At 39.6% G+C, this 72,089-nt stretch overlaps 4 protein-coding genes and 1 long non-coding RNA gene across 6 annotated transcripts in view; 2 read left to right on the forward strand and 3 right to left on the reverse strand.

The window, feature by feature from the left end:
* dla (deltaA) overlaps positions 1 to 2,373 on the forward strand; it is a 9,115-nt gene extending 6,742 nt beyond the window's left edge. Inside the window, exons 7-11 of the mRNA XM_072462748.1 lie at positions 1 to 88; positions 670 to 886; positions 975 to 1,755; positions 1,832 to 1,940; positions 2,164 to 2,373. The exon at positions 1 to 88 is cut by the window's left edge and continues 82 nt beyond it. Coding sequence (XP_072318849.1) covers positions 1 to 88; positions 670 to 886; positions 975 to 1,755; positions 1,832 to 1,940; positions 2,164 to 2,373 — 1,405 coding nt within the window. The remainder of the gene's footprint in view (positions 89 to 669; positions 887 to 974; positions 1,756 to 1,831; positions 1,941 to 2,163) is intronic.
* Positions 2,374 to 6,345: 3,972 nt separating this feature from the next.
* Positions 6,346 to 10,062, forward strand: LOC140377363 (hsp90 co-chaperone Cdc37-like). The gene is made up of 2 exons (XM_072462750.1): positions 6,346 to 7,356; positions 9,860 to 10,062. The coding sequence occupies exons 1-2, from the start codon at positions 6,402 to 6,404 to the stop codon at positions 10,060 to 10,062; spliced, it is 1,158 nt and encodes a 385-aa protein (XP_072318851.1). The 5' UTR covers positions 6,346 to 6,401.
* Positions 10,063 to 12,263: 2,201 nt separating this feature from the next.
* Positions 12,264 to 17,259, reverse strand: LOC140377604 (uncharacterized). Its single transcript, XR_011930111.1, has 2 exons — positions 13,173 to 17,259; positions 12,264 to 13,139 (listed from the first exon to the last, which is right to left on the reverse strand). It is a non-coding gene; the product is annotated as an uncharacterized lncRNA (long non-coding RNA).
* A 4,315-nt stretch (positions 17,260 to 21,574) lies between these two features.
* zbtb45 (zinc finger and BTB domain containing 45) lies at positions 21,575 to 51,180 on the reverse strand. The gene is made up of 6 exons (XM_072463577.1): positions 50,181 to 51,180; positions 44,972 to 45,233; positions 40,135 to 40,269; positions 32,610 to 32,750; positions 30,298 to 30,571; positions 21,575 to 22,070 (listed from the first exon to the last, which is right to left on the reverse strand). The coding sequence occupies exons 1-6, from the start codon at positions 50,921 to 50,923 to the stop codon at positions 21,664 to 21,666; spliced, it is 1,962 nt and encodes a 653-aa protein (XP_072319678.1). The 5' UTR covers positions 50,924 to 51,180; the 3' UTR covers positions 21,575 to 21,663.
* An 8,878-nt stretch (positions 51,181 to 60,058) lies between these two features.
* The window catches only part of LOC140378257 (hexokinase-1-like), a 66,129-nt gene continuing 54,098 nt past the window's right edge, over positions 60,059 to 72,089 (reverse strand). The window contains exons 14-18 of one of the 2 annotated variants that reach the window (XM_072464018.1): positions 68,643 to 68,754; positions 67,858 to 68,041; positions 66,660 to 66,815; positions 65,279 to 65,512; positions 60,059 to 63,536 (exon numbers count right to left, since the gene is read on the reverse strand). In XM_072464018.1, the coding sequence (XP_072320119.1) occupies positions 63,386 to 63,536; positions 65,279 to 65,512; positions 66,660 to 66,815; positions 67,858 to 68,041; positions 68,643 to 68,754 (837 nt within the window). In that variant the 3' untranslated portion in view covers positions 60,059 to 63,385. The remainder of the gene's footprint in view (positions 63,537 to 65,278; positions 65,513 to 66,659; positions 66,816 to 67,857; positions 68,042 to 68,642; positions 68,755 to 72,089) is intronic. The other variant, XM_072464019.1, reaches the window with a different exon arrangement.

A 72,089-nucleotide genomic window follows, 5' to 3' on the forward strand; every position in this document is an offset into this window, starting at 1 on the left:
CTGCCGCCCGGGATTCACTGGAGCCAGCTGCGAGATCCAAGTCAACGAGTGCGCTGGAAACCCCTGTCGCAACGGAGGGAGCTGCACGGTAAAGACGCACAAAAAGCTGAAGAAAGACGCGCAAAAGGAGGCGCGAGGCGTTAAGGCAGGAGCGGCTCGCGGTGGAAGAATAGACTTGTTGAGTAGTTGCTAAGTTTGATGTAGCCACGAGTTTCCACTTCTTGTCATGGGGAACATTTTGAGGACTTTTTACCGTGCAAAAGATGGGATGTTTTTGTTTTAAATTGATAATTGTCATGGCAACTGATCTTTTTTTTATGATTATGAAACCCGTGGATTATTTTTCAATTGGTCGCCTCAAATATGAAGCGTCGTAGCGTCCGAGTTTGCATGAATTTGTTGAATTGGATAATGTATAAGTACTGCCTTTCTATGACCAGGGCACATACTTCTGCACAAGGCAAATTATTCATAAAGCACAATTTGGGCACAAGCAAACCAAAGAGACAAATATAAATGATAAGTGAAACTAATTGAGGCACATTTTATGTTGGCAACTGCAGCTGTGAAAGGTTTAATCACTTGTCACTCAAGGTTTCGATAATATTTTGATTGACAAAATCTGAATTTGAACACGTATAAACCGATCATCATCTCTTTTCTCTGTAGGATATGGAAAACACTTACAAATGCACCTGCCCTCATGGTTTCTACGGCAACAACTGTGAGTTGAGCGCCATGACCTGTGCTGACGGGCCGTGCACCAACGGGGGGCGCTGCAGCGACCACCACGATGGAGGCTACTTCTGCCAGTGTCCCAGCGGCTACGCGGGCTTCAACTGTGAGAAGAAGATCGACCACTGCACCTCCAGCCCCTGCTCCAACGGTGAGACGGCCAGTCCAGAGTCGGGACACGAGCACACAGAGGGTTTATGTTTGGAACACGTCTCTAACACCTTTGGTTTGATTCCCAGGCGCTCGCTGTGTGGACCTGGTGAACTCGTACATCTGCCAGTGCCCCGAGGGCTTCACCGGGATGAACTGCGACCACACGGGCGACGAGTGTGCCATGTACCCCTGTCAGAACGGCGGCACCTGCCAGGACGGCCCTGACGGTTACACCTGCACCTGCCCACCCGGCTACACGGGCCAAAACTGCAGCTCGCCCATCAGCCGATGTGAACACAACCCCTGTCATAACGGAGCCACCTGCCACGAGAGGAACAATCGCTACGTGTGCGCCTGCGCCCCAGGCTACGGCGGCAGGAACTGTCAGTTCCTTTTGCCGGAACACGCCGCCGTGCGCGGGACGGACGTGCCCTGGATGGCTGTAGGCTCCGGAGTGGCCCTGGTCCTCCTGCTGTTGGCGGGATGTGCGGTTCTGGTTGGGTTTTACCGCTCCAAAGCTCAGCGCGGAGGGCCCATCGAGGTCATAGGGGAAATCGAACCAATCAACAACCTGAACCTGACAAACAACTGCCACCGCAGCGACCGCGACCTGGCAGTGAGCGTGATGCCCATGCCCGGCGTCAAAAACATCAACAAGAAGATGGACTTCAGCAGCGACCCAGAGGAGGGCTCCTCCCCGGGACGCAGCAGCTACAAGAGCCGGCCCCTCACCGGAGACTACAACCTCCAGGAGGTGCACTACGACCAGAGCGCCAAAGACGCCATGTTAGAGGCCGCCTGTGACGACAAGTGCCACTCACTCGACTCGTTTGAGTTTGAGGAGAAACCAAGCAAACGGTTAAAAAGGTACATCTGGTCCTTATGTGGTGTGTTTATGCTCTGTCATGTAATGAGTGACTCACCTCTGTCCTGTTTCCAACAGTGATGCTTCAGAAAAGAAATCCCCAGAACTGTCTGCATGTGCGGACACCAAGTACAAATCTGTGTTTGTCATGTCGGAAGAGAAGGACGAATGTATAATAGCAACAGAGGTGAGTAAAGTCCACATTCACAGAGACTGTAGTGTGGCTCCTGTCGTCCTGGCTCTTACAGGTGTTTTTGTGTCCTCAGGTATAAGAGCCTGTTGGCTGCCCGTTGCACATTGCTCTATGGAGAGTTTTAACTCCTTCAGATGCTGCTGAACCCGGGGGGATGTCCCGCCTTGAGACTGCTGCTGATAGTTTACTGATATTCAGATGAGCTGGTTCTCTACAGGAGGCTGAGCGCAGCGGCGCGGCCTGTGGGAGGAGGACTGGCGGGGGTAATATTATGGTCATAGAACCACTAGCTTTCACTGCCTTTTTTGGGAAAGGGGTAAACAATGTAATGGACTCATGCTCCAGTTTCTGCAACATTTGCACCCAGGCCTTTTCTGCCCCACACGCCAAGGCCGAGCGCTGCATCGATGTGGATGTTTGGCCATAGTGGCCTGTTTGTACTGATCACTGTGTAACTGAAGTGTCTCCAAACCCCATGACATAGTATTGTTCTTTTCTCTTCTTTTGGACATGAAACTGTCTTAATTATTACATATGTTTTTGATACAGATTGCCCTTTTGTAAAATATTGAAAAAAACAAGAAAAAAGATTTAAAGTTATGATTTTATTTAAGTTAATTTAATTATTTGTGTTGTTTTATTTGATATTGTATATTTGTGATGTTTGTTATCATTATTTAAGTTGCTTTTTATTTTAACTATATTTGCAAAGGCACTTCAGGTCAATGGGACTTTTGAATAAAATGTTATTTAAATGGGATTGTATTGTACAAAATGTTATGTCACTGTGTCCTTTACCATTTGTTGAATGAAGGAATTAGCCAAGACTATTTTTCCAAATAAATATTGCTAAATCTGACTTTGCCAACTTTTTGCTTTGGTTGCGTCCAGGGCAGCGTTTCTCAAACTGTAGTTCAAGGACACTGCTATAGTTCTGGTGTTTTGGCTCTTCCTGGGGTAATTGGTGGCATCGGTGCATTCCTGTTTAAGACTTGGTTCCTTGGTGGTACTTTATGTACAATATTTGAGAACCACAAGCATAATACACACATTTAGCAGTAGGAATGACTTCACCACATTTTCTAACAAAGAAAACCAAACCAAAAAGTAATAATAAGTTGTTGTAAGTTGTTTTGGGGTCTGTGTGGAGGCAGTGCTGTAAACAGACTCCCCAGTGGGACATCCATCTGAATTTTAGGGCCATGAATTACCTGACTTTCTTTGGGGCGCGGAGGCGGGAGGGGCGAGTGTGGCGTGGGGGCATTGTTTTTGGTGAATGGGCCCCTGTGCGTCTCCACGGCGACACTCGGAGCTCGTGGCAGCAGTCGGCAGAAAAACTCACCGAGGGGTCCGGCCGCCAACACAACAGATGTTCACGATTAACTTTGTTCACAGGAGCACACGGCCTCGCTGCAAGAAGACAGACTGCAGCAAACTCACAATGTTTAAGTTGTTCTGACAGTTGCAAAGGTGGAGGAAGTACTTAACGTTGTTACTTAAAGCCTATATGTCGGGTTAGACGTAGTGAACACAATTATATTTCAGATTTGACTCAACATTTTGCCTATTGGTCCCCCGTTTTGGTAAAGTTTATTATTGTACTTCCTGGTTGAACATGGGCAGCAAATATGACATAAGCAGAGGTAATTCCACAACTGTTACCAAGCAACCACTGACTGTAAACAAGAGCCGAAATCCATACAAATGACACAACAGTTGGGCTTTGACAAACAATAATAGCATATAACACTTTTATTGTGTTGAATGGTGGTTTAAACTGTCAGGAAAGTGTGTCAGTTCAGGGTCAAATTGGCCCTGTCCCAATCCCAGCACTTTTCTAAACCCTAACCCTTCACAATGAGCCACTGAAGGGTGCAGTTTGTCCCTATTATATAGAACGTTCTGATCCGCACTTGACTGCAGCCTTTGTCTCGCACGTACAGCAAGTCTGGAGTGGCAGAATGTTGGTGATTGGCGATCGTCGGTGACGTAATTGTCAAAGGCGTGACATCATCGTCACGGCAACTGCCGTGCATTACCCAGTCGCGACGGCGGGAGAACACCAAAGAAGGGAAGTCCAAAGAATGATGTCTAAATAAAGAGTGAAGCCTAAAGAATAAAGCCTAAAGAATAAAGTCTAAAGAATAAAGTCTAAAGAATAAAGTCTAAAGAATAAAGTCTAAAGGATAAAGTCTAAAGAATAAAGTCTAAAGAATAAAGTCTAAAGAATAAAGTCTAAAGAATAAAGCCTAAAGAATAAAGTCTAAAGAATAAAGTCTAAAGAATAAAGCCTAAAGAATAAAGCCTAAAGAATAAAGTCTAAAGAATAAAGTCTAAAGAATAAAGTCTAAAGAATAAAGTCTAAAGAATAAAGTCTAAAGAATAAAGCCTAAAGAATAAAGTCTAAAGAATAAAGCCTAAAGAATAAAGCCTAAAGAATAAAGTCTAAAGAATAAAGTCTAAAGAATAAAGTCTAAAGAATAAAGTCTAAAGGATAAAGTCTAAAGAATAAAGTCTAAAGAATAAAGTCTAAAGAATAAAGCCTAAAGAATAAAGCCTAAAGAATAAAGCCTAAAGAATAAAGTCTAAAGGGTAAAGTCTAAAGAATAAAGTCTAAAGGATAAAGTCTAAAGAATAAAGTCTAAAGAATAAAGCCTAAAGAATAAAGCCTAAAGAATAAAGTCTAAAGAATAAAGTCTAAAGAATAAAGTCTAAAGAATAAAGCCTAAAGAATAAAGTCTAAAGAATAAAGTCTAAAGAATAAAGCCTAAAGAATAAAGCCTAAAGAATAAAGCCTAAAGAATAAAGTCTAAAGAATAAAGTCTAAAGGATAAAGTCTAAAGGGTAAAGTCTAAAGAATAAAGTCTAAAGAATAAAGTCTAAAGAATAAAGCCTAAAGAATAAAGTCTAAAGAATAAAGTCTAAAGAATAAAGTCTAAAGAATAAAGTCTAAAGAATAAAGCCTAAAGAATAAAGCCTAAAGAATAAAGCCTAAAGAATAAAGTCTAAAGGGTAAAGTCTAAAGAATAAAGTCTAAAGGATAAAGTCTAAAGGATAAAGCCTAAAGAATAAAGCCTAAAGAATAAAGTCTAAAGAATAAAGTCTAAAGAATAAAGTCTAAAGAATAAAGCCTAAAGAATAAAGTCTAAAGAATAAAGTCTAAAGAATAAAGTCTAAAGAATAAAGCCTAAAGAATAAAGCCTAAAGAATAAAGTCTAAAGAATAAAGCCTAAAGAATAAAGCCTAAAGAATAAAGTCTAAAGAATAAAGCCTAAAGAATAAAGCCTAAAGAATAAAGCCTAAAGAATAAAGTCTAAAGAATAAAGTCTAAAGGATAAAGTCTAAAGAATAAAGCCTAAAGAATAAAGTCTAAAGAATAAAGCCTAAAGAATAAAGCCTAAAGGATAAAGCCTAAAGAATAAAGTCTAAAGAATAAAGTCTAAAGAATAAAGCCTAAAGGATAAAGCCTAAAGAATAAAGTCTAAAGAATAAAGCCTAAAGAATAAAGTCTAAAGAATAAAGCCTAAAGAATAAAGTCTAAAGAATAAAGTCTAAAGGATAAAGTCTAAAGGGTAAAGTCTAAAGGATAAAGTCTAAAGGATAAAGTCTAAAGAATAAAGCCTAAAGAATAAAGTCTAAAGGATAAAGTCTAAAGAATAAAGTCTAAAGGATAAAGTCTAAAGAATAAAGTCTAAAGAATAAAGTCTAAAGAATAAAGCCTAAAGAATAAAGTCTAAAGAATAAAGTCTAAAGAATAAAGCCTAAAGAATAAAGCCTAAAGAATAAAGCCTAAAGAATAAAGCCTAAAGAATAAAGCCTAAAGAATAAAGCCTAAAGAATAAAGCCTAAAGAATAAAGCCTAAAGAATAAAGCCTAAAGAATAAAGCCTAAAGAATAAAGCCTAAAGAATAAAGCCTAAAGAATAAAGTCTAAAGAATAAAGCCTAAAGAATAAAGCCTAAAGAATAAAGCCTAAAGAATAAAGCCTAAAGAATAAGGCGTACAACTGCAGTAGGTGGCGGCAATGTAACGCTTGAAGAATAAAGTCTGGCTATGGTTATGCAACACATGGATGGAACAACTTGGATAGCAACCATCATAAAACATCAAAGAAGAAGAAGAAGTATGATATCACAGGATGGAAGCTCTCTTTTCTCTCCTTTTTTTTACGGTATAGTGTAAAACACATACTATGAAGACGTACAACTGCAGTTGGTGGTGGTAAATGCACCTTTTCAGCTGTCAGAAGACAGGAGAATCTTATTTCGACTGGATTTTGGTGGAGACAGAACGAGCCACAGAGCAGAAGTGAGACAGAAGTATATATTTATACACTGTACCAGCTCCAATCCTACATCAAAGAGCTGGAGGAAGAACAGGAGGCTTCAAGAGTAAAAATCCAACTGGTCTAGAGAGGCTTTTGAGGAGGAACCGCAAGCCAACCACTCTCTCCATAATGTCCAGTATAGATTACAGCGTTTGGGACAACATCGAGGTGTCCGACGATGAAGACGAGACCAACCCGTACATGGACACCCCGAGCTTATTCACATGGAGGCACCAGACACGTGTCGAGCAGATGGAAGAACTTCAAAAGAAGGGGGAAGAACTCAATAAAGGACTCCGCGATTGTCAACGCCAGCTTGCAGATACACAGAAGAACTTAAAGGAGCTAAGTATATCAACAGCAGACGATGCAGAAGCAGAGCTCAGGAAGGTCCAGGCTGAGGAGGAGAAACTTCAAAAAGAGGAGCAGGATTGGGAGAAAAAAGTAGAAGACCACGACCGAGAAGAGAGGAAGATGCCCTGGAACGTGGATACGCTCAGCAAAGATGGTTTCAGTAAGAGCGTTGTAAATGTCAATCCTGAAACGGACGAGACCAAAGAGAAGGAGCGACAGCAGAAAAGCTTTTTCGAGAGGTATGAAATGGAGATGAGGCATTTTGCCATGTTGCGACGTTTGGATGAAAGCCAAAAGTATCTGTCTGATAACCTACATCTACTTTGTGAGAAAACTCTAAACTACTTACATAGAATGTGCATTGACCTGGAAGTTGAGGAGGAACACGCCCTGATGGAGCAGGTGGCTCATCAAGCCACCGTCATGAACTTCATTTTAGAAATTGCCAAGTGTCTTAAGGAGGATCCGCGCTGTTGTTTCGGATATTTCTTTGCAAATATTATGACGGCGGGACAGCAATACCAAAATTCCTTCAACGATGAGCTAGAGTTGTTAAAGGAGAGTTTTCGCAAAAGTGTAAAGGTGACAAAATATGAAGTGGAAAAGAGACAAAAGCGCCTGGGGCCAGGGGGGTTAGACCCTGTCCAGGTTCCCCAGGCTCTTCCAGCTGAAACGCAGAAATCATTATTATTATCATCATTATTGTTGTTGGTTTATTTGAACTGGGCCAGTGCACATTAATCAACATTTTTAATCAACGTCTTATGCTATATCGCTCAAAAAAAGGAGAGGGAGAAAGAGTGAAAGGTAGAGAGAAAGAGAAATAGAGGGGGAGTTTTTAAAGGCAGACTAACAGGTCTTTGAGACAGAATTCTTGCTGCTGGGCAAACACTTATTTACAGCAATAACATACGAATAAATTATTTTACAATCGTACACATTGTATTTAGGTTGTCTCACAGAGGAAATGCACATACAATGAACATTTCAGACCCTTCCATAATTTATAAGTGCTTAGAAATGATGCCAGACTTGCAAAATGGCAGGGCTTTCAAATACTTTCCTGATCGTTCACATCAACAACAATCACATGGGAGGATCATGACACTAGACGCACACTCAGTGGGCAGAAGGACACCAGCAGCAAAGGAATGTTTCTTTTTGAAACTATAGTCACAGGGTTGATTCTAACCATGATTTCAATATATGTTTACAAGTTCTGTGTGTATTAGCGTTGCCTGAGGTATTGTGTTCCAAAACTGTACTGGCCCTTTTTTCCAGGGGGACGACTAGATTATTTGACGACAGATCTGGTGTGTCTGCTACTCTGACTAAACAAAGTAGACGTGCAATGGCAAAAAGTCATTGCGAGTGACTGCGTAATGCATGGCTATATCATGTACAGCTGCCGCGATGATGTCACACCTTTGACAATGATGTCACTGACGACGATGACACCAATCACCACAACTCCGCCACTCTAAGAGAGAGGGAAAAATCGCAACTTTGATGTCAAATCACAAAAAACGTCAAGAGGGGTGGGAAGAATAAAGTCTAAGACGTAAAACTACAGTAGGTGGCGGTAATGTAACACTTGGATACCAACCGCCATTAAACACCAAAGAAGAGGAAGATTATCTAGAAAATGAACTTTGACGGAAATCGGACAAGAGATGCGACCTGTGATACGTGCATAAAGAGCTACGGTAACTACTAAGATAAGATATTCCTTTATTGTCTCACATGGGGAAATTTAATTGATGCAACGCAGTTAGATACAGAGGCAGATACAGAAGAAAAGAACAGATCACTTATAGGAAGTTTGAAAAACACTTTCAGTAGAAGATCTCCTATAATAATAGTGACATTACATAAGTGGAGGTGGGGCCAGCCCATGCAGGATTGTAAAAACCAGGTTGGCCTCATGAAAACTCTCTTTTTTTTATGGTATAGTGTAAAACTCAGAAGACATACAACTACTGTAGGTGGCGGTAAATGCACCTTTTCAGTTGGCTGCCAACAGCCATTAAAAGTAACAACGTTATTAAGCCAAATCGTTTTTTTCGGCGTGTATCACGGATCGCACCTTTTGTCAGATTTTCATCATTCGAAGTTAGTTTTGTAGATAATCTTTGTTTGATTCTTGTCATTTCGGGATGCGTCATGAAATTTGCCATGTTTCTCTATCTCTTGGGATGGCGGAATGTGGTGACTGGTGATATCGTCAGCGTAATCGTCCTCAAACGACTGTCAGCGTCACGGCAACTGCACAGGATATGGCCATGCAGCACGCAGTCACTCGCAATGGCTTCTTGCCGTTTTACGTAGTTATTAGGCCCAAGTGCCACAAGCTGGTGAGAGGCCTATAAGGTCTGTAAGGCCGTAGAGCACGGCTGCGTGTGCACAAAGTGCGTACCAAATCGAGCGCGATGCACTCGCCCGCTTCACAAACACTCTTCCTCACACATACTAATTAGTAGTAGGAAATGTAACATTATTTGATTATAAGTGCATATTAAATGAGTGCTTTACATGGGGATGACGACCGCGAAGCGGTTTACATCTCTTGGTCCAATTTGTTCACATATTAAATACAAATAAATTACAGAGGGGATTTTGGATTTCTCATTTTTTGTATGAGACTGAAAAAAAAAAATTTTAATAAATAAGGCTTGGAATTTGATTTCAACAAATCAAAATATCGTTGAGTCCAAGATTTTAAAGTTTGGTGTGTGTAGGTGCTGCTTTAAGGGCTGAACTTTATGTGTATGTGGGAGAAAAATGCATGAAAACAATAAAAATGGAAATAAATGAGTTTTGCCCGCTGACTCTTGACATTAATGACTTGCAAACTAGAACCATAACTGATAGGTTTATTTGTTTATTCAAAAGCGTTCCCAAGATCTGAAAGCGGTGCAATCAGCTAGTCTGGTAACTAGGTCACTTTTTTATCCATTTCAGGCTATTTAAATAATGAAAATATAGTGAAACTAACAACGATTATGATTGACCCAAATTCAGAAAATAACTCAAACTGTGGAACGACAAGAACCTGGCTCTGTTTCCTGCAATTTATATTTCTTACTTTTTCTGCAAATTTGCTGATATAAAACTATGACAAATATTTTCTACAGGTTTTTATTGCACCAAAGTAATAATTAGCAGAAAAAAAGACCAAACTGCACTTGCTTTTTCCACCACTGACAGTCAAAGTGTCCCTTGTGTCATTGAAGGAACAGCCTTGGACTTCGGGACACAAGGAGACAATGATGGAATTGACAATGGTGCGTTGACAAAGGCATGCTGGGTAATGCCGGCTCACAGGGGAACAGATGTGCCGGAGCAGCAGATGCCTCCTGGCCACAGCGCGGACCCCTTCAATGGGCCACACAGGCACAAGCTGTCATGGCAGGCCCCAGAGAAAGAGCAGAGATAAGCCACAGAAGAGCGGAGTGGACACGATGGGGTTAGTTACTACGAGCAGATGCACTGTACGCAAAAGAACTGGAAGAATGTGTTATTTTGTGTTATATTATTAGGTCCGTCGGTAAAGAAACAAAGCGCCACACATCAGGTGGAGGCGTCGACGAGAGTCGTCGTAAAAGAAACATGCGCTCAGCACAGGCAGGTGTAGTTTTGCAGAAAGCGAGCAGATCTGGGAACAAATCCATCTAAAAGTGATGTGTCCATCCCGGAGACGCCTGTCATGCTGCAATGTCAAATCAATATGGGAAGGAGTGTCTGGAGTGTCTGCCAATGTGGTCCCATAAATTTGGATTTGGCTAGATGTTTTTTATTTTAAATTTTGTTCATTTGATTGTATTTCTGTTTCTGTCATTTCTTTGTGATTTTAATGCATTTTTCCTGCTGTGAAGCACTTTGAATTGCCTTGTGTATGAAATGTGCTCTACAAATAAACTTACCTCGCCTTATTTTCTACATAAAAGTATATTCAAAGACGTTCATTTCATAAAGCATAGGCTAGTTTGACGTTACTATGAGCAGTCAAAAAAATAAATTAATTTTGAGTAACTGTTGATGGTAAATGACACATGACTTAATACCCCACTTAGGCCACAGTTATTTTATTACTTGGTTTAAGGATTTTTAAATGAAATATATTGAACAGGCGAGCAAAATATAAATATAATTTCAATTTCAATAGATTTTTTCTTCCGGGGTTTACACAAAACGCACCACAGGAGGAGGGGGGATGGGGACGTGCAGGTGAGTGTAACAGTAGATTTAGAGTGTTTTGCTTTGGTAGAACTGAAGCTTCTAAGTGTGCAGTCTTAGTCACAGCAAAACGCGCTGGAGAAAATGTGGTAAATGGGTTTAAAATGTATATTTGCGATATAAAGGCGTTGGCGCGGCGCACAGCAGACAGGGAAACAGGCACATGCATCTTCACATGTTGTCCCGGGGCCGCGCGCAGGGTCCGAACAGACTCCCGCAGGAAAAATTGCTTTTTTTTTTTAACTTGATACCGCTTTTTATATTTCATTTAATGCTTTTTTGCGTTGTCGGCAGTATTTTATATATATTTTTTAATATTAATTTATTTTATTTATATTGTAGAAATCAATAATCTGAGTGCGGCGGATCCGTAAACCAAGTAATAAAATAACTGTGGCCTTACTAATGAATATAATTTGTAAAATTTACATGTAAAGGCGGATGCATTAATGGCCCGCTTCTCTTCAGATCGTGAGTCACTTTTGCGACACGCCCCAGTGCGCAGAAGGAACCCCATTTTCCACGGTGGCGTCGGGGAACAATTTCTAACTATGAATGTTTTGTGCAGAAACGAGGTGGATTTCTTAGCTCAGATTTCTACTGTCTGCAGCTGCTTGCACAGACTAATGCCAAGTCTTCTCTGCTGCATCTCATTTCCTTGCGGAATTTACATGCAGGAAGTATAATCCAAGCTTTAATTGACCTCTTAAAAGCAAAAGAATAATATAAAGTGCATGAATTGAGAACAAGTTGAAATTGTGATCTTGCTCCGAGAAAATCCTGATTCATTTTTGCCGTAGTCAAGTTTTCAAGTGAGGCTTTGACGTTTGCATGGTTCATTCGTTTATTCATTGTCTGCCGCTTGTTCCCATTAGGGGTCGCGGGTGAGTGGAGCCTATCCCAGTGACTTTGGGCCTTAGGCGAGATCATGCAGGCCATATTTACATAGTTTGTACCTCTTAACTGGACAGATAGGCCTATGTGTAAGAAATACCTAACATTGCATCACCATATTTAGTCTTGAGTGTGTATATTTGAGGCACGTGAACATTTTCTGATGGTTAAATGATTGAGCCGCCAATAATTTCCAGAATATTATGCAATTAATGAAACACCTGTGATCGTCCCAGTGTGAGCAAGAACAAAGACTTTGAACCCGTCAGCCTCTTAAAATCATGAATTCTCATACATTACATGTAACGCCTGAATTTTATCCCTGCAATGTTGTGAGGGAAATGTGTTAAACTCTATTGTTAACGTGCAGCATTAGCAGCTTTTAGGTGTGAAAATCTCAGCCAACACAACACAGTCTCTGTACATGACAAGAGGCTTGTGTTAGTCATCCCTGTGTTTCTTGGTCCTTGTCGATAAACGGAATACAAAATGAAACAGGAGACAATGTTTGGCCTGAAGCCATAGAAGACTTTTATTTGGAGAAAGAAATCTTGGAAATCACTCATTTTTAAAATTCAATTAATTCATCGAGTACGACATCGAAGATCTCAGAAAAAGTTAAAATCATGCCTTTAGCTTTTTACAGAAAACATGTGGTTTTACCATGACTATAAAATGACTGTTTCTGTTCTGACACACTTTTTACCTTTGTTAAAGGAATATTAATGTAGAAAAACAATTATTAAGTTCCCTCCCAATGAAACAAAAACAGAAAGGCAAAACACAGTACGTTACAATGCGCTGACATGGCTTTAAGCACACATATACAGTACTGTACAAGGGTCCGCCGCAACAGATGCACCAAACTTCACTGAAACAGTTCAGCCTTTCACTGCAGAGGAGCCAGCCTCAGACGCAACGCACCCCAGCACGAGCCACACCCCAGCACGAGCCACACCCCAGCACGAGCCACACCCCAGCACGAGCCACACTTCAGCTTTAGCTCAGCTCACTTTGTGGTTAGCTTTAGCTAAGCTCACTTTGTGATTAGCTTTAACTAGGCTCAATTTGTGATTAGCTTTAGCTCAGCTCACTTTGTAGTTAGCTTTAGCAAGGCTCACTTTGTGGTTAGCTTTAGCTCACTTTGTGGTTAGCTTTGCCTTAGCTCACTGTTGTTAGCTTCAGCTTAGCTTACTTTGAGTTAGCTTTGTACTTTGCTCGCTTTGTGGTAAACTAGCTAAGCTCATGATCGTGTTAGGTTTAGCTTATATCATTTGTGGTTAGCTTTGGCTAAGCTAACTTTGTGGTTAGATTTAGCTTAGCAATAGCTCACTTTGTGATTAGCTTTAGCTCACTTTGTGGTTAGCTTTAGCTTAGCTTGAGCTGACTTTGTGGTTAGCGTTAGCTTTAGCTCACCTTCCGACAGCGTCACAGTGTGGACTCGATGGAGGGCACTGTGCAGAGGCCAAGCTCCGCTCCCAGAGAAGAGACTTTTCCACATCAGACATTTCATGTCAATATTATAGTGAACCCCAAACAGAAGGGTTTAAATGTCTTTGTAGCATTCACTTGTTCTTAAAAGTAAAGTAAAGTTGAATTGTAGGCATTTTTTGTCACTTGTCAATCTGACAGTGACCGAGGTCCATATTAAGCACGTTTCGATTAAAGGCTTTTAAGCTTCAGTAAACTACAGAATAACAGAATCCGCTTCGACTCACAAACATTAAGAAAAAGCTGGGACACAAGGATTTAAAAAGCACCTTTTAGGCAGAAAAAGAAACAAAAATGAAAAAATAAAATAAAATCTTAGGCCAAATACTTCTGGGAACAACATCAAGCTCTTAGTTACACTATGTGCAAACTCAAGTGTGCATAGAGATCAGATCTAATAATTTTAGAGTGGCAGCTTGCACTGTCACCGCTTTGACTTTGTCAAAACTCAAGGGCTGATTGTACATGTTATGATTCATTTTGTCTTACTAAAACATTACAAAGTTTATTTTATAGTGCTGCAAGATTTTTTTTGTTTCATTTTTTTCAGCAACAAACACTTCCATGTTTTAAAGATCCCAAAAAGACAAACACAAACACTCATAGAAATCCTGAAAAAGTCATTGATTTGTCTTGATTTCACCTGGTTCACTTTTGTGAATGGCTCTTATTTTAAAAAGATTTATAAGCTTTAAATCTTATTTCTGCATCAAAGAATCACATGAGCAACAGAGGACAGACTGAGCGCTAAGCGATGTACAGGAACTTTACACAAGGATTTAGTAAACCATCTTAGCTTTCACTGTGCACAATGCCTGTCTTTGGACCACCGAGGTAATCATAGGTATGTGTGGATGTGTAAAACTTGCTGAAATGTTTCCCAAACATTTCACGAGGATAGTGTCCATCCTGGTTCGAGGTATATGATCCTGGGGCCGACCGGTGGCGCCGTGGAAAATGTTAAAAGCTGTTCAGATGATGAGGTGAAGTTCAATCACAACACTGGACCCCCATGACCCCCCCGTGACCCTCAAACGCTGCAGCTCTCACTACACTACACTGCTCTCCTTCATGGCATCATTCAACAGCTGTGTCTTTGTCAACGCTCTGCTCAGAACAGCTTCACTCACTTTCAATTCAACCCGTTCAGGACCTTCACAGTGGCAGAGAAACCTTGTGATTTTTTTTCTTCCCAAGTGACAAATCTTAAGAATGTTGTAAGTGGTCTGTTGAGGGTACGTGAGGAGGTATTTGTGTATGAGTGTGAGTGAGGTACTTAGTGATAAATCGTACTCTGGACTCCCTAAAGTACTGTATTACCTTGAAAATGGAGGAAGAGTCACGGTTTGCATTGACCAGCCACAAACCTTATGATCAGCTTTTCAAAATAAAAGATGTGGATTTTCATGCTTGTGCCCCTGTACCAGAAGGTTTACGATAAAGTCTGAAGGGAATGGCCCAGTTTTGACCTGAAGTAGACCTGGTGTGGACACGTTCTTGTCCACGTTTGATCTCGATTTAATGTGAACACATCTGGACTTTTTGCATGTAATTGGTGCTAAAGCAATTCATACTTTATTAAAAAAAATTATGCAGCTACATGTTTTTTTCACACATTTATGCAATCACTCATCTTTATATATGCAAATTGTATGCATGTTCTCCATCTAATCAAACTGAATATCACAAACGCAGTGAATTGGCTGCAACTAAAGATGAATTTGTAGTAAACAGGTTAAACGATTATTTCAAATGTACTATTTAGACGTAATAAAGGTTGAAATATAATGGCTGAAGTTTTCTAAATCGAGAATATTTACGAATAAAGTGTGTCATTCATGAAAATCAGAAAAAAATACACATTTTGATTTGATAATGCGGCTGTCTTTGTTATAAAAATGTCTTTCAGATCGTGTTTTAGAGTCTGAAATGCCCCGATGATCAAAATACCACTATCGACAGCCCGATAAGTCAGTATTTTTAAACTTTTAACGATTGCTGCCTAATGCGTCATGTTGAAGTTTCAATCAAAGAAACAGCTGTTCACATAAAAAATGGAAACGTGTTGGCACTCAGAGCGATCTGTAGAAGCGTCTACTTTCCCGGCTCACTTTGCCATATTGTTTACATTCATAAGTCCGACTATATACATGTTTTGTGTCATATCTCATATACACTTTTGATATAAATTCATGCTCGAGTCTGACAAAAACTCTAATAATCTCCAAGAGCGGTAAATAAAAACTATGTGCACCAAACTAAAACGGTAATTATTCCCGTCAGAACTCTGTGGTAGACGTGGAATAAATCAGATATTTTTGTCCTGGTTTACGGTTAATATCTCTGTAATTACTGGGTCCATCCACGTGAAACAAATACTGTCAAGATTCAAGATTTGTGGATCTAAAGTTTTCACATTTCTTTCAAAAACATTGAATATAGAGTTTATTTTTTTCTGTTTCCATCTGAAAATACAGAGCTGCAACTATTTTTTTCAATTATTTTATGAATCGACAAGTCAAACTAATATACTTTAAATACATTATCAACCAAATAAAAGTTGAAATATAGTACCTGAAGGCTTTTAGATAGAGATTGTTTACGAATATAGTGTATTATTAGTGAATAACAGATATATTGTATATATCTGTTATTCACGGGATAACGTTCGTCACGTTATCCCGTCGCAATACTGACCTAACCTAATACTGATGTGCAATTCTGTCGTATGTGCAATTACTGTGAAATTCATGTGCAATCTATGTGCTGTCGTGACACATATTCATGTGCAATTACCGTCGGGATCACATGCAATGGTATTTATGTATTTATTTGTCTATGAGAGTTTTTATTTATTTATAGGAGATCTTCTACTGAAAGTGTTTTTCAGACTTCCTATAAGTGATCTGTTCTTCTGTATCTACCTCTGTATCTACCTGCGTTGCACCAATGAAATTTCCCCATGTGGGACAATAAAGGAATATCTTATCTTATCTTATCTTATAACGGCTCTACGGTTCATTTTTATCATCGACTCGTCACAGTTATTCGTTGCAGCCCTAATTTCCATTATATCCTCCAGTAAGTTTGGCAAGTATATTCATCAGGACGTGTTTTGAGAAGTAAAATAGTTTTAAAAAATGCATTGCAAACTCACAAAGTGCCCTGCAATACTAAATAGATAATGTGCTATAGTTTATCTGATCATTCATGGCTTTCAAAGTGATGAAAGGTCAGGACCGGCGCTAAATATTCTTTCTTTGTCGCTGTCAAAGGTCCTCAAAATGAGAGAAAACTGAAACGCATTAATATATATACAGTATACTTTAGCCTGAGTTTTTACTGGTCATAATGATTTGGCTGGTCATTTTTGTGTGTAAATGCAGGTCCTTTATTTAATATCATAGCACCAATACTGTTTTGGCCACAGTCAAAATATTGCACTAGAGTTCAGCTTATGTTAAAAGAGGTAATGGTTGGATAACAGTAGAACGTGCGATCCAAAAGAGAGAGAGGAAAAAAAAAAAAAAAAATAACAACTGCTTATACAACTGTAGAAAATACCCGTGCGCATAAGACCAAGTACATTTAGTTTTTCCTTAAAATGTGTCACTTTCTGTGCATTTTTAATCCGGTTTCCCCCTCTCGCAGCAGATCCGCGCGTCGCTCTTTGATTGACAGGTTTTCCGGCCGATCAAACGCTGTACCCGCGGCGCAGCGCTAAAGCTAACGTTGCCCGAGTGCCATTATCGGCGCGGCTAATGGGCTTCTGCGCGACAGCTGTCAAAAACACAAGCGACTCTGGCCGTTTCACATTTAACCAGTTTAATAATAGACCCGTGACGACCTGTTTCCGTGCCTGACGCCGCGGTTAGTCACGAGCGTGCTCTGTCCCGGCGTTTTGAAAAGGTTGTGTTGGGCATTGGTTGTCGATTAATCAGTCGACGGCGTCTTGGCTGACCAACGACCTTTCACTCGCCGACTAATCGAAAAATGTAAAGGATTTGTATTGGGAGAAATTGTGAACACTGGGAAAAAAAATTAAGTAAGAGACGAGTTAAAATGCAATTGATATAAGTTGTATTTATCTTAATTTGAGTGTATTTTGACTTTCTTAAAATAAGATTTTCCAATAAAACAAGTATGTTTTGTTATTATTTCTAGTTCAGTAGCATTTATTTCCTTTTTCAAGTTAAAAAATTCTTGTTTTTTTCTCATTTAAAGTAAAACAATATATGTTATGCTTGCTCCACTGGCAATCTTAGTTCAAGGTAGTTAAAACCTAAAGATAAATACAACTTATTTCAAGCACATATTCACTTATCTTATTTTAGACGGTAATTTTGCCAGTGAAGTGAGATATGTTGAGATTTGGTTGCGAATTGTGAGTTTAATCTGTCTTTTTTACAGATAAATACACTGTTTACAAGCGGTTTTCTGTATAAATATGTGTAATTGCGTGATCTCCTGTGATTTCATGGTCTTGGATCAGGAACTCTAAATGTGGAGATATTCAACCAGTTTCCAGTCCGGGATTCCTTACTTGTTACGTTCTACCTTGAGCGCTTTCTTTTTCCTCTCTTCCATTTATTTTGGTTTATTTACACACACACAAAGATCAACTAGAGAACAGAACCCACACTCCTTCACGTTGACGGTGCATTGTCTATTGAGACACTATTGCGCCATTGTTGAAAAGACAGCGCCATGAGCAGTGCTGGGAAGAAGTATTTAATGACAGAATACTGAATATCTTGAGCTATTTTGAGTTCTATATTCTGAATACTTGGAATACTTTCACACACAGCCTTTTGTTGCATCGTTTGTTCATCATTTAAAAACGTAGGAGAACCTTTATCATAAATTAAAGAAGTTTGAGTGCAGCTTGAAGCCTAAATTTCATGATGGAATACCACAATGTGATTGATCTGATTTTGAAAAAGTAACTGCATTCTGAACACCATCAAATTAAAGAGTAACTGTGGCGGAATACAGTTCAAAATGAGTATTCTGATCATGTATTTTCAACACCGGCCACGACGCAGCTTTTTAAATGATTTATTGATGCACAGAGCGGATCTTTAGTCGAATAAGAATGTCTTAAGTATTTATTTCTATTATTGTGTGGAAGGTACATTTATATGTGGCCGTGAAACTATTTATGAACCATTAAAAATCTATAGTCTGCTAAATACTGCTCATTTACGATGAATAAAAACAGATGGAATATTTGTGCTCTCTGGACATTTAACTGGCAATTATTTTGGCAGCAGACTTTCAAAATAATACTCCGAATGTCATTGGCAGTAGAGTTTTTTTATTTTTATTTACAACTACATTTTGTTCTTGTTTTTTATTCCCTGTGGTCATTGTTTTAAAGTTGATTTAACAATTAGACTATATTACTATGTTTCTGAAGCGCTGTGTGTGGATTATTTGACTAATAATGGACAGGGGAAAAAAGTACTGCACTAACAAACAATGTACACAAGTAAAAGTACTGTACATATATTTGTTAAAGTATCTGTACCCGTTACTGAAATACATTTTGCTTCACTACATTTGAGCAGGAATCTGTACTTTTGACTATATTTTTCAACTGGACTGACCATGTTCATGATGCCATTCTGCCTGAAGGTTTTGAGTTCAAGTCCCGGCTTTTTGAATTTCATTCATTGACAATGGCAATAAACCGATTCTGAAGTTCACAGGAGTTCATGCGCAATTAAGCGGTAATCAGAAAAGTCTGTTAAACGACAGAATAAACTCAACAACTCGCACCTCTACCAGCCGCGTCGAGCTTTAATACACGTAATATCATCTAAATATGTTATAAAAATATGTCTTTTTGGTTGCGTTCCATTCACAGTTTGGTCCGACGCAGCGCTAGGCCTGGGCGATATCGACAAAAACTAATATGTCGGTATTAATTGTCTCCCTAGTCCGACAGAAACGTATAAGTTAAGATTTAATTAACAGACAAATGTGAAATGTCTGTACAATTAATCACAAAGGTGTCGAGATATCACCATAACCCTATTAAAACATTAACTTTTTTGACATTTTCATATTTAACAAGCCTCTTTTTTTAACTAAACAACATTCAAATTCAGCATATCTTCACAATTTTCTCTAAATTCCCACATATTGTCCACCTCTGAATGGATTTGCAAACTTGTGTGAGGATCTCGCTGCCGCACGAGAAAAACCGAGTCATTTTTTTTGTTTTTTGCCGTTCGGTCCTGAATGTGTTGAATTGTTCGTGAGTGAAGCCGGTTTCTTTTCTTCAAGCTCCGCCCCCTCCCGCCCCCGGCACGTCGGCCCTTTCCCCCGACCGCCTCGCGTCCCTAACCTCTTTGGTGACTCCAGGTTTCTTTTCAAACAGGGTTCCTACTCTTATAACCTTCACAAAAACTAGTATATTTGGCTACTTTTTATGCACGTTCTATGGCTGTTTGGCGTTCATGATTGTTAGCGATGATTACAGCGTTAAAATGTCACAACACAGAGCGATGATGGCTACGTTTTGTTTTTTTTCCTTCCTTCTTCCTTCTTTTCAAAACTACAATTTACACCTTAAGTAAATGAGGCCTGTGTCCACGGTGAGTTTTTCTGCTCCTTCTGTAGGGGAAAAGTGCTGAGATGTATGCGGCCCGTGTGCAAAAAAATAAAAGTGAACATTTTTCCTTACAGTATGGTTTCCATGACAACTCGGCACCGCTGTGACTGCAGTAAAATGTATAGAAGACTGTGGTTGAAATGAGAGCTTCGCACAGGCAGCAGGGAAGCCTGATGCGACGTCTCTATGAATATCTGTGCAATTTAACGTGGAGCCAGAGTATATATACGCAATATATATATTATGCAATTATGCTGCGTTTCCTGTAAGTCAGACCGCCACTCAGGATTACTTTAGCAGTCGACGAGTAAAACGATGATTTCAAATGCACATTGTGACTTTTAAAACACATTATCAGCTAAATAAAGGTTGAAATACAGTGACTGAAGGCTTCTAGATAAAGAAGGTTTATGAAGTGAAATATAGATGAAAATTTGAAATGTTTTAGTCTTTTTTTGACATTCTTATTTAATAACGCCACTGTATTTGTTTGTAAGTGTTTTAAAGTCTTTAATGTCCAAATAACAATTACAATGATCAAATGAGTGATTCATTGTTGCAGTTTCACCAGTAATTTAAAAATATACTACTATAATACTACGTTTAGGGGCAGTTAAAAACAACCCAAGCAGCAAAGGCCATTCTAATTTAACGCAACATCAATGTCATTTGGACTCGTGCAAAGATCCATTTACATGAACTTGTCACTTCACAGTGTTTGATCATGAGAGGAAAACGCTTTCATTATTAATTAGTGACAGATTTGAAGGCTATAGTTTTATAACCTTTTCAGTGCAATATATTTCTTAAAGTGTAAACACCTAATATTTTATCAATTTGACAATAAAAAACAAGATAAATTTGCTACATCTACTCCGGGAGCTTTGAGCTGACCGGATTTGGAAAAGTGCCAGTTTGACTAGCAGCTTCTAAGAGCTAAACGTGCTAAATATTCTTTGGGTCTCTGCACATAGAAAAGTGCTGGTAAAAATCAAGTTTAAATCATTTTCATGAAGGAATGAACAACGTCAAAGCGGACACAGACCTCAAGATTCCTTTTTTTCTAAGGGTTTCTTCCTTACTATTTTGTGCATTTCCTATTTTAGATCGTATAAATGTACATGTTACCTGTTTGTAGGAACCCTGAAATGTGTCTTTGAGCTGTTCCTACCAAAAGAATTGAGGCTGTGTCTTAAGTGTACTTTAAAGGACGCCAGATTGGACAGGTCAACTGTGCAGTCAGATCATATTGGCAGTGGTTCATACGTGTCATGAGAGTTCAGATTCTTCACCAAAGTCGTCATTAGACATTGTGTTTTTGAGTTGACCTGCTCAATTTGGTGGTCCAAATGGCAAAAGCCAATGTTTCTATTGAACTAAATTCTTATTCTGTAAGAGCCGTGGAAAGAGACTACTCAGTGCAAGTTTTGATGCCCATAATTAAGTTCTCTACTTTTGGCAAGAACCAATGACTGCTACATGTGAAAAGCATCGGGAACTATAGACTTTGCCTGTAGAGGAACACTCTGTGCAATTGTTAACAAGACTCTTTGTCTATAGCTAAAGCTGCCAATAAAAACGATTCAGTTCTTCACATTCAAATCTGGTGTATTTTCTATTCCATTTAATCACTTCATGAAGTGGATTAAGGCTTTGGTTCCAGACAATAATATCTTTGTTTATGGAACTCTTCTGAGCAGCAGTGAACATGCAGTGTCCTTTCTCTTTCACGGCTCTAGTTTTGGGCTAAATATGTCTACATTCCCCCTTTTCCCCCTGTGTGATCACTTCCTGTGTCTAAGACGTGGGCGCCCCGTGGCTGGGCATGTTGGCCATGCCGCCGACCATGCCCTGGTTGGGGGCCATACCTGAGGGCCCGCCCAGCGCCGGGGGACTGTGCTTGGTACTTGGTGAGGTCATGTCTCGTCCCGGGGCCTGGGGGGCGCTGTGGTGCGCGTGCTGCAGGGCGTGGCGCTCCAGCAGGGTGCGGTGGGTGAAGGCGCGGTGGCACACGTTACACTGGAAGGTGCGCTCGGCCCGGTGCGTGCGCATGTGCACGTTCAGCGAGCTCTTCTGGGTGAAGCGTTTGCCGCACATGGAGCACTGGAAAGCCCTGACGCCCGTGTGCACCACCATGTGTTTGAGGAGGTAGTCGCGCAGTGAGAAGGAGCGCCAGCAGATGGAGCACTGGTGAGGTTTCTGACCTGCACCGGGGAAAGCGCGTGTAGTTAGAGCAAACATGAGCCAGGACAGGAAAACAGTGACATTTGCTTTAGGGATGCAGTGAGGAACATGAACAGAAAGAGAACAACACACTTCAAACATGTCGGTGTAATCCCTCATTCGTCCAGGAAAATGGGCTATTAGTCTCCCTTTTGTCCCAGTCTCTCTCTTTGCTAATCAGGTAGTCGGGGAAGAGAGAGACTGGGACAAAAGGGAGACTAACAGCCCATTAAAGGACTGATAGTAAACGAGAGGCTAGCCTGATAGAAAACAAAGAGGTGTAAGTTTCTGTTGAAACAAAGAACTTTTTCTTCTACTTCAGGAGGGCAGGGCTTACCGCAGAATAGAATAAATATCTGAGTTCCCGGTCTAAATTCGCAAATTGACAATGACTCTTGGATTGAGAGTCGAAATGTCTTGTTTTTTCTAAAACCGAATCCAGATGACGACAACTGAACCTTTTTCTACAACACACTTCAAACACAATTCCATACCAAGAAATAAGCTCGATACAGATTTCGAGACTACAATGATGATAATGATAATGACGATGGACAGTAATTTTCAACATAAACCATAACACCTTTTACATGTTACCATGTGGTCTAATATTAGTTCAGATAACGCTCAAAACCATTGCTAAAGTGTTTAATATTGTCCAGTTTATGTGATTTTTTCGGGTATAAATACTTTCAATATTAATTTTGGTATTGAATATTGTCTGATTTCCGACACTTTGACAACACTACTAAAGACAAACTATATCATATTTCTTGTGTTGCTGAAAAGCCGTGAGACCCAGAGGAAGTATTCAGGCTTCAGCTTGAGCTCACAAACAACAGCAGGCTATAAAATGTAAATGCTATAAGAGTTTAGGCCCCGAGGTCGTCCTTCCAAGAAAACAGAGAAACTTCCTAAGTACTATCAGCTGTGAAATTACTGCAGTGCACTTAAAGAGTTTGAGTGAGGCTGAAAAGTAAGACGCATATGGATTTCTACAACAACTGCATAGCCTTTCACAAACTCAACTTTACCATTTTATGGGGCGACTGTTCCTGATTATTGACAGGAGCCAAACAATAGTAAAATACTTCAATTTCTCCCATTTAAAGTGTCTAAAATATCACAATTTGTCTAGTCTGTGTAATCAGTTTTATGAAATCAAACTTTCTGAACGATAAATTAAATTGTTATCTTATAATGATCTAGTTAACATAAACAGCCAGATGTGGAAGCTTTTCAAACGGTCAGGTTTACTTTTTCTAAGAGAACAGATTGAACTGAAATAACTAAATGGTCACAACTATTATGTTTTATTTTTATTTTGTGACAGAATAATCTTGACATTCCTGGTCTATAACACTGTAAAAAATGCCAACATTCTTAAAATGATGCATATTGTTGACCATAAAATGTTTCCAGTAATATTAGTAATATTAATATTATTTCTTTGTCCCCAAATACAACGTAAACCAATAAAGTATTAATTGTACTGACAACCGTTCAGAAATGTATTATTTTTCACTACAAAAACACTAAACGATGGTCAAGTTGTTTATAATTTCATTCTGTGTTTTGGTTCTCAAGACAATAAGAGAGGAGGAAGTGGGATCAGGCTTCTCACTTTGGGGTCCAGATCATACCACAACAAGGCCAAAACCTTGATTCAATTTGAACTGCAGGGAAATGGAAATGGATATTTTTTTTCCTGTTGGCCTTTTTTAGTTTATGCAGGAACATGAATGGAATCAATGCATAAACAATAAATATAATAAATAAATCACACTCTTTTACCCCAGATCACGTCATAATCACGCTCTTTTACCCTAGAACATGTCATAATCACGCTCTTTTACACCAGAACACGTCATAATCACGCTCTTTTACCCTAGAACATGTCATAATCACGCTCTTTTACACCAGAACATGTCATAATCACACTCTTTTACCCCAGAACATGTCATAATCACGTTCTTTTACACCAGAACATGTCATAATCACACTCTTTTACCCCAGAACACGTCATAATCACGCTCTTTTACCCCAGAACATGTCATAATCACGCTCTTTTACCCCAGAACACGTCATAATCACACTCTTTTACCCTAGAACATGTCATAATCACGTTCTTTTACCCCAGAACACGTCATAATCACACTCTTTTACCCTAGAACATGTCATAATCACGTTCTTTTACACCAGAACATGTCATAATCACACTCTTTTACCCTAGAACATGTCATAATCACGTTCTTTTACACCAGAACATGTCATAATCACACTCTTTTACCCCAGAACACGTCATAATCACACTCTTTTACCCTAGAACATGTCATAATCACACTCTTTTACCCTAGAACATGTCATAATCACGTTCTTTTACACCAGAACACGTCAAAATCACACTGTTTTACCCAAGAACACGTCATAATCACACTCTTTTACCCTAGAACATGTCATAATCACGCTCTTTTACCCCAAAACACGTCATAATCACACTCTTTTACCCCAGAACACGTCATAATCATGCTCTTTTACCCCAGAACACGTCATAATCACGCTCTTTTACACCAGAACACGTCATAATCACACTCTTTTACCCTATAACATGTCATAATCACACTCTTTTACCCCAGAACACGTCATAATCACGCTCTTTTACCCCAGAACACGTCATAATCACACTCTTTTTACCCCAGAACACGTCATAATCACACTCTTTTACCCTATAACATGTCATAATCACACTCTTTTACCCCAGAACACGTCATAATCACGCTCTTTTACCCCAGAACATGTCATAATCATGCTCTTACCCCGGAACACGTCCTAATCATGCCCTTTTACCCTAGAACATGTCATAATCACGTCCTTTTACCCCAGATCACGTCATAATCACGTCCTTTTACCCCAGAACACGTCATAATCACGCTCTTTTACCCTAGAACACGTCATAATCATGCTCTTTTACCCCAGAACACGTCATAATCACGCTCTTTTACCACAGAACATGTCATATTCATGCTCTTTTACCCCAGAACATGTCATAATCATGCTCTTTTACCCTAGAACACGTCATAATCACGCTCTTTTATCCCAGAACACGTCCTAATTATGCTCTTTTACCCTAGAACACGTCATAATCACGCTCTTTTACCCCAGAACATGTCATAATCACGCTCTTTTACCCCAGAACATGTCATAATCACGCCCTTTTACCCCAGAACACGTCATAATCACGCTCTTTTACCCTAGAACACGTCATAATCACGCTCTTTTACCCCAGAACACGTCATAATCACGCTCTTTTACCCCAGAACACGTCATAATCACACTCTTTTACACCAGAACACGTCATAATCACGCTCTTTTACCCCAGAACACGTCATAATCACACTCTTTTACCACAGAACATGTCATATTCACGCTCTTTTACCCCAGAACACGTCATAATCACACTCTTTTACCCCAGAACACGTCATAATCACACTCTTTTACCCCAGAACACGTCATAATCACGCTCTTTTACCCCAGAACACGTCATAATCACGCTCTTTTACCCCAGAACACGTCATAATCACGCTCTTTTACCCCAGAACACGTCATAATCACACTTTTTTACCCCATAAAATGTCATAATCACACTCTTTAACCCAGAACACGTCATAATCACGCTCTTTTACCCCAGAACACGTCCTAATCACGCTCTTTTACACCAGAACACGTCATAATCACGCTCTTTTACCCCAGAACACGTCATAATCACACTCTTTTACCCCAGAACATGTCATAATCACACTCTTTTACCCCAGAACACGTCATAATCACGCTCTTTTACACCAGAACACGTCAAAATCACACTGTTTTACCCAAGAACACGTCATAATCACACTCTTTTACCCCAGAACACGTCATAATCACGCTCTTTTACCCTAGAACATGTCATAATCACGCTCTTTTATCCCAGAACACGTCATAATCACGCTCTTTTACCCCAGAACACGTCATAATCACACTTTTTTACCCCAGAAAATGTCATAATCACGCTCTTTAACCCAGAACACGTCATAATCACGCTCTTTTACCCCAGAACACGTCATAATCACGCTCTTTTACACCAGAACACGTCAAAATCACACTCTTTTATCCCAGAATACGTCATAATCACGCTCTTTTACCCCAGAACACGTCATAATCACACTCTTTTACCCTAGAACATGTCATAATCACGCTCTTTTATCCTTGAACACGTCATAATCACGCTCTTTTACACCAGAACACGTCATAATCACGCTCTTTTACCCTAGAACATGTCATAATCACGCTCTTTTACCCCAGAACACGTCATAATCACACTTTTTTACCCCAGAAAATGTCATAATCACGCTCTTTAACCCAGAACACGTCATAATCACGCTCTTTTATCCCAGAACACGTCATAATCACGCTCTTTTACCCCAGAACACGTCATAATCACACTCTTTTACCCCAGAACACGTCATAATCACGCTCTTTTATCCCAGAACATGTCATAATCACACTCTTTTACCCCAGAACACGTCATAATCACGCTCTTTTATCCCAGAACATGTCATAATCACACTCTTTTACCACAGAACACGTCATAATCACACTCTTTTACCACAGAACACGTCATAATCACACTCTTTTACCCTAGAACATGTCATAATCACGCTCTTTTACCCTAGAACATGTCATAATCACGCTCTTTTACCCCAGAACACGTCATAATCACACTCTTTTACCCCAGAACACGTCATAATCACACTCTTTTACCACAGAACACGTCATAATCACACTCTTTTACCCCAGAACACGTCATAATCACACTCTTTTACCCCAGAACACATCATAATCACGCTCTTTTACCCCAGAACACGTCATAATCACACTCTTTTACCCCAGAACATGTCATAATCACGCTCTTTTACCCCAGAACACGTCATAATCACACTCTTTTACCCCAGAACACGTCATAATCACACTCTTTTACCACAGAACACGTCATAATCACACTCTTTTACCCCAGAACACGTCATAATCACACTCTTTTACCCCAGAACACGTCATAATCACACTCTTTTACCCCAGAACACGTCATAATCACACTCTTTTACCCCAGAACACGTCATAATCACGCTCTTTTACCCCAGAACACGTCATAATCACACTCTTTTACCCCAGAACATGTCATAATCACGCTCTTTTACCCCAGAACACGTCATAATCACGCTCTTTTACCCCAGAACACGTCATAATCACACTCTTTTACCCCAGAACATGTCATAATCACGCTCTTTTACCCCAGAACACGTCATAATCACACTCTTTTACCCCAGAACATGTCATAATCACGCTCTTTTACCCCAGAACATGTCATAATCACGCTCTTTTACCCCAGAACACGTCATAATCACGCTCTTTTACCCCAGAACACGTCATAATCACACTCTTTTACCCCAGAACATGTCATAATCACGCTCTTTTACCCAGGGCCGGCCCAAGCCTTCAGGGGGCCCTAAGCAAAAACATTTTTGGGGGCCCCTCACCACGTCATCAGAATCAGTTTTATTGCCATTGTCAGTAAACAATTCACATATGGGAACTTTCTTCAACGCAAACAAAGCGCACCAAAACTCCAGGGCATCCGTTTGCCAGTTAGTTTATTCTCAGCACCTCACAAGCTCAAATATTGCTAACTTAAATCCCACAATGCAACTTGGTATTCCGCTGACATCACCTCTACTCCCTGTACAAATAACACACGTCCCAGATATGTTTTTGGGTGTATTTGTGGGCGTTAAGGGTCGACAGCCACATTAGCAGTTTAAATTAATGAATAATAATGGGGGGGGGGTTTCCAGACTTTTTTGGGTCTTCTGGTGCATTTTAATGTGGTCCAGCCTTCTAAAGTAAGAGTAAAATGTTGAGGTTGTAATGCTATAAAATGATGATGTGATGAAACTGTGCCAGGAGAAAATGACTAAAGCCAGTTATTAATACATTAGTGTACTTAATTACTCAATACAATATTGGCTATGAAAAATAATTATGGTCAAATTGATTCATTTTAACTGAAAATGTAAAAGTAATAGTTATCCTTACTAATTTATCTTTTACTGCTCCCAACTGTTCCTTCTTGCTAAAGTGACAAAACAAGTTATATTAAATTAAACAAATGGCATAAGCATTGCTTGATTAACAATTAACACTGATAAAACAAACATGTTATTCCCAGAGAATGAACAGAACTAGAAGTGAAGGTCCAAACCTAGCTATTGTGAAGAGACTGCGTTTCTGCAACTTTGCCACTTTTGTATAAAAATATATAGTATTATTCTATAACAGACGTAATCATAATATGTCTGGTTATTTTTCACTATCAATTTATTATAATTTATAACAAATAGTCTAATGATGCTTTTTAAATTGAAATGTTTTATTGCTCTATTAAAAGTTAATTACAATATAAATGTTTGTTCTGATCAGAACATCACACACTGGACTCCTGCACCTTTACGTTCCTCTCATTCCACGTTAAGAAGTCAAAGTAAAACAGACATCACGAGTCACGATTGATCTCACACATGGTGATGTGAGAGAGAGCAAACTCAAACCGCTCATCTCTGACTGAGGCTGCACAGGGGCCCGGGACAGGGGCCCGGGACAGGGGCCGCACACTGTTCACTCCAAAGTCTCACGTCAGAGGTTCTGGACGAGACGGCGCTCGTCTGGACCGGATCTCCGCCTCTTAGTGACCGGGGCATAGAGGCCCCTCACCGGCCTCACCTGCAGCTAACACTACCGGGCTGGTGTAAATGTGAAGCTTATTATCTTTCATTCAGACTGTCAGAAAGACTAAGGGGGGAACCAAAGTTTAGTTCCGTGTTTCTGGACGGCCCTCTTTTACTGTTACTATTCAAGCTAACTATTCAGCAGCACCACATATTGTGTGCGTAATTACTATAAAAGTGAGTATTTGGTCGTGTTAATGTTTATCAATTGTATATTGTTGATGTTTATCCTTATCTTTGACAGTTAATGCACTGTATTCAGCTAAACTGCCGCGATCCATTACTTATCGCTGTTTTCGCCGTCAACTAGCTTGTTCTAAAAATAGCTCCGTCATCGGCGCATATGTAGGTTACTAATGTAACCCGTTCTATACTGCATATACTGTGCAATGTAGAAGTTTAGTAATGTGACTTAATTCATGTTTACTGTCTTTCTGTTCCCAGACCACACACACCACCAATTTGTAATATGTACAAATTAAAGGACATTCTCAATCAATCCAGTTTCCCCTGATTCTCTAACCGGAATCAACGGCCCATACTGTCCGCTCCAATCAGCGTTATTTCCCCTTGGCTAATGTGGATACTTCTACACAGACATATTATTGTGCGCGGGGCAGAGCTCTCGTCGCCTCCAGCCTGAGCGAACGTGACAGACTCGTGTTGTTTCAAACAGCAGCATTAACCGTCTCTTTGTAAGAGAAGTTCAATACCTGGAGAGTGTTGTTGAGTTTACAGTTTCTTTACATCGTCAAGAAGTTTCTTCTTTCGTTTTTCGGCATCGGGGGGATATATTCCTCTGGACATGAGGACCACGCAGGGACCACGTTCTGTTGTGTTTATGTTTTGCTCTTCTCCTCACGCACAATGAAGTTGACCAATCAGAGCAGGTTTGGTGTCTTGGTTGCCAGATTGTCATTACAAATAAATGCGGTTTGTGCGTTATATGTTACCGCTGTGTGCGCTGCCGCGCCAGCAGCGCTACTACACTAGTGGCGCACGCTGCGCTTGCACTTCTCATAAGACGGGTTGCCAGATTGGGGGCCCTTTTAACGCCTCGGGGCCCTACGCGGCTGCTTAGTTCGCTTATAGGCTGGGCCGGCCCTGCTTTTACCCCAGAACACGTCATAATCACACTCTTTTACCCTAGAACATGTCATAATCACACTCTTTTACCCCAGAACACGTCATAATCACGCTCTTTTATCCCAGAACACGTCATAATCACACTCTTTTACCCTAGAACATGTCATAATCACGCTCTTTTACCCCAGAACACGTCATAATCACGCTCTTTTACCCAAGAACACGTCATAATCACGCTCTTTTACCCAAGAACACGTCATAATCACACTCTTTTACTTTCAGAACCTGTCACAGAAAAATATCTCACCGGAGTGGATGAACATGTGCTTGCTGTAGTTTTTCCGTGAGCGCAGAGATTTGCCACAGTGCGTGCAGTCGAATGAGGTTTCCGATCCCTGCGATGAAGGAGACGGTCCCGCCGAACAGGACGAGGTGGGAGGGGGAGGTGCCGGCGGCATCTGGGCAGGAGGCGGGGCCTGTTGATTCGGCTCCGCCCCTGTCATGCTGTCCATTCCAGTCATTGGTCCTCCCACAAAGTACGGAGCGGGCTGCGATTGGCTCACTGGGTACTGGAACAGAAGCTGAGGAAGAGGAACAAGAACAACGGTTAGTGTCACCGTTACTGCGGGAAGAAACATTATAATTTTACAATGAATCATTCAGTCTGGTGAGTTTAGTTAATTTTCAGTTCAAAACCACATTGGAAAACCATGTGCAATGAGCCTGAAATTCAATGTCTGGAGAACAGAAGGTATAAAAGTTTTTCAGCAGATTGTAAAAGATAATCACATGAAAAGCTTTGATATGTTGAAAGAATCCTTTGACTTGGAGAAACAGACTTATATTTACAAATTACGAGTTATTATAAGCGAGGAATTAAACTAAGTAATGACCATTGTATGAATATTTTTATCAAGGCTTATAAATCAGAACTTTCAAGGGGAATAATATCTAAATAAATGATATCAATGCATTACTAATCTGGACAACTACTCCACTAAATATATCAAAAAAATACGGGAAAGAGAATGTAATCTTGTTTTGACGGATGAAGAGTGGAAAAATGTGTTTACATCCAATTGAAATAACATGTGCGGAGGATGCGTTTTTTCACAACACCACAAAGTGCTCATTACTCAAAGGGAAACGCTAACGGTTGGAGAAACTGGCAAAACCAGGACCATCACGTGCTTTGGGACTGTCTTGTCGCCCAAACATATTGGACTGTTTGTGACACTGCCATCCCTCTGAACTTTAGAACTATGTATTTGGGCCTCAAAACTCATGAACACAATAAATGGATACCTTTGGAATGTACGTTTGGCGGCGGGACAAAAGGCCATCATAAAAAAAATGTATGACACAAACTGGACTGACAGAAAAATGGAAAAAGTAACACTCGGACTCAATTTGGAAATGCACACATTTGACCGACTTGTGTTTCCTTTGTTTTCTGGTAGATGTCTATTTGTAATTTGATTTTAAAACTTAACTTTTAACAAATTACAAAAAAAGAGATGTGCAAAGAGTTCATTTGACCAAACAACAGGGAAATCTGAAACTTTTTAAATTTGCATTCACATTTGTCTCTACTTATAGGTAGGTCTCCTTGGAAAAAGGACACAGCATTCATCTTATAAGTGTAATATGAGATCGTTTCACTTTTTAAGGCAAACACCATGAACCAAGTACAAAAGGGCTGACCCCACACAAACAAAACCTGAAGAGAGCAGGAAGTGCATTTATTGAAAAACTCATCCTTGGGTCTCCCTGTGTGTTGTAAAAACAGATGGACATCCAAGATGTAAAACCTGTCCTCATAAAGTTGCTGATGTGAGCCAACATCTTCCAGATAATAATCCATCGCAATTTGGCCAAGCAAAGGTAAAAAAGTGTCAAATCTTCTGAATAAATTGGTACAGAGTCTGAGTCAAAATCAACTGTACCACATTTTGATATAAACTGTGATCGTTGTCTTTCTGTTTATTCAATCGACAATTCTGGAAGTACATGGATGCAACTGCTGTAAATGTAATCGAATCTGAAAGTTTTTTATTTTAAATGAGGCATGCGGTCGAGTCTGTGAGCTCAGAGTGAGTTTTTCTGTCCCAGGTAAAGCTAACAAACATTAGCATGCTAACTCCTGCTCTATAGTCAGAATAGAGTCTCATTCACCTGAACAGATACATTTACAATCTCCTGTACGTGTACTGGGGACAAACAGATTTGACTTTATAACATGCAAAAATATTACGCACAGGCCTTTTGAAGAAGAATAAGCCATTGTTTAAACCAATTGGCAAAATGAAATGAGAAAATAATGTTTCATCTATAAATCAACGCAACCAATAAAAAAATGACTTTTCTTCATTAATATTGAGCTTTATTAAAACATTTGGATCAATATACTATCTTCATTGTGTGATGTAATCCATCATGCATTGCCTACTAATTGTAAATCTCATAATAATAATAATAATAATAATCATAAATGCATAAATTGTTCATAAATGAGTTTGTTTCCAGTGTGATGAATACGTTCCTAGATTACTTGACCTACATTTACAGTTACCTGAACCTAAACCCATGTAACGCCTGAGTGGACATTATTTATCTTACCGGATTGGTCATGGACTGTGAGGTCGGGGGCGGAGTCAGGGGTTTGTTGACACGCCCTCGGGGGTTGAACTGCATGGTCTGAGCTGGCTCGCTCTGAGGCCAAAAACTCTCTGAAAACACGCCCTGTTCATCGTAGAAATCCTGCGGGAAACACACACAGAGGCAGGCGTCAAGCTGGCACCGGACGCAAAACAAGCTAAAGAATTATTTTGGACGGTGAAAAAGAAAAGGAAAAAAATGAAAACATATCAAATTGTTTCAGAAATCTATTAGGTTTTGTGGTCTTACTGTGCAAAAGACAAATATATAACATAATAAATGTCATCTGTTCATCATGCAAGACAATAAAAGATAAAAAATACAATGTCCCGGACCCGAGAACCCTTTTTTCTGTCAATTGGAACAAGCATATCTTGATTATTCGTTGGTGCTTGACCATTTAACGCCTGGTACAACAGAAGCAGTACTTTAAAGTCACTCTCACGGCTCATTGTAAGTCATAACTGCAAAACTGGTGTAATGTGATCCATTTTCCTGGCATTTGTAAAGACTCTTGCAGCTGCATTTTCATATGGATTGTTATTTTTTTTTTAGCCTTTAGACCTGTATATGTTTATTGCCATTGTCAGAGAACAACAATTCTCACAAAGTATGAATTTGCTTCTGTGATAACGTGCGACATGAGACGAGGATAACAATGGGAAAGACATATGAATCAAATCAAATAAAAATAATGATCTACTGAATAATATAAAAATTAGACATCGACTAGATATTATATAACCTACTAAAAATAAAAGCATGTAATAGCATATAGAAATATATCGAAGACCGAGCCTTTTATTTAGTATAAATCAAGTTTGAAATGATCATGACCTGAACTTGCTCTTTCCTAAAAACAAAGAATAGGATGTTACTTGTTGAGCCAGAAGGACCAGTTTTTTCTTCTTAACTCTATATAATTATATCTATATGAACTCGTTAGGTGGAGTCCTCGTGTTATACGTTATAACCATGTAGAGAAATCTGTGCTTTTTGTGTATTTTTGGACATAACCATCACTGAGGGAGGAACACGTTCGTGGAAGATCATTTGTTTCACCAGATTTTGAATTTTAAAATGCTCTAAAAATGTATTCTCAATCTGATGAAACAAATTGTCTTCCATACAAATGAAAGACTTGTTCAAGATCGGATTCAAAAATGATTAATGTCCTGAAACCCCCCCAAAACAAACCATAAACAGGTCAAAACATCTGCATTTTGACAATTGAAAGACTCATTCTATGACAAAAAATTATGATGCATTATTTTAAACCGATTCAAATAAAATGTTGTCTGTCAAATGAACATTACGATGTTAAACTGTCAAACTTGAAGAATTTACTCGATTCGCAACGACAAATTAAAAAATGTGCTTTTTTTTAGGTCAAGGTTTTAGACAATAAACTCACATTTTCTATATGTGCATTTCTTTATTAAACCCTGTGTGGTCGTTTACTAGTTCTGATAAAGATTGTTGAGGAAAGGTCACATTCTGTCCTGTTTATGTGATCGTTTTAGTATCGATACTTGCTCAAATGATTATCTATATTATAGTTGAAGTATGGATTAATGCCATATTTTCTATTCAACCAACAACTGAACAAAAGTTTTAAGAGTGCTTTAAGTAGCTTCTTTGGTTCCTCTTGACAACGGTCATAAAAATAGCTTTAAAACACAAACAGTCGTTAAATGTGTTGCTCCGAAGTTTGAACTATGCTCCAAACAACATCAACAGAGGATTGACTGATTGATTCATTGCAGATCCTGACTTTCAATGTGAATTCCCTGAACGTAAACGACACAGACTTTTAATCACAGCTTTTCACCGCGAAAAACAGTCAAATCCAACAGAAATGTGTCTTTGAACGCATTAGTTCAGGTCTAATTATCAGACAAATGTGAAACATATGCCAAATTAATCACAAAAAGTGCAGAAATATTTGAAAGTGTACAACTTTTATCCATTCTCTATTGTTAAATCAGCTCTTTTTGTACAATGTTTTACTCTAAACTCTAAATTTAGATAATATCCTGAATATTTTTTGAAGATATGCAATCTCAATATCAAGTGTATGATATTGAAATTGCACATCTTCAAAAAATATTACACACAGCCCACCTCTACAACACAAACATTCAATCCAAACCATTAAAAAACTTAAAATCAAACGTACACATAGGCCGACACAGCTGAAAAACACTGCAGAAGTCAGTTTTGGAGTAAATTTGAATACTTACAAACTGCATTGCCGCTCTGCTCACTGGAAAAGCGTGCGTGTAAGTCATGAGCGCAGGCTGGTTTTGACTAAAGTGCAGTCTTGAGGGCCCAGGTAGTTTCCCTGTTCCTCTCACTGTGGCGCATACATTGCAACCTGACTTTATTTGCATATGCACCCACCAAAGATAGCGTGTTGTGGTTAGACCTGTCACGCGACTTTTTCTGAACCGTACAATGTGTCCCAAACCCGAGCTAATAGACGTTTGCAGACAAGGGAAGGGCCGGATTAATGTGTGCGAAATATGACATGAAAAATATGTTTAGGCGCAGCACAACTGTTATGTAACATTATATCAGATGTGTCGACACAGACCGGGATTGACTAAACCTGTTTAAAAAACGTGACTAGCAATTATTTCTGTTGTACTTTGAGACGTTTTTAACAACTGGAAAAGTGAACTGAAGGCTTCTGGAGAGAGAATAATCACAAATAAAAGAGTATTGTTGTTGAAAATCTGACATGTTTTTCTTGTGTTGTAAATATATAATTGTGAGTTTAATGCTAATTATGTGTTTTACCACATTGACATGCCTTTTTAGCCAATTCAGGTACATTCACATTGTTTATTAGTGTTCACTGTCTCACTGATAAATGAGAAAAACAAAAGTAAAGTAAAAACAGCCACATTAAAAGCACTTTACAGTTACGTTTGTGTCGTACTGATTGAATTTAAATGACTAAAGACTGAAGGCTTCTGGAGAGAGAATAATCACAAATAAAGAGTATTATTGTTGAAAATCTGACATGTTTTTCTTGTGTTGTAAATACGTACGTTTGTGTCGTACTGATTGAATTTAAATGACTTTTACCTCTAAAAATGTTACGTTTTTGACTTTTTGCGGTAGGTCAATTAGCATTTAGCATATAGTATAAAAATGCGTGCTCATTTTATGGTTAATTTGCTAAATAAAACAAAACTTTTCACTGAATTACAATATACATTTATGAAGTCTATAGGCGATTAAGTCAGGGGTTTGTCGTTTAATTAATAGACTATATTGTGTGTGATGCAAATTGTACCGTCAGTATAAAAGCAATAAACCAGATGAACAGTGGGAGAAGCATTTCACCTGAGCTGTTTTATTGAACAGCTTTTCACGCACTTTTAGGCAAGGAATAATCTATAATACTTCCACCAGTGCACTCGAGAGGAGGTCGACCTGCACAATCATAAAAATGCCAGCGCCCGATTAACAAAGCAAACAGTTGAGAGAATTGTACTGGAGACTAACTCTAGGTTAGCGACTGGCGTCAAGAATACGCTGAATGTCGTTCCATCTGTGTGTTCAGTCTTCAAAGTAACAATGCCGTGTGATCGATCCTGTTTGTGGAGCAGTTTTTCACAGAGCACAAGACGCTTACACATAAGGCAGGCATGTCCAAACTAGGGCCCGGGGGCCAAATGCGGCCCTCAGACCAATTTTTGTTGGCCCAAACAACAAAAAGTAGTACTTTTTACTGTGAAATTGGGAACATTCAGGCATATTGATGTTATACCAACCTAATATTAATGTTCTAGGTCTGATTAAAGCTGTGGAGGCTCATCGCAACTACGCCAAATGCAAAATTTTGAATGATTCACCAAATTCGACTTTGTCAAGTTGTTTGTGTCTCTTTGCCTCGTTTAAGTTTCAAGATGCCCTTGTGAAAAAAGTTTGGACACCTCTTACATAAGGATTGTTCAAAATTTGACCCCACATTTGACTTCACATTCCGTTTGATTTGTACAATAACTGTCCAATAAAACTAATATTTGACCACAAAACATTATCTAAAAACCAGGGGCGCCCATTTGGAAAAGAAGCAAAGGCTGCAGTTATTCCGTTTTTGCAAGTTTTCAAAGTGGCAGTGGCTAATTGTGAATACCGTATTTTCCACACTAAAAGGCGCACTGTCAATGGTCTATTTTCGATCATTTTTCATATATAAAAGGCGCACCGGATTATAAGGCGCATTAAGCGAAACAAAATCGCTTCGAGGTCGTTAAGCACAACCACATTAATCCATATATAAGGCGCACTTTTTTTTTTTTTTGAGAATATAAAAGCTTTTAAGTGCGCTTTTAAGTGCGCTTTATAGTGCGGAAAATACGGTATATTAATTTTTTAAGACATTTCGATGAACTTATAACAGTTATCAAACGGTGTTGCCGCTGATGGTACTGTTGGTAATCTCCATAGCAACACCATAGCAACAGCTGTTTGAGTTCACAGGGGGCGGGGCTTAGGCAGCAGAACTTCTAATGAATATGAAACGTCTGAGCCCATAAGAAAGAAAGACATCTCTTCTTGTTCTTTACAGTTCCAGGTGCGAGAGCAAAACTTTTTGCTTCTCGTAACATATGAATTTGCCTTTATTCTTTACTGATGGTTCTTGATAGCGTGATAATTCTATTGTAGGTGATACAGGTAAACTACGATGTAAAAATCCATAGCAAGGGCTACAAATATATGTTAAGTTATGTTAAAAATGCTAAAGTTAACTCTTGTAAAAGCCTAATTGCTATTTTACTCCCATGTGGAGCCCTGTGGTAACACATGTGAGTTTAGTGAGTTTATAGTTCGTTATTATTAACTATGCGCAAACCAAATAGCACGATATGATCACGATATTCTTTCCGCAGTACAATATTTATGGAGATGTTCTGAAGATATATGGATTTCCCCTTTTGAAAATCCCAAAGGATCATGGTCTATGTGGTTTCCTCGATCTTTTTCACTGTTTCTGTATCAATACTATTTCTATTTTTTTATGTCTAACATTGTTTTCCTGTGAATTGCTCAAATAAAGTGAATTTAAAAAACAAAAACAAAAAACAAAACCTTTCTTATTCAGTTATTCAGCCTTTCACAATACAAGTCCCAGGGGGGCTTTTAATAGACCAGATTACAACTAAATACAATAATAATGAGTACAACAATAATTTAAAAAGGCAATAATTACAGTGAATTGGTGAATAAGACCAAATAACGCAAGAGAATATGATCTTAAACTTCATCAGAACTGGTATAAGACAAAACTATTATATTGTGCTGAAAATAAAATCAACAAAGAAAGATTATTATCATCGAATGGGGTATTGAGTATCAAGCCTTTTAGTAATACAATCGAGTTTGAATCGGGCCATCAAAAAAAACATATTAGTCATATAAGCGATCCTGATATCGGATTTGCAACGTCGTTCGTCCAAAATCATTTCAAACCCATTTTAAAGGGGACGTATTATGCTAAATCCATGTTGTGTTTCCTTCTCATGGGGCTGCAAGATTAATCACAACCAAATCGAAATTGGAATTTGAATTGACGCAATTAGAAAAAAACGCAAAGGCAGCAGTTTTTTGAAATACCATAATTCCCTTCACAACCAACTCAAAGTCAGGTCTTATTTTGCATCAAAACTTAAAGACTTAAGTTTAGCTCTGCACAAACATGTTTTGCAATACATCTGAAACACTTCACTAGTTCGTCAGTTCATTGTCTAATTTCAGTTTTTTTTGTAAACCCTGACAGTAACAGTCATGTTTTTCTTGTGCTGTAAATATATAATTGTGAGTTTAATGCTAATATGTGTTTTAGCACATTGACATGCCTTTTTAGCCAATTCAGGTACATTCACATTGTTTATTAGTGTTCACTGTCTCACTGATAAATGATAAAAATAAAAGTAAAGTAAAAACAGCCACATTAAAAGCACTTTACATTTACGTTTGTGTCGTACTGATTAAATTTAAATGACTTTTACCTCTAAAAATGTCACGTTTTTTCTTTTTGGAGTTTTTACGATTATACTGTGACCTGAATAATCCAGATTATTGATGAACTAAATCATCTCGACATCCCCAGACCAACCAAGGTCTGGGGATGTCGAGGTACATCTGAAACACTTCACTAGTTCGTCAGTTCATTGTCTAATTTCAGTTTTTCTCCGATTAGATTTCGATGAGTCTTTATTGCATTTGACCCATCCTTCATGATACGTCCCCTTTAAGTCGCATAGGATGATATCTGATGTGTCTGGCGTTCCCCGCGGCACCTGAACGCCTCACTCCGGATGCATTTGACAGCCGAGTCTTTTCTCTGGTGTGGCAGATGTTCCCTGCACAGTCTGCGGATACAGCAGGCTGCGGCAGAATCCACTCCGACCGCTCCAGCTCCAGCTTCAGCTTCAGCTTCAGCGCGGAGCCGCCGCAAATCACTCTAAATTATTCACGCGGGCTAATGCTATACATTAGACTTAAGTTTGGAATAATGAGCTGGCTCACCATGACGCGCCAGATTTACATTCCCAACACATCGTAAAGTGTTCAAATGGAGGCTTTTTATCCTGTTTTTCTAACCAAGCGCTTTTTTAAACACATTAGGAAGTGGTTGAGTGTGTAAAGGGGATGAATAGGACAATCGTTTGATTTAAGTTCAAACAAATCCACCGCATTTTGTTGTTTTAAATTATTCTTTTTTTTTTGTCAACTTGATCACTTTTAATAGTATGCGGCAAGTATCGTGAGAACTAAAAAAAGAACAATTGTGACTATTTCAAAAGCAAAATCAAGTATTTTTTATTTCAATCCAGATTTCATAAAAATACATCTAAAAAGTACTTTTTTTTGTCTGGCTTTACTTTATTTTCTCATTCATTTCATAAAGCCGGTCATAAACTTGAAGAATAGTCACGCGTTAGACAATGGGAATTGAAGAAAATGAGAGATTTCTCTGTTTGATCATGTTGAATAGTTGTTAAATTGTGATTAATGCTGTAAAGATGAATCAACTAGTCGCGACTTGTTAACCGCAATTGTATTTTGATGATCGTAAGCGTTATCTGGACTATACACACTCTAAAACTCACATTATATATTATAACAAAGACAGCAGCCGTATTAAATCAAACTGTTCTGATTCTGATCAATAATACACTTTATTCATATGTATTCTCAATCTAGAAGTCACTATAGTTCACCTTTATTTGTTTGAAAAATGTATTTAAAAAGTCACAAAAACAGAAATAATCTTTTGGCTGGTCGACCTCTAAAATATTCCTTAGTGACAGACCTAATTGTGATGTTTTTTTTTTTACATTTTACATCATGACATCCAAGTCCTAATGTATGTAATTCAGAAATGTCTCTCTTTGGCGCATACACTCTCACAGGAAGGACTTTTCTTAGCGCTTTTGCATTTTTTCCCCCTTCCCCTGTGCCTCACCTGTCCAAATCCTGCCATGGTTTCCTGCGCATCCTGGTGCTCTGCCTCCCGCCTGCCGTCCTCCAGCGCGTACACCGAGCCGTCAGCGTCCTGCACCCCTTCATCCTTCACCACCACGCCTTCTCCCCCCAGCACCTGCCGCACACACGCAACGGGAAAAAGTAGGAGTTCAGAGAAAAGGAACAGAATACACGAATACGGCAGCACACACACACTTGAAGCAGCAGCAGAAGCAGAAGCAGAGAGAGCGACAAAGAGCTAAAGAAAGAAGAAGCGGCTGTGGTTGGCCTTTTGTTTTTTCCTGCAAGCAGCGGGCGCTAACAAGTTTAACGACCTACAGTAAATACGCAGAAGTCCATAGAAAAAGGCAAAAGGTGCTGAAGTTGGGATGAGCGCTCGCCTCCGAATGTGCAAAGTGCCGAAACATCTCTATACGCGCTCTATACGCCAATGCAGTGAGAGAAGAGGGAAGAGGGAAAGCCAGCAGATACAGAAAAAGGAAAAAGCGGCGCGTTGCAGCTCTGCATGCCTGAAAGCTGTAACCATGGCAACCTCCCCCCTCCTTTCCCTCCCTTCCCTTCCGTCTTTTACAGAGTAAAGTGAATGTGCAGAGCCGGAGGCTGCAGGCTTAAGGACCGCACCGAGATGTCCAGCACTCAGATGAGCCGTCTTCCTGTGGTTCCCCTTCCTCGGCGTCCCTGTCCGGCTAGCGCAGTGTTAGCGGCTAGCGCAGCGTTAGCGGCTTCGTGTCCAAATATGTCTCCATGGGGTTTTTGCCACGTCAGGTTAAAATGTATAGATACTTAAAGATGCTAATGCTAAAACATAAAATAAAAAACTACCAATGAATGATTTACAATAAAGACTCCCTGATTGTTTTTATTTATAGATTACTTGCTATTTCAATTTGTCTTATTTTTTTTTAAATTAACAAAGCCTATAATTCATACGTCTAGGGACAGCAGGTGGAAAATAAGTGTTTAGGCCAATTCTTGTACATTAACATAAATGTTTATGCATGTACATCATCTCAGTTAAATCAACTAATGTTTTTTTTTTTAAAGGAGGACCTCAGGGACCGGCCTCCTGCTGGTGCCAGAGTCAGGACTAAACATGGACCGGCCTCCTGCTGGTGCCAGAGTCAGGACTAAACATGGACCGGCCTCCTGCTGGTGCCAGAGTCAGGACTAAAAATGGACCAGCCTCCTGCTGGTGCCAGAGTCAGGACTAAACATGGACCGGCCTCCAGCTGGTGCCAGAGTCAGGACTAAACATGGACCGGCCTCCTGCTGGTGCCAGAGTCAGGACTAAACATGGACCAGCCTCCTGCTGGTGCCAGAGTCAGGACTAAACATGGATCGGCCTCCTGCTGGTGCCAGAGTCAGGACTAAACATGGTCCGGCCTCCTGCTGGTGCCAGAGTCAGGACTAAACATGGACCGGCCTCCTGCTGGTGCCAGAGTCAGGACTAAACATGGTCCGGCCTCCTGCTGGTGCCAGAGTCAGGACTAAACATGGACCGGCCTCCTGCTGGTGCCCAGAGTCAGGACTAAACATGGACCGGCCTCCTGCTGGTGCCAGAGTCAGGACTAAACATGGTCCGGCCTCCTGCTGGTGCCAGAGTCAGGACTAAACATGGACCGGCCTCCTGCTGGTGCCAGAGTCAGGACTAAACATGGACCGGCCTCCTGCTGGTGCCAGAGTCAGGACTAAACATGGACCGGCCTCCTGCTGGTGCCAGAGTCAGGACTAAACATGGACCGGCCTCCTGCTGGTGCCAGAGTCAGGACTAAACATGGACCGGCCTCCTGCTGGTGCCAGAGTCAGGACTAAACATGGACCGGCCTCCTGCTGGTGCCAGAGTCAGGACTAAACATGGACCGGCCTCCTGCTGGTGCCCAGAGTCAGGACTAAACAATGTGGACTATCATATATACACCTCAATTATGCCCAAAAGAATGGAACAAATACTCCCAAATTTAATTCACAATTATCAAGATTTATTTAACGAAAAACTACGGACAACATAAGATGATCTATACACATAGTGAATCATATTCAAAATCAGCAGAACTAATTAAATAATAATTAGTTTGGACGCTAAGAAAGCTTTCCTTCTGTTAGCTAGCCTTATTTGGAGCTGCTGACTCTGGAAATAGGGTTGAGTCAGGGCTGTGCCTGGTCACCTCTCCTGTTTGCTTTGTACTTGGAACTATTGGCCCATTATATTAGACAATCCAAAACAATTCATGGTGTTAGAACCAGCTACGCAGATTTTGTTCTATTATTTTTGAGCAAACCAGAAATGTCCATATCACATGCGATGCTTTTTTTCAAAATATTGGTCCAATATCAGGATAAAAATTCGGGTTCATTTTTTCAATCTTTACAAAGACCAATCCATTCAAATGAGAAAAGGAAATACTTTGGTCTTGTCCATACAATTAAATCTTTTTTTCCATACTAAAGTCTAAGTCAAAGGATAGAAATGATAAAAACTAATGTTGTGCCCAGATTTTTTTAAATTAAAGGTGCCATAACATGCTTTTTTTCACGTTTCGTAGTCTATCCTAAGTGTATAATTGATAATAATAAGGGTTGTGCAACACCCTTAACATAATAGTTAAGAAATATCACCCAGACCTTGGACCCCCTCACCAACCCGGAAATGCAGACGGCTTGGTTTGATATTCGCCCCCACCCTTGTGAAGAGCGATCTGGCTCCCCCGCCCAACCCGTGACGTAGTCTCAGAGAGAGCGTGTGTGCCCCGCCCAACCCGTGACGTAGTCTCAGAGAGAGCGTGTGTGCCCCGCCCAACCCGTGACGTAGTCTCAGAAAGAGCGTGTGTGCCCCGCCCAACCCGTGACGTAGTCTCAGAGAGAGCGTGTGTGCCCCGCCCACCCGTGACGTAGTCTCAGAGAGAGCGTGTGGCCCGCCCACCCGTGACGTAGTCTCAGAGAGAGCGTGTGTGCCCCGCCCACCCGTGACGTAGTCTCAGAGAGAGCGTGTGTGCCCCGCCCACCCGTGACGTAGTCTCAGAGAGAGCGTGTGTGCCCCGCCCACCCGTGACGTAGTCTCAGAGAGAGCGTGTGTGCCCCGCCCACCCGTGACGTAGTCTCAGAGAGAGCGTGTGTGCCCCGCCCACCCGTGACGTAGTCTCAGAGTGGGTGTGCCCCACAGCTGTGTGCTGTAAAGCTCTGCGGTGCGCCGCTCCATGCGAGTGAGTGAGAAAGAGTCTACTTTGAGACTAAATAAAACTGGTGTTAATTCTACAGTCAAGTCAAGTCACTGCTTTTAGCCCCCTTTAAGTCATCATGAGTGTGAATGTCTAATCTATCAAGACTCTTTATGTTCAGCCCCATACGGAGCATTCCACTTATAAACTGATCTTAGTGAATCCATTTACACTGTAGCAGCAGTTGATTCGGACGTCAATAAAATATAGCCAATTTTGTAAATGTGTGAATAATAAAATTCACATAATAAATATGCTAAGCTAAACTTATTATTAGTGTGTATTTAATTCAATGTAATGGGTTTGGTCAAAAATCTGCTATTCAGTTTTAATGCATTTTACATTGGTATTATCTATGACCTTGTATTAAAATGTTCATTGTTATTCAGGTTGTAATGCTTTTTAATGAGCCAATGTTCTCCAATGCCAATTAAATCTTTAAAAACAAGAATATACTCGAACTGTGTTACTGTTGATCAAAATGAAATGATTTAAACCTGATAAAGTTTCTATGTCGTCCCCCTGTTAGTGCCCCTAGAGATTGCTTGTAAATAAGGCCCCTGGACGTCACAGAAGTGTGGTCTAATGTGGCCCCTGAACATCACAGGCTTCATAGACTTGTATGTGGGCGTCCGAGGGAAACACTTTGATGCAGCTGAAGGAAAACGTGCATGCAAAGAAGCACTTTCACCCCGTCCTCCCATAAGTGATTAGAAGCGCTGCAGTTGTGAAACAGAAAGTATAAGAGCACGTGGCTCATGTAAACACAAATGCTTTTGCCGCATTATAGTTCTATAGAAATATAATTATACCGTAAAACTCAAGGTATTCCAAGTCATTAGGTTCAAGTTAAAGTCAAGTCTCAAGTCACAAAGGGCAAGTCCTAAGTCAAGTCAAGTGTTTGAGGGACATGAGGGAAAATGAGGCCTCGAGTCTCCCACCTCTGTCACTAAGACACGGACACAAGCCACGCCCACGACCAAAGACTGGACCGACATAGTGACAAACATCAGACAAATGGAAACAATTTATATTCATCTGAAAAAATGTTAAATAGGACTTTTATGTTGACCATTTTAAGATGTCTCTTGTTTTTTCCTCATCTCCTTTGCATCCTCTCTCTGTGTCGACTTCTATGTATCTTTCGTTCCGTTCATATACTTTTTAAAAACCACGCTGAGGGAACATTGTTTGTCTAGTAAAGGAGTTAAATTATGGAACAATTGTTTGCGATTAATTAAAAAATGCAACGTCTTTATTTCAGTTTAAAAGGATCTTTAAGAAAATAATCATAGAAAAATATTTTGCAGAATAAAAATGCAGTTTTGTTGTTATGAAACTTGGAATGCTTGTGGAGGATACTTGTGAGCAGACTGTCCAGTATTATGTAGTGTTGTTTTTGTCGATGAACTGTCGCTTGTGAACTATAAAATGTCCACCAATGTTGAGAGTTTGAGAAAAGGGTCGGCACAATAAGCCTTGGCCAAATAACATAAATGTATCTCGAAGTTTGCTTTGTGCTTGAATGTTGAGCGCCTTTTGTTTTTGACCAAACCACAATTTAAAAAAAATAATAATTCAGATTCAGACCGCTGCTTGTACCTGGAGTCGGAGAGGCTGCCTCTGCTTGCGGCTGTGCCCGGCCCCCCGGCTCTCCCCCCGGCGCTCGCGGTCCAGCAGCTCCTCCTCCTCGCTGTAGCGGTCCATGCCCACCAGGTCGTCGGAGAGGTCGTTGCCGCGGAGACTGTCCCGGCTGATGCTGTCCACGCTGCCCACCCCGGAGCTGCAGCCGCCCGAGAGGTTCCCTGTGCTGCCCCCATTGGCGCCGTTAGCCGTCTGCGCCAACAGGTCGCGCAGCTTGTACCTGTGAGGGCGACAAACGCAGAGGTCTGAGGGTCGTTCTGTCTGAGCGGACCGGTACAAAGAAAGTATTAGGTTTCTTAAAACAGCTTGCGGCGTGTGTTCCTTCTTGAGGAGACGAATAGGTCTGGTCCATCTGGGCTTTTTTTTGTTATTTTTTTAATTTAATAGTTCAGCCCCAGATGTGCCGTGTAAAGGGAAGTGCAGTCGTTTTTAAATAAGACAAAAATCTAATTTAGAGTAGTTAGTTAGTTACAATTAGACAAGAAGGCAATTTGAAGTGACATAATAGATAAATTGATCATTTTGTGTAATACCGTCATATTCATGTGCAATTACTGTCATACTCACAAGCAATTAAGGCCATATTCATGTGCATATAACTGATGAGAGTGTAAGTACTTACCATCAGAATTAGTATTATTTAGTCTTATGTCAGCTATTTTTACTTCACTTTATTATTTTATTTTTATCTTTTTATTTTATTTTATTTATTTATTTTTTCCTCCATTTCCTATTAAGATATGAGAGGAGTTTTGTTTATAAGAGTTCTTCTATTAAGAGTGTTTTCCTCTGTATCTACTGCGTTGTAACACCAACATTTCCCCATGTGTGGACAATAAAGGAATATCTTATCTTATTTCCTTTGCCAACAAACTGTTCAGGAAAGGTCAGATTTTGTCCTGTTAAAAGGGAATTGTTTTAGGGCTGCAACAAATTAATCACAACTAATCGATTATTTAAATGTTCAGAAACAGCTGGGAAAATAAATGTTATGACTCAAAATGTAGCTGCAATTATATGAAAATGTATAAATTGAGTGCATTTGATGAAAATACTATTCATCTATAAATGTGCTCCACCAGGATCCTCACCGTCATACAAGTCTGAAACAATTCCGGATTTGTAAAAAGCAAAAGGCAAAACTAAAACTCAGAATTCATACATACATTATACATTTAAAATTCCTTTTCAAATGGAAGACATTTGGTTCTAAATGTCTTTTTATTTTTCAACATCTGCTGTCCTCTGATTTTGAACATATAGAAATGAAACATCTATTTGGCACAAGTGATATCCACCGTGTTCCTCGGAGTTTGTCTATAGGTACATTAAACTCTGTAGAGGATGTTGCTTATGAGTCATTCGCTGCAGCACACGAGCAGCAGCAGAGGTAAAGCTACCGTGCACTTAGTGAAACTTTCCGCCTTGCTAATAAAGCGATTAGGTCGAAATGATCTTGATTTGATGGCAGAAATGCTCAGAACAAGTCTGGTGATGGTTTATGGACTTAGAAGACAGAGAAGAAGGTCTAAGCAGCCACGTCACAGATCGAGAAAACATCACACGTTGTGGAAATTGAAGTGTTTTTCATGCCGGAGGAGAGAGGACTTTCTAACCAAGACTCAAAATGCTACTCCAGGTGTGTTTTTTACATTAGAACATGGAACAAAGCTCAAAAAGTCAATATAGCATAAAATGTGTCCTTTAACAGGGCCCATAATTAACTTTTTTACTTTGAAGCACATGTGCTTCAAATGTCTAAAATTAGGACAAAGATTTAGGACAAAACCAAATTTAAAGAAATAATTAATTATATTATGAATTTATAGATGGTGTCACAGTGAAAACATCTGTGCTTCACCACATAAGACGCTCTCACAGAAGAGGCTTATTTTTATTAACTTTTAAAAATGTACCTGTTTTGACGGCCATAGATGTATCCAAGGTTTTGGCTAAAGTCCAGTATGTTCCCTCTCGCTCTCCTGCAGCAGCAGCTCATCCTCTCCTCTACCATTTCTTGGATACTTTTTGAAGGGACCGTTTATCTTGGCTAAAAAACTGTAGGAAGGCTTCTTAAAATATTACTTTGACTAAATCCTTGTGCTGTATTTGAGCCACATTTAGCACTGCCACACTACATCCACCACATTTTATACTTCCTTTAAAAGATCTGATCCTGCACTGTTGTGATTTTTTTAAAAGACGACAGGCAAGGACAAGCAAAGAATCGCCAGCTCTACTCACAGACAGAAGCACTGCTGACGTCACTGAGTCACGAACGTTATGAAAACTGTAGGACTGTCACTGATGTAGTGATGTAGTTTGTCTGGTCACAGATGTGAGCTTTGCAATGTTCTTTCAGTGCTGTGTAAAGTAAGTACGTCTTCCACTGCTGCTCACGGCTCTGTTTATTTTGATGCTTTCTGTCGCACGTTTGCCACCAAATATTTTTCTTCCGTTGCAATGGCCACATTTGTGACCCAAACGGTCATTTCGAGCCCTATTTAAAATGTGCAGAGTGAACACAATGTACAATTTACAAAATAGATTGTTTTTGTAAAACCATTCAGCCTCATTGTACCCAGGGCCTATATTGACTTATGAATGAAAGAAATAATTAGTATAGTGTTTATTACAGTTTTTAACACTATTGTACATTTGGAGAAATTATATTGATAACTTATTTTATTGTTTATGGTTTGTACTTTTGGTGTGTTATTGTACCAGTGTGCAGACCGTAAACCCCTGTATTAATGAGTGCTGCACACAATATTAGGCCAATCATTGTGTAAAAAATTAAAAAAATAACAAAAAATAAATAAATAAAATAATAAATAAATAAAGCAATAAACTAATTATTTTGTTATTCCAAAATAAGGATCAAATCTATTTTACAATGTATAGAACCAATGAGAACACACAAATGTTTGAAAGGGCTATAATTTATTCAACACTTTGTTTAGGTAAGCTATAATATGATTAAACTTACTATACTATACTATACTTACTATACTATACATACTATACTTACTATACTATACATACTATACATACTATACTATACATACTATACTTACTATACTATACATACTATACTATATTATAGTATACTTACTACACTATACTTACTTTACTATACTATAATTACTATACTATAATTACTATACTATAATTACTTTACTATACTTACTATACTATACATACAATACTATACTTACTATACTATACTTACTACACTATACTTACTATACTATACTTACTATACTATACATACTATACTTACTATACTATACTTACTATACTATACTTACTATACATACTATACTATACTTACTATACTATACTTACTACACTATACTTACTACACTATACTTACTATACATACTATACTTACTATACTATACATACTATACTTACTATACTATACATACTATACATACTATACTTACTATACTTACTATACTATACTTACTATACTATAATTACTATACTATAATTACTATACTATAATTACTATACTATACTTACTATATTATACTATACTTACTATACTATACTTACTATACTATACTTACTATACTATACTTACTATACTATCTAAACCATACTATACCATAGTATAGTATAGTATAGTATACTTAGTATAGTATAGTATAGTATACTATACTTAATATACCATACCATACCATAGTATAGTATAGTATACTTACTATAGTATAGTATAATATACTATACTTACTATAGTATAAGATAAGATAAGATAAGATAATCCTTTATTGTCCCACATGGGGAAATTTCATTGGTGCAACGCAGGTAGATACAGAGGTAGATCCAGAAGAACAGATCACTTATAGGAAGTCTGAAAAACACTTTCAGTAGAAGATCTCCTATAAATAAATAAAAACTCCCATAGACAAATAAATAAATAAATAAATAAATACCATTGCATGTGATCACGACAGTAATTGCACATGAATATGTGTCACGACAGCACATAGATTGCACATGAATTCCAACAGTAATTGCACATATGACAGAATTGCACATCAGTATTAGGTTAGGTCAGTATTGCGAGTGTTCAGTACTAACAGTGTTTGTTATAAAGTCTGACAGCAGCAGGAAGGAAAGACCTACGGAACCTTTCCTTCACACAGCGAGGGTGGATCAGTCTCTCACTGAAGCTGCTCTCCAGAGCGGACAGAGTGTCCTGCAGGGGGCGACACTCATGGTCCAGCATAGATGTGAATCTAGCCAGGACCCTCCTGTCCCCCACCTCCTGCACCGAGTCCAGAGCACAGCCCAGGACGGAGCTGGACTTCTTGATGACTCTGTCCAGCCTCCTCCTCTCCCTCTCTGTGATGCTGCTGCTCCAGCAGGCCACACCGTACAGGAGGGATGATGCCACCACAGAGTCGTAGAAGGTCTTCAGGAGTGGCCCTGTCACTCCAAAAGACCTGAGTCTCCTCAGGAGGTAGAGCCAACTCTGGCTCTTCCTGTACAGTGCGTCTGTGTTATGAGTCCAGTCCATTTTGTGGTTCAGATATGTATAGTATAGTATAGTATAGTATAGTATAGTATAGTATAGTAGAGTATAGTATAGTATAGTATAGTATACTAGTAGCCTTCACACTGTTCTATTTAGATGATTTCTCATATTGTCTCTCTGTACCTCCAGTCCATGTGTGGTCATGTAGCTCCGCCTCCTCCTGTAACAGCAGCAGTAACAGTCTCTCCTCCTCAGACACTCAGTCTGTTCTCCTTAAAACCTCTCACACTTAAGTCATTTGGAGTAAACATGTCCAAACTGATTATTTAGGTGGAAAACTAGTCAAATCATATCTGAAAAAAACCCCATTGCGTTTATCACGGGTCGTGAGTGACTTTGTCACGCTCATATTTAATGATAAGTGTGTGAAAAGTCTGTAACTTTGTCATTTCTCTCTATCTGTGGTTGTGGACTGAAACAATATTTGACCTGAATATCGGCCAATATTGGGCCAATATATCGGTGCTTCCCTAGTATTACTGTGAGAAAATATAAGTTCTTGCATTTGTGTGTCCATCAATGAACTTTTGTTTTGTTGCATTATTAAAAGTAGCATATATGTTTAGGAGAATAACTATGGCATGAGTAAAATAGGACAAATGTGTTCAATATTGCACTTACCGGACGTCCTGAGTGCAGGCGGAGCTCTGCTTCATGAGCATCTGTCCTGACCCGAGTCCGTCTCCTCCGCACATGGCCCCGGGGCCCATGTCTCCGAGCCCCATCAGACTCACTGCGTTCTGCTGCTCCATGCCTCCACTCTCCGACACGTTCACGCCGTTCCCCAGACCCGACATGTTACTCGCGCAGTCGGCCATAAAGTTAGAGAAGTTCGGATACGGGCCCGGATTTCCAGAGCAACTCCCGCTGATCTCCCGGCCCTTTCCCCCTCCGCGGTCCTCCTGTTTGGGCAGAATACCCCCGAGCATGGCGCCTCCGCTGGCAGCCGCTGCCGCCGCCGCCGCCGCCGCCCCTGCCGCCGCCTTCCTCTGCGAAATGATCTGCGTGCACTCGTCAATCACCGTTTTGATTTGCAAGATGCTGGCGGCGGTGAGGATGCACAGAGCCTGAGACTGGAGCACGACCAAGGAACCGCTGTACATAAAATCCACCAGCTGCTTCACCGTTTCGGCGGGCACGAGTGGCGGCACGGAGATCTCGGAGTGACCCAGGAGCAGCTTGTCTTGGAAAAACGGGCTCCCGGCGGCTAAAACGCAGGCGTGGGCTCGGAGCGAGGAGTCGTGGATCCGCACGGTGACGTCACAGAACAGGCCCTCTCGTCGCTGGGTGCGCAGCGCTTCCAAAACAGACTGGCTGGAGTTGTGTAGGTGGATGTAGTGCACCGTCTCCGTGCCAGGGGCCATAGCAGCAGGAGCGTGAGGCGTGGGCGGAGGCGGGGAGTGGCTGGGGACCGGGTGCGAGATGGGGTGGGGAAGGGGAGGGAGGTGCCGGGGGTTCTGCGTCAGCTTGAGGGAGCAGGAGGACAGGGAGGGAAACGGGTCCAACGCATGGGCCACGGTGAGCCCCGTCCAGTCACACGGCCATGAGGCGCCGGGAGAGGGAGAAGTCTGCGGACGCCAGGGGCAGCGGGCGTCGTCCTGAGAGAGGGAGCACGGCTTCAGTTGCCTGGGGGAGACACAATGTTACAAACGGATTAGTGCATCGATTTGAAGTTTGAAATGCTCAGCACATTACCAGAAAAGACAGTCTGTGTTTACAGCATAAGAGACGTCATGTGTCAGTTAATCCATGGATTTTTCTTTTAGTATCTCATGTATTTTTCAATCTTTAACATTTTCTTTTATTTTTGCATAATTTAACCCTGCATAGGTGCATGGCAATTCAATAAAGTGATAATTCCAGGAATCCAATAATGATCAGATGTTTGGTGTTCATGTGTCTGCTCTGTTGTTAAATTGTTATACTGCTGTATTAAGTGGACCGTGTTCCATTTAGTCTGTTCTTTTAAAAAGGTGTAAGCAGCGTGATAGACTATGTTACACTTTGATTGCACTTGACGGCACGATAATGACATGATTACTAAATTAGCACTTGATTAGTCTCCGAGACTCCAGCAGCGCTGCTCTTAACTTGGTGCCATGGCAATTATCAGTGTGATTTTAATGTAGGGTAACCACCTTAAAGAGTGATAATAGGTGTGCAATGCAGTGGGACGGATATGATTGAATTAGGCTTGAAGACAAATATTTTCAATGTTTAGCCCTTAAAACACTAAGAGTTTGAAAAAGCAATAGATCACATCATTTAAGAACCTACAACTACTCGACACATTTTTCACGTAGTTGGCTCATCTGTATTATAGCATATACTGAGACTTTTAAAATAATAACTACATGTTAAAATATGGACACTGAAGGCTTCTAGGTAGAGAATATTTACGAATAAAGTTCATTTTTATTATTATTGATGACGATCACAAATTGTTTTCTCATTTTCTCACATTTTGATGTAATAATGCAGCTGTCTTTGTTATAGAAACGTCTTTTTTATGCGTGTTTTATTGCATGCATAGTCCAGATAACGATTACGATTATCAAAAAACGCCGACGATTATTCGGTACGGTCGACTTGAAGCCAGGCGGTCACTCGACGTGCACGTGTGTAAATAATGTGCTCCTGTGGCCGCGAGCGAGCCCCGTTTGTTGGCAAAATGACAATAAAAACGCGCATTTGGGCCTGAAAGAAACACCCCGCGTGAATAACGACATTTATCTGTATTTATGGGACATTTATAAAGACATAAGACACAAACGCATATCGAGTCCCCCGCACGCGGCGCGCGGACACGTATCTGTGCGTCACCTGACTCACCTGTGTGACAGCACGTGCCGCCGCGGGTCACTCTTGTGGGTGCTCTGTGGGTGGCCCCTAATGCACCGCACATGACACCCCGCTCCTCCGTTAAGAACCTGACAACCGCAGGCGAAGGTAAAACAATAAACACGGATAAACCCGCGGCGCCGTGTCGTCGGTAACGCGCCGTTCTCTCCGGGTTAAATGCGAAAAGGACGAGGAGAAAGTGGCGACGCGCTGATGCTAACGGCGGCTAGCGTTAGCTGTTGACATTAGCGCCGCGGCTCTCGCACGGACATCTGCAAAAAGCATCTGGGTTTATTCATGCAAACGACACACATTTACCGAGCAGGTCGTTACCGGGTCACGGTGGACACGTGGACCGAGCTGGCACGTCGCGGAGCCGGTTATTTATTCGAGTTGAGCCCATTCCATGGAGCTTTGCTAACGCGGCTACCAAATATGTGTAAGAAAGGCTAGAGAGATCGTGTTTCTGTTGCCGTGGAAAATGGGGCGGCCATCTTGTGAGTGGAGGAAGATTAAAAATAGATAAAAAATATATATAATATGTTATAAGTTTATAATAATGGAAATATACATTTCTGTTGTAACAATGTGAAGACATTTTTCCATGAATTATACAAAAATTATCTTGGCAAAAATAAAACCACTGCGCTGCACTATTTTATACAAGATTACTATGAAATAATCTTTTCAGAATTAGAATGAATTTGGTCCATTCTCTTGTTCAAGACTTGCAGCCAATCAGCCGAAGAGTCGAAATAAGAAACAAAAAGTAATTGGCAGTATCGAGTCTGTATACATCTATTTATTTTTATTTTTTTCAGCTGAACCTCCTGTAAAAACTTAATAAATTTACATTTCAAATGATAAAACTAATACCCTCAATATATTTGAATGCTCATATACAAATATCAAGTGAAAGGTATAAATATTACATATTTACTTTATTTAGGATTTTACAGTACAGTATAACCTCAAATATTTATATTGTTATTATGTACAATTTCTTCACATTAGTTTAGTAGAACATAATATGAAATAATCCAATTAAAAATATGAAACACTCCAATTATCAAAGTATTAAAAGGTAACAGTGTTTAAAAGCCCTGCTCCCCGTTTGCCAGCGCTCTCCACTAACACTTTCCCCTCACAACATGGCTCCTGAAACTGGACGCTGTTCCCCGCCGGTTGCCATGGCGATCCATCCCTCTAGCCTTCCCGACACCCACACAGGCGGCTACAGCGCAGCCTAGCCCCCGCCGTCTGCCACCACTCGTCTCGAAGTTAGCATGCCGCCAGCTCTTTATGTTCCGCGGCACGTCTCGCCACATCTCCGTCGCCCCGCGTGTGTCCGTGCGGTACTCACCCGCCGCGGTGTCAAAGCCCCGCAGTGCCGCGCGTGTGTTCACGGAGGCAGGAGTGATGCCGCGCGCGACGCCTGTTTTTCTCCCCCCGTGATCCGACTCGCGCTGCAGACGAACGCCAGACTAGAGACGGCAGACAGACAGCCCGACCCACGCGCGTATCGTGAGGCGCCGCCGCCGCCGCCGCCGCCGTGGAATCGCCGTCGCGCCCGCTTCTGTCCCGCGGCCCGGTGCGTGAATGCGGTCGGGCGGGTTCCGTGCGCGTCCCCAAAATGCGGCTCCGGATCACACCCTAAAGTAAACTAGGACAAATACCTGTCTGCAGCAGCAGCGTGCCGGCTCAGGGCTGCACGCGAACAGTCTCTGCAAGAGCAGCGACACCAGCAGCAGCAGCGACACCAGCAGCAGCAGCAGCGACACCAGCAGCAGCAGCAGCAGCAGCGACACCAGCAGCAGCAGCAGCAGCGACACCAGCAGCAGCAGCAGCAGCAGCAGCAGCAGCAGCAGCAGCAGCAGCAGCGACACCAGCAGCAGCAGCAGCAGCGACACCAGCAGCAGCAGCAGCAGCAGCAGCGACACCAGCAGCAGCAGCAGCAGCAGCAGCGACACCAGCAGCAGCAGCAGCAGCGACACCAGCAGCAGCGACACCAGCAGCAGCAGCAGCAGCAGCGACACCAGCAGCAGCAGCAGCAGCGACACCAGCAGCAGCAGCAGCAGCAGCAGCAGCAGCGACACCAGCAGCAGCAGCAGCAGCAGCAGCAGCAGCAGCGACACCAGCAGCAGCAGCAGCAGCGACACCAGCAGCAGCAGCAGCAGCAGCAGCGACACCAGCAGCAGCAGCAGCAGCAGCAGCGACACCAGCAGCAGCAGCAGCAGCGACACCAGCAGCAGCGACACCAGCAGCAGCAGCAGCAGCGACACCAGCAGCAGCAGCAGCAGCGACACCAGCAGCAGCGACACCAGCAGCAGCAGCAGCAGCGACACCAGCAGCAGCAGCAGCAGCGACACCAGCAGCAGCAGCGACACCAGCAGCAGCAGCAGCAGCAGCGACACCCACACTTTCCACGCGCCTCAACAAAGAAAGTGCACTGTCGAGCTCTCGTTGGCATTACAGTCAAATGAGGGCTGCAGTTCATCGTTATTATCTTTGTATTATCATTATTTCTGCAGACAATGATGAGTCTAAAAGGATTTCTATTGTGCAGTGAGACTAGGGTCAAGATTATTAGGTCACAATAAAAGTGTAAGAACTAAAGAATAGTAATTGTGATGATTTTAGATGCAAAGTTGATTGGTTATAATTCAATAAATGGTTTCAAAAAAATTATCATTTTTTTTTAATCTGGCTTTTTTGGTCACATTTGCTTCATTTTTTTACATTCAGACAGTTCAATTTCATAAAGCTGGTCGCAAATTTGAGAAATGGTCACGTGTCAGATGAGATTTCACACTAATAATGGTGAATAATCGTGATGAATTTTGTTTTAACACTAATGTTTGACATGACATCCCTAATTGAGACTTTTTAAGATAAGATAAGATATTCCTTTATTGTCCACACATGGGGAAATTTCATTGTTGCAACGCAGGTAGATACAGAGGAAAAGGACAAATAACTTATAGGAAGTTTAAAAAACACTCTTAATAGAAGAACTCTTATGAACAAAACTCTTATAAACAAAAACTCTTATAGACAAAACCTCTCATTTCTTTATAAGGAATGGAGGGGAAAAATAAAGATGGAATAAAAACAGCTAGCGTGAGACAAAATAAAACTAATAATAATAGTAAAATAAACACTTTACATCAGTTATATGCACATGAATGTGACATTATTGCATCTGAGTATGACAGTAATTGCACATTAATATGACGGTTTTGCACAAGGTTATTATGTCAGTATTGCACATGGTTATGTCAGTATGTCTATTGCACATGGTTAAGTCAGTAGTGCACATGGTTAAGTCAGTATGTCAGTATTGCACATGGTTATGTCAGTATTGCACATGGTAAAGTCAGTATTGTACATGGTTAAGTCAGTATTGTACATGGTTATGTCAGTATTGCACATGGTAAAGTCAGTATGTCAGTATTGCACATGGTTAAGTCAGTATTGCACATGGTTTTGTCAGTATTGCACATGGTTATGTCAGTATTGCACATGGTAAAGTCAGTATTGCACATGGTTTTGTCAGTATTGCACATGGTTATGTCAGTATTGCACATGGTAAAGTCAGTATTGCACATGGTTTTGTCAGTATTGCACATGGTTATGTCAGTATTGCACATGGTAAAGTCAGTATTGCACATAGTTATGTCAGTATTGCACGTGTTCAGGGCTAGCAGTATTTGTTATGCAGTCTGACCGCAGCAGGAAGGAAAGAATATAAGTGTAAGAAGGAATATAATTAATAAATAAAGGAAGGAATATAAGTGTAAGAACTAAAGAATAATAATTGTGACTATTTTAGATGCAAAGTTAATTGGTTATAATTCAATACATAATTTTTATTTATAAAATTATTTTTTACATTCAGACAGTTCAGTTTCATAAAGCTGGTCGCAAATTTGAGAAATAGTCACGTGTCAGACGAGATTTCACACCGGCTCTGTAATAATGGTGAATAATCGTTAAATCGTGATGAATTTTGTCGTAACGCTAATGTTTGACATCGTGACATCCCTAATTGAGACTTTTTAATGCATAATCAACCAAATGAAGGTCAAAATATAGTCACCAAACAATAAACTGTGATATATTGATCAAAATCAGAAATTGTTTGTTCTATTTTGACATTTTAATGCGTTAAAAACAACGTCTTTGTTATAAAAGGTAATAATCTGGTGTTTGCATGTGTTTCAGTGACAGTTCAGTCCAGATAACGATGGCGATGATCAAAATATATTAGAGTAAAAAGACAATTAGACCTAAATAACAAGTAACCTGCAAACACATTTGTTTCGCTGACTCTCCGTCTCAAATGCAATATCAAACCTAACATCGAACACCTCTACATGACACACGAGCAAGGACCAGTGGCTAATTTAGATAATGGATCTAAATGTTAGAAAATGCAATAACAGCAAAGCATAATTTGTTCCTATTTCATCAAAGAGTGAACACGATTAGTTGTTCCTTTGACCTCTCTTGTAACACACGTCTTATACAGTACGGCTGGAGTTGGGGTGTAATTGTGCCATGTTTCAAGTTGCTTCTGCATAACATTTATTATTCAACGTGGCAATTATATAGCGACATCTATAAGCATCGCATTAAGCAAAAGTTTTAACTTATAACAAGACATGATTCTGTTTTTGTGACTCAACGTGCTCCATATTCATGTGCATATAACTGATGTAAATAAGAGTGTTTACTTACCATTAGTATTAGTATTATTTAGTCTTCTGCTAGCCATTTTTACTTTACTTTATTTTATTATTATTTACTTTATTATATTATTTAATTTTTATCTTTTTATTTTATTATTGTTATCATTATTTTTCCTCCATTCCCTATTAAGATATGAGAGGAGTTTTGTTAATAAGAGAATTGTATTGTTTATAAGAGTTCTTCTATTAAGAGTGTTTTTTTTTAAACTTCCTTTAAGTTATCTGTCTTTTTCCTCTATATCTACTGTGTTGCAACACCGAAATTTCCCCATGTGTGGACAACAAAGGAATATCTTATCTTAAATAGGTTTTGTTTGTTTTTCAGGAATATTTTGGATGAGTTTGGCCTTTAATCTATTTTAAATGAGGCATGTAAATGAGTCTCGAATCTAAACCATATCATATAATTCATTTGCTAATAGGTGAAAATGCAGCTTCTTTTTTGTTTAAAGAGAAACACTTCAACATTCACACAATTTACACCATTGAATAGATTTTAAATGAGATACATTTGTGTAGAAGGATTCAATAATAACAGAACATGGCCCTGGTGCGATGCTTAAGACCTGAACCTGTTCACCTGCTGAAGAACGCCAATGTCAAAGGTAAAAGCTGCAATTATTTCTGAAGGCCGTGTTCAGGTTGGAATTCTTGTATTAAAAGAAAGACATTCATTAAAAATAACACTTTTGACCAACCTTGCATTAGAAATGACTACAACATAGAAGACTTTCAACATTTTCAAACTTAAATATTCTTGATGTTTTTAAAATGACACAATTTAGTACAATTATGTAATTTACAATGCTATACCTAAACCGTAACACATATTCACAGCTTTGGCCCTTCCATTTAAATTTCTGTATTAATAAAGGCAATAATTGATCAAACTAATCCCCTCAATTCATAGTAAGAATAAATAGTAAACGGACTGTATCTAAGACATGGCCCTGTGTAAGACAATATTATTATTGCCCAAAAAGTTTTCATTTCAGATGCTCAGCACACTACTGTAGTAAAGTAACCGGCATTAAAAACACTGTAATATACTAAGCAAATATGAAATACTATTTTGTAATCTACACCCGGCGTCTCAAAGTGTTAAGACTGCTCCACATCCGCTGAATATTTGTTCAACTTAATTCAGTTTGCACTCCTCGATCCACAGCATAAGAAACAGTGTAATTCCCAAAGGACGTTCTGCTTTTGCTCACACTGTGTTCTCTTTGAAACCACCGTCTGCACCGTCCAGAGCTGCAGGTTATACTTTTATAATCAGCTGCAGCTTCAGCCCAGCCTCATACAGTTGTTCACATTGTTCAATTGTAGAGCACTTGTAAATATTTCAATATTTACTTTACTTCACTATGATACTGGTATGTTCACTATTTGTAATGCTTCGCTCGGCTAAATCTGATTTTATTTAAGAGTAATCTGTTTGTACACGGTCCCTGACAAATATTATAATTATAAACTAAACTAAGGAAATTATTTTAAACAAAATGCATTTGATTTAGAAAAAAAATAAAAAAAATATTTCTTCAGACAGATGAGTTGGATAAAAAAGGGTTTGCAGGCCTCAAGTCAACAAAAGGCCAAAAACTCTTTTTAGAAACATTGAAAAATGAACATTTATTATAAGATTCCTGGACACTTCAGAATCCAAATCTCCACATTTAATTTGCAATAATAACTCACACAAATATTGACTCGTTATACGATTATAAACAAATATTTTGATTAGCCAATGTTTCTGTTTGACAATGAATCATCTCTTTAGTTGTCTCTGTGCTCCAGGAGGACACACTCTGATCATGTCTGCAGTGTTTACCTGTCCTACCTGAGCATATCCTTTATTCCTTTATTACACGACGTGCAGACTTTATTTGAATGTAAAATCCCTCTTTAGTGCGTTGATAGGAAATGCAACTTATTGTGTATTTATTCTGTGCAGAGCTAAGAGATGTCACAGGATCATACTTTTATAATAGAATAACAGATCACAGTTTCTAGAGCTGCAACGATTCATTGACTAATATTGACAAGTCGACTTAAAACATAATAAATAATGTTCTCTGGACTAAACATATTCATGTACAAAAATACTTTTTATAACAAAGACAATGTCATTATTAAATCAAAATGTCAATAATATACTTTATTGTAATAATTCTCTATCTAGAAGCCTTCAATTATCGTATGTACATTTATCTGGTTAAAAATGTATTAAAACGTCTCAATTTACAACAGAAATAATAGTTTGACTGTTAAACGCTGATTGGTCGACTATTGATATGACGTCAGTTTCACTGCTCGTGTCATTGACTTGCACCATCCTGACCAATCATAATAAAACATTAGCAAAGAATGACTATTCTATATTTTAAAATGCTATATTTAAAAAAAATTCCCTCCTTGTCAAATTTATCATTCACTTTAATCAAATGATTTTGATACAATTAATTATTTTCAGACAAATAAACAAACAAAACTGCACATGTTTGTGACATTTATTTAGTTTATGTAGGAGCCACTTAAGGGCCGATCTTTATGTCTCTGGGAGAAAAATGCATTTGGAGAAAACGGCCTTGAAATGAAATCTATGGATTCAAGTGGATTAAATAAAATAATAAAACATCAAGATCCCAATTGACTTACTCCTTCTCTTAAGAAAAAGACACACATTCTACTCCACGAAAAAAATAATTTAATGAGTACACACTTTGTCCGTCACAAATCTAGACTAATGATTGAAAAAGAAAAAAGGTGGTGAATTTGACGAGCCATCCCTCCCTTCGTCTTAATGTAAGGCATGCATCCTCCACAGAGCTCTGGACAGTTAAAAGCGACAGGTTTCGTCACAGGATAAAACGCACTGGGCCAAAAAAAAACACACAACCAAAGCGCTCGGATTTCCACTCGACACCGGGGCTCCATGGACATTTATTATTTTACACACGTTTACAATGAGGAAGAAGAATAAGAAGAAGATGAAGAAGCGGCAGACGTCATCACAACATCCAAAATTCACAAATAGCAACAGGTTCATAATAATGATAATGATAATAATAATAATACGCTAGATAACCTTCGCTATGGGGCCTTTTTGTTCTACTTCTCCGTAAATGGGTGAAGCGTTATGAAGTGCGGCGCGAACAGAGGGAGGCGGCAAAGAGTAAAAAAATAATAATGTGTACTTTATGAGAGAACACATTATTTCTACGTGAGTACAATTCTTTAAACAGTTTGATGATGTGTTTTTGTTTTTTTTTACTAGTTAGGATTTACGTTGTGTCATTTGAGTAACTACATAACTTTTTAGTATTTAAATTGAATGACTAGAAATGATGGTTTTGTGATTTTTGCTGTATTTGTTTTTGGCTTTTCGACCCACATGTTGGGATGGGACCATAAACAATACGGTTTATCGCCCTAAATCCTTTTTTCAGCCATTATAATAATAGTTTTGTTTGCGGTACATTTTGTATAATCGTCTACATCACCAGATCCTACCAAAAAACACTATTTATCCTTAATGTTGTCTTTTTTTTCCATTTATAATAACGTCTAATACTAATAATAGTTGAAATTGATTATCAATTATTGTGATATTATGGTTAATCGCATTTTTTTTTTTTTCAAATGACGTACACTTTGAAAACAGTGATTCTAAATGTACAAATTCCTTTTTTTTGTTGTACTTTTTTAGTATTTGATTAAGGATTAGGTATATTTGGTAATAGTGCTTTCCACAATCCAAATATTTAAAACTCTAACTAATTCAACCAGAATCAGGACAGACTACCTCTATCTAGATTGATTTTCAGACTATGCACATTCTGACTACTTCTACTTCTACTTCAGTGATATTTCCTCTCCTCGACCTTCCTCTGTCGTCGCATTCAGTCGTGAAAGTTACAGTGACAGTCGCACAAAGAGACGTCGGCGGCTTTAGCGAATCGCGTGAGGATGTCGTGTACGAACAATGGATTTCATCAGCCGTGACTCGACTTTTCAAGACCCTTCTTTTTCGAACTAGAATACATTAAAATGCTGCTTGGCTTAAACTTCCCGCATATATAAAAGTGACCTGTTCTAAAAGTCAATAAATAGCGTTTAAATTGGTGAGATATAGGCTGTCTCTATACATGTGTTTAGATGTCGTTCACACATGATAAATAGAAATCATTGGTTTTCTTTCCCCATCTATTTGCAAACCACAGCTCTACAGAAGTGGCCTCAGCTGTACTGTATAAATACATTTATAGTATATTTATCTGGCTCCATATAAAAATAAAATTAGCAGTACACACATATATTGCACACCTACGGCCATGTGATTATCAACAAGCCCGGTGAAGGAAATGTACAAACAAGATAATAAAGGTGCAATAAATAAATAGTGACGTTGATTACAGTGGTGTAGAAGTATTTCCCTTTGTGGATTTCTTATGTTTGGGTTTTTTGTGTGCACATTTGCGTCGTCGTAGGCCTTTAGTCCTTTAATCGTCACTTGGGTGTTTGTCGACGAACATTTTTTGTAGAATTTAAAACAAATTGGGATTATAAAGGTTTTGATTGGACCACAGGAGAGAGGTGAGCGAACGGAGGAAGTTAGCCGGGGTTTTGGGAGTGAATTGTCAGTTTTATCTCCCTTTTTACAGTTAGATGTTGTACAAAAGTACTTCTGTATGCATAGTTATACTCGCATAGTGTAAGTGTACTTTGGTCGAGATACATGGTTAGAGCATAGTTATGTCTTTATTCGACAACGTACTTGTCAAACTGTTGCTTTCATGAAATAAATCCGGTCGGCGTCTGAGGGAACGCCCACAAAAGGACCTGTGTTTGGGAAGCAATCCATTCATTTCAATGTAGAAGAGCTCAATGTAGAAGAGCGTTAGGACGTTAGGAGTTATACTGTACAAAATATAGACACAAAGAAATGTTGCGTCAATTACGGACACAAAGAAATGGTCCAACGGCACAAAATTGTATAAATATCAAAGGATGCTAATGCTAGCTCCAGGTTAAATGCTATTGCGATGCTAGTTCTGCCGGCTGTACGTTAACAGCTACAGAACAATCCGTTTACTTTTCCGGGGCAATGTCGCTAAGACTCAATCGAGACTCGACTTGAATGCTAAAATACACTTGGCCAGGGAACATGTTTAAATACGGGAATAGTTGTGTTTCCCGTTGAATTAATGGAGAGTTTTAACCCCCACGACCCCCACGATTGCAGAGCTGTAACTATAACCTTTGGCTGAGCAAAAAGAATGTTCCAATTCCCTGGCCTCGTGTAAGGAATTTGCATGTTCTGCCTGTGTCTAGTTACCCTCATTGACCTAAAATATGCACAACGATAGACAAATCCCCCAGCATGGTTCTCCTCCTGTCCAAAAACCTGTCTCTAATCTGGCCCTCTGCTCCTGAAAGCTTTAACGCACGCTAAAACCACCACGGATGATTCAACAAAAACTGAAAGGTTAAAATTGAAAACACACTCTTATTCCTTTGCGTATAACTTTTACTAGAATTGCAGAGCTTTTCCCTCCGTTTTCCGTTATCGACGCAACTCCATTTGAACTTTTTTTAGTGTGACAAATTTGCGAAATCCATAACGAATCCACAAGAGGGCGTAAACTTGAGCTCGTCACTGTCAACCGAATACTATCGCATAAAGCAGCATGTCTCTCTGGGCGGGGCGCGGAGTCACGGCCGCGATGGATCATGTGGCGCATGGAAGAAACACAGCAGCAGCAGCAGGTGAAGGCGGAAACACGGCAGCGCAATACAACAACAACAACAACAACAACAATAATTAATATATATCGTGTCAATGTGACGATCCGACAGTCATTTCAACTGCAGATTTAGTGGCAAGTTACTCATTTTAGTTTACAATTGTGGTTCTGATTAGGATCTAGTTTAGCAGCTTGTTTAGTCCCAGTTAATCTAAATTAATTGCATTTTTTGCCTTGTAATTCCTACGAGAAACGCCCTTAGTTTGACTCAATTGATCTCAAAAAAGGTGTGTCAAAAATGGCCAATCGCACATTTCTGACATCGTTATTGCCGACGCCGTGTGTTTTGTTATATCGTGCAGCCTTAGCGGGACAGGGTGATGGCGGTTGAGGGTGAGGGTCCTACTGGGAGACATTGGGACAGCAGTAGTAGTAGTAGTAGTAGTGATAGTAGTAGTAATAGTTGTAGTAGTGTGTGCTAAAGTTGTCAATGCTGCTGCGCCTCCAGCTCTCTCTGACGACAGCCCACGGCGGTGATCAGAGCCGCGCCCTTCCCGCTGCCGTCCTCCGACAGCAGGAACGTCACGTCACATTTGGGGGCCAGTTCCTTCACCGTTTGTAGGAAGATCCGCGAGAAACTGTTGGAGAAAGAGGAGGGAGGAAAAGAAGGTGAATGAGGGCTGGGTAGTGCTCCCATCATATTTACTCGACATACTTGACTGACTTAATCATGTGCAATACTGAATTAACCATGTGCAATACCGTCATATTCATGTGCAATTACTGTCATACTCACAAGCAATTAAGACCATATTCATGTGCATATAACTGATGTAAATAAGAGTGTTTTGTTTACTTACCATTAGTATTATTTAGTCTTATGCTAGCTATTTTTACTTTACTTTATTTTATTATTATTATTGTTTTGTTTTATTTTTATCTTTATCTTTTTATTTTATTTATTATTGTTATTATGTTTCCCTCCATTCCCTATTAAGATATGAGAGGAGTTATGCTATAAAGAGTGTTATAATATAAGTTATCTGTCTTTCCCTCTGCATCTACTGCGTTGTAACAATGACATTTCCCCATGTGTGGACAATAAAGGAATATCTTATCTTATTTTTATTTCTACTTGAGTAATATTTAGTTTGAAGTAATAATTCTCTTAAGTGAAAGTGACGGTCTATATTAAGTCTATATTAACAAAAGTGTTACGTTGACGAACTGAAATTATTCTTACACCTTCAAATTAGAGTTTTCTTTGTAATTATTTATGTCTATGCTATTAATCTTTGCATTATTTAATGTTTTGTTTGTCCAATCAACTCAAGTCATGAATCAGTTTTGAAATACATTTTACGTCATCAACTGTTACTTGAGTTGTACTTTCTACAAATACTTTTTTAAATATTTGGGTCACTAGTTTTTACTTCTACTTGAGTAATAATATTTAAAAGTTTTTCTTATTTGAGAACACATTTTGGCTGCTTTACCCACCTGTGTTTATGCATCGTATTTGTTATCATCAACTGATATTATTCCTATTGTACACTGACACTCTGAGACAAATAAAGGTTAAAATATTGCGACTTGCTTCTAGATAGAGAATATTTACGAACAAATAATTATTGATGATTGAATACATTAATGGATTGTTATAAAAGGTCTTTTCTTGTGTTTTAGAGTGTTTAGTCCAGAGAGTACAATTGTCAAAATACAACTATGATTATTTTTATAGTCAATTAGTCAAGATTAGTTGATTCATCTTTGCAGCTCTAATATTAACGTTGGATTAAAGTCGCTTGCAGTATTATTCCTCTCAGTAGTTTATATATTATAAGTACTTTTCACAACTTTCAGAGGCCAGTTTTGTCACTGTGGTAAAGTTAACAACTAACATGGTTCTTGGATGATAAAACACTTAACAATTTGATGCCGACAGCACACAGCGGTCTCATTTTGACCCTCCGCACGGTGCATTTGAACAACATGAACCGTTGTCTTACTGTGGGTGCAGTTTGTACAGCGTCCCGTTCACTCCCAAATAATTATTGATGAATGAATACATTTATAAAAGGTCTTTTCTTGTGTTTTGTGCAGAGTCAAAATACAACTAGGATTATTTTTAGATTAGTCAATTCATCTTTGCAGCTCTAATATTATTGTTTATAGATTAAAGTTGCTGTACTTCATGTTTAAAAACGTGAAAAGCAGCTTGTTCATTTTAAGCTGTTTGTGGCGTTAGTTTAGCGGCATCTCAGTAGTTTATACGCGCTTTTCACAACTTTCAGAGGCCAGTTTCGCCAACGACAGCACACAGCGGTCTCATTTTGACCCTCCGCGCGGTGCATTTGAACAACATGAACCGTTGTCTTACTGTGGGTGCAGTTTGTACAGCGTCCCGTCCACTCCCACTGTCACGTCCAGGTGCTCCAGGCTCCGGTTCTCTCGGATCTTGTCGACCACGGCGGCCATCCCGGCGCCGCAGATCTGCGCGGCGCGGCGGGACACGGTGCCGCACACCTCCTTCACGATGATACTGTCGTCGCACGTGCTGTCGAGCCCGAGCTGCTGCAGGATCGCTCGGACCTGGAGCAGAGCCAGCCGGTCACTGAGGACAGACGCCAGGTTAGAGCGGGGCTGGATTAAATGGCACGCATGCTTTTATGTAACCACCAAGAGGATAATAGACTTATAATGTATGGAGTGATTCACGGTGTTGGGAAGATACTGACTAGAATGAAATAGGTCCCATGAAAGTATACATTTCTGAATACTTCACTCTGAGTAGGAAGATAAAAAGTGACATAAGATGAAAACAAGTTGATGTTAGCAAATTATTGAAGGACAAATCGTAAGAGCTGTGTTTTCTCTTTTTTACCCTAATGTTGGACAGTTTGAAGCATTGTAAAGTAGAATAATATTCTTTAGATTTTGGAGAAAGTAGCATAATATTCTTTAGATTTTGGAGAAAGAAGCATAATATTCTTTTAATATTCTTTAGATTTTGGAGAAAGAAGCACAATATTCTTTTAATATTCTTTAGATTTTGGAGAAAGAAGCACAATATTCTTTAGATTTTGGAGAAATTAACTGTATTCTGAACACCACCAAAGGAGAAAGTACCAGAATACACTTCCTCTAAATGAGTACTGGTATTCTAAATGTGTATATTTGGTTTGTATTTAGTTACTTGCCATCACTATGTATTCATACAACTACAGTTTACTGATGATGTATTTTTATGCACACTTTTACTTCTAAGTTTAAGTCTCTTTACTTTTAACGGAATTCATCAACTATACATTTTTTTTATAAATGATTTAAGATTTGTGATAATGATATAGTGACCATTTCATTGACACTCGACAAAACACTTCCAAAATGCAACATTTTATTGATGCAAATTCAAAAAAGGTAAAATTGAATTTGACAATTTAACAAGATCTTTCTGATATATTTTAAAGCTTTTCAATGAAAAAAATCAAACTATGGCCTGTCAGATCAACATTTCATAAAGACATACATTCATTTTTCTTGCCACATGTTCAGTAATTTTACCTTTTATTTCGTGAGAGTCTTTATTATTGATTCTATAGGTTTTAAATCAACCTTTATTTGGTTAAAATGTTTGTTAAATAGAAATAATAGTTTGGCACTGTTTAGTTGCAGCTCTAATGCTTTATACAGTTAGTTTGCTGATGTAAATATGATGCGTCTGGACGGTTTGTTTAGAGTGTTTTAGTCCAAAGTCTGACCTCTCGATCTGCGACAGGAACTTGGTCTCAAAGATGCCTCTGGTCTTCAGTGCCTCGGAGATCTGACCTCTGAACAGGAATCCTCGTTTGGTCAAATCCAGGAGAATCTGCCGGACGATCTCTCCCAGGTACATGCCGCTGCACATCTTCTCATATCTGAAGCACAGACCAGACACTTTAGTTATCACACAAATGATGAGACAAACGTCAATTACCACTGGAATAAGCACAAACGTGAGGCTGATACATGTGGACAAATGCTTTTCACAATCAGAATCAGAAGAGAGGTTTATTGCTGTTGTCAGTGAACAGAATTCACTAACTACACACAACAATGACAAATATATCACATAAGGCCGGCATAAAATGTATTAATACAATAAAAATAGACTTGGTCTGAATATATAAACAATTTACAGTTGGTCAGAAATAGTTCAAAAAGTGAACAATGCAATTAATAGTTACCGTCATTGTTTTAAATTAAAGACATATTGAATGCTAACACATATCACAAAATATGTAATTTATAATTTGATACTAAAATGTTTGCGTTATCACTTCAAGTAACTTTCTATATTTTTTTCTTCCTCCAAAACTCAATTCTACTGTTCACAAATGTCTTTTTAACAAAAGAACACCTTTCTTCAAACATTTCAAGAACGAGTCACTCGTGTCAGAGACAATGAATAAAGTGTTAATGAAGAGAAAAATGATCTAAATTCAAAATAAACTCTTTGAAGGAGCTGAAACTGCATGTTGCTCAGCGACAGCTCTGAAACCTGATCTATGTGAGGGCGTGGCCAACATCCTGCTGCAGTGTGCAAACCTGGTCCAGACCTACAGGGAACCTTTGACCTCTGTCATTGTAAACAAAGGCTTCTCTACCAAATATTAACACTGATTTTCTCAGGTGTTCAAATACTTATTTGCAGCAATAAAATACAAATAAATTATCTAAAAATCATACAATATGATTTCCAGTTGTTCTGCCTCTCACAGTGGCAATGCCATGGTGAACATGTCAGACCCCTTCATAATTCCCAAGTGGGAGAATGGCAAGGTGTTCAAATACTTAAAGCCGTGTCACAGCCCAGGATCTACCCACATGTTTATATCATGTTTTAGCCGTAATCGGGAGCTAAACCAGGGCTATACCTTCTCAGGACTATGTTTACTTGGCCCGTTGTCTCCTCCTCACCTCTGCTTGCCCTCGTTGAGTGAGTTCTCGTCCACAGCCTGATCGTAGACGGTCCGGATGTCGTCCAAACAGCCGTTGTCTCCGAACGCGCCCCACTCCATGTTCACACACATCCGGCCCTCGTCTCCCTCCACGGTCTCGATGTTCCTCATTTCCTCCATGTAGCACGCGTTACTGCCCGTGCCTGGACACCACAACAGCTCATAAGCTTTTCACTCTGGTAACGACTAGATTTGTGCAGAAATATCTATTTATTAGGGCTGTAGAAATTGTTAGTCGACTCAAAGGAAGCGTGATGTGACAGTGGCAAATGTTCTTAACACTATAACGTATCCACAAGCCACTAAACAGCTCATTTATTTGTAAAAAAGCATGATTTCCTCTCAAAATTCCAGCTAATTCGCTCCATGCCTTCTCCTTTCTGCTGTGCCCATATAAACTTCTAATAACAACAATATCATGAGTTCACTAATAAACATCTTGGTTGACAAAGACATTGACTAGACTATAAGTGCCCAGCCTCACACTTTATTCTTCGAGCCAGAAAACGACTATTTCAGTATAATTAATGATATACTGCTGATCATTAATTGTACAGCTCAGTCATTTTCAAACTGTTTCAGACCAAGCACCACAGGCTAATGATTAGGGCTGCAACTAACGATTATTTCAGCAGTCGTGGTTCATTTTTAGATTAGTCGACCAGTGATATTGTTATATTTTTGACACTATATTTGTCTAAAGATAAACTCCACAAATACATTCGATGTCTTTGTAAAACTGACCTGCAATGAGTCCAATTTCACACGTGGGCTCTTCATAGGCACAAGTCATCATAGTCCCCACTGTGTCGTTCACTATGGCCACTACGTCCAGGTCAAACTCCTGAAAAAACAACTCCATTACTTATTTACTCAATGTAATTACGGTCTGTGGCAATGGCCTTTAAGATTAGGTAAAGGTTTCTGTCAAACATCTGTTAGACGTGTTTGTTTCCAGATGTTTTTGGGTGTCAATGGGAAGAACGACGCTGAGGTTAAAGGTCAGGACAGCGGAGGCCCAGAGGGAGACCTAAGAGGACCTGTCTGAGTGTGGTATTGAATGTGAATCCCAAAAGCAACAAAAATCTGGACATGTTTGTTTTGCAGTAGTTAGAAGTCCATAGAGCTACATCAGCCGAGACAAGGTTAAAAAGTGAAGAAAAGCACCCGGACTAAGTGCACACGGCGCTGCTGGAGCGGTGCATAGTTCACATGAAGTCTGGAGCTTTGATCATAGCATAAGATCACATGAGATCACATGAGATCACATGAGATCACATAAGATCACATGAGATCACACGAGATCACATGAGATCACACGAGATCACATAAGATCACATGAGATCACACGAGATCACATGAGATCACATGAGATCACACGAGATCACACGAGATCACACGAGATCACATGAGATCACACGAGATCACACGAGATCACACGAGATCACATGAGATCACACGAGATCACACAAGATCACACGAGATCACACGAGATCACATGAGATCACACGAGATCACACGAGATCACATGAGATCACACAAGATCACACGAGATCACACGAGATCACACGAGATCACATGAGATCACACGAGATCACACGAGATCACACGAGATCACATGAGATCACACGAGATCACATGAGATCACACGAGATCACACAAGATCACATGAGATCACACGGGATCACATGAGATCACAAAAGATCACATGAGATCAATAATCAGCTGACGGCACGGCACGGTCTCCTCTGGTCATGGACGCCTGTGGCCTCTTCACTGGAGCTGCAACGTGGGCAGTGGAAGCCGGCGCTCAGAATACTTTGGAATAAACACATAAACGTACGGTTCCAGACAAATAGAAACTAGAATTTTCCCACCTCCAAATGACACACATGAGATCAACCGTGACGTGTTACATCAAAGATAATCACTACAAAATAGTGGATCTGAGTGGTTAACCGCCACAAAAACAAAGTAAACATTTTTACAATATTCTGTTGTTAGAGACATTCATTTAACGTTTACATTTCTTTAGCGTCCGGTTAAAGGCTAAATAAATGCTTTTAGCATAAGTCATACTGTTTATGAGGTTGGAACACAGCATTATTTATTCAGCCCAGTGGTTCCCACACTGTGGCTCCAGTGGTAACAGACATCAGGTGGTACGTGGAGTCCTCTGCACTTCAAGTATTTCCTGAAGATTAAGTTCATTTAAATAACATTTGTGTCCTCTTGTTTAGAACTTAGGAATAGTCTGATTTTAGTTTAGACCTAAAACCGTCCTGTTTTAGACCTAGTTTAGATCTGGTGGTACTCGGAGGGACATGTATCTTATATTATATTATTATTATACTCTGATTTAGCATCTTAAATCTCCATTGCTTTAACTGACTTGACTTGCTTCACACTATCCTGAGCTTTACATAAAACATCTGTAGTTTAGACTCGACAAACATCTTCTGAAATGCATTGTATTTGTTAGTTCATCAGTTCATATTCAAGCCTTTCCTCACTGTCACTTCCTCCGCTCAAAACTCGATCGCCGGCACAAACTGGGAACACAACCATGACCCATTTGTCCAACACCACAAGTTTAAATCCAACAGTATAAACAGGCAATATTCACCAAAACGTTAAACAGTATCACACATAGCGCCTGAAGACAAGGGTTTGGTTAAGACGATGATGGTTCAACACGACATGAAACACGACAAAGGCATTAAAGTGATGGATAATGACTGAGAACACAAACACCACATGAGTGCAGCCCATCAACCTCAAGTCCCCACGTACTTTTGGACACGAGATTAATCACAAACTTGGCAGGACTTTCAACTCCAAACCCAACGCCGTGCAGTCGCCGAAACAGAAACGCGCATTTCACTTTAGATGAGAAAGTTATCGCATGCAGGTTTTCTTTGGCCACACACGTTTTGTCTGGCTTGGTTTACCTGGCGTTAATGATTTACAGCCATTTTGTACTTACAGGGTTCTCCATCTACAACGATAAAATCCGGATTCAATATTGTGACGTGACATGATAGTAACGGGTGAATAGATATGATTAGTCTGGTGCAAAGAAGCTGGAGTTTACCATGCTTTTATGCTTTCTTAGTCCATATTTGTCCCAGTTTAGACCTGGTATACACCCCATATGTCAGTTATAATTTAGACCTGGTTTAGTCCCGATTTATGCTGCATCCCGGTCGTCCTCGGAGGTCGTAAGTCGTAGGTTTGTGTAGCCAACGTGACAGTTTGTACAGACTCAAAACATGTCATAAAAATCAGGAAAAGTGCTAAAATCAGCCAAAATGTGGATCCAGTTGTAAGTAAATTGATCATTCTGGGCATTTTTATAGCGTTTGTTAAGTTTGAGCGTGAAAGTGCTTTGGTTTGACGTTAGCTCTGTGTTAGCGACATTAGCATAACAGAGCGTTTATAACTCCAGAGACGATTGATATTTGAACTGTCTGATCTTAAACGCAGACATGTTGGATTGTCTAACACGGATAAACGTAGGAAAAGACCTGGTCACCGAGGACAACTGGAATTAGCCTTGTCCTGATTCTTCTTGGAAAGCCATTTTTTTGAGAACCACTTTATCATTTGTTCTTACTGGATTCAAAATATTAGCCAATAATGGTTAAATTTAACACTGCCAAGAGTTTGAAGATTAGAAAGCACCAAGAGGCTCTTAATAAAAGTAGAAATAATGTGAAAAGAAAACAGATAAGGTCCATTTAAGGAGTTTAAAACTTGATTTAGCCTTGATTTGATGTTCCTTTAGTTCTGACTCGTCTTATAGTAGGAACTGCAGCTTTGGCTTTTTAACTCATTTTGGATATTGGTTGTTCTAACAATTTGTAAAGAAATTGATGATGTTTTATACATTTTTGAGTACTTCATTCTCTGTTTTGTGCAGTCATGTATTTCTAAAACTTGTCATGGAGTCCAGAGGATGCATGAGTAACAAAACAACTGTAAAAAGCAGGTAATTAACTACACTATTATGCACTTGGTGAATTCATGGCTCATTCACATCACTTACACGACCCAGTTTTTGAATTCTCAAGCACGTTTTTCCTCTATTTTGGCTGAAGAAACAACAATATAAACCTCTCTCTAGTGTTGACAGGTCAAAAACCGGGGGCAACCGGGACATATCTTGTATAAAACTGGGATGACTCTATG

The sequence above is a fragment of the Eucyclogobius newberryi genome, unplaced genomic scaffold (assembly GCF_026437365.1).
Source record: "Eucyclogobius newberryi isolate DKJ021-1_F unplaced genomic scaffold, fEucNew1.0.hap1 SCAF_4, whole genome shotgun sequence".
In the NCBI taxonomy this organism is placed as follows: domain Eukaryota; kingdom Metazoa; phylum Chordata; class Actinopteri; order Gobiiformes; family Gobiidae; genus Eucyclogobius; species Eucyclogobius newberryi.

Bases quoted from the DNA above. Each gene is read 5' to 3' on its own strand.
- zbtb45 (XM_072463577.1), bottom strand. From the start codon at position 50,923: ATGGCCCCTGGCACGGAGACGGTGCACTACATCCACCTACACAACTCC. The intron at 45,234-50,180 runs GTAAGTGCAATA...TCGCCCTCACAG, and splicing joins GCCTGCACTCAGGACGTCCG to GTACAAGCTGCGCGACCTGT. The intron at 40,270-44,971 runs GTACAAGCAGCG...TGTGTGCGGCAG, and splicing joins GGCAGCCTCTCCGACTCCAG to GTGCTGGGGGGAGAAGGCGT.
- LOC140377363 (XM_072462750.1), top strand. From the start codon at position 6,402: ATGTCCAGTATAGATTACAGCGTTTGGGACAACATCGAGGTGTCCGAC. The intron at 7,357-9,859 runs GTGCACATTAAT...GTGTCATTGAAG, and splicing joins GGTTTATTTGAACTGGGCCA to GAACAGCCTTGGACTTCGGG.